This window comes from Acipenser ruthenus, chromosome 45 (assembly GCF_902713425.1).
Source record: "Acipenser ruthenus chromosome 45, fAciRut3.2 maternal haplotype, whole genome shotgun sequence".
Taxonomy (NCBI): domain Eukaryota; kingdom Metazoa; phylum Chordata; class Actinopteri; order Acipenseriformes; family Acipenseridae; genus Acipenser; species Acipenser ruthenus.
This window is the reverse complement of record NC_081233.1, coordinates 424,786-496,413: the sequence shown is the minus strand read 5'-3', so window position 1 is coordinate 496,413 and position 71,628 is coordinate 424,786. Positions and strand designations below refer to the sequence as shown.

Sequence of the window (71,628 nt, the reverse complement as noted above, 5' to 3'; positions counted from 1 at the left end):
TCCCCTCTTTCTCTCTCGTTCCCCTCTTTCTCTCTCATTCCCCTCTTATTCTCTCTCGTTCCCCTCTCTCTATAACTCCTCTCTTTATCTCTCGTTCCTCTCTTTAACTATCATTCCCCTCTTTCTCTCTTGTTCCCCTCTTTCTCTATCACTCCCCTCTTTCTCTCTCGTTCTTCTCTTTCTCTCTCGTTCCCCTCTTTCTCTCTCGTTCCCCTCTTTCTCTCTCGTTCCCCTCTTATTCTCTCTCGTTCCCCTCTTTCTCTATAACTCCTCTCTTTCTCTCTCGTTCCTCTCTTTAAGCCCCTCTTTCTCTCTTGTTCCTCTCTTTCTCTCTCGTTCCTCTCTTTCTCTCTTGTTCCTCTCTTTCTCTCTCGTTCCTCTCTTTCTCTCTCGTTCCCCTCTTTCTCCCTCGTTCCCCTCTTTCTCTATAACTCCTCTCTTTATCTCTCGTTCCTCTCTTTAACTATCATTCCCCTCTTTCTCTCTTGTTCCCCTCTTTCTCTATCACTCCCCTCTTTCTCTCTCGTTCCCCTCTTTCCCTCTCGTTCCCCTCTTTCCCTCTCGTTCCCCTCTTTCCCTCTCGTTCCCCTCTTTCTCTCTCGTTCCCCTCTTTCTCTCTCGTTCCCCTCTTTCTCTCTCGTTCCCCTCTTATTCTCTCTCGTTCCCCTCTTTCTCTATAACTCCTCTCTTTCTCTCTCGTTCCTCTCTTTAACTATCATTCCCCTCTTTCTCTCTCGTTCCCCTCTTTCTCTCTCGTTCCCCTCTTTCTCTATCACTCCCCTCTTTCTCTCTCGTTCTTCTCTTTCCCTCTCGTTCCCCTCTTTCCCTCTCGTTCCCCTCTTTCTCTCTCGTTCCCCTCTTTCTCTCTCGTTCCTTTCTTTCTCTATCATTCGCCTCTTTCTCTCTCGTTCCCTTTTTTTCTATCACTCCCCTCTTTCTCTATCACTCCCCTCTTTCTCTATCGTTCCCCTCTTTCTCTCTCCTTCTCTTTCTCTCTCGTTCCCCTCTTTCTCTCTCCTTCTCTTTCTCTCTCGTTCCTCTCTCTCTCTCTCTTTCCCCTCTGTCTCTCTCGTTCCCCTCTTTCTCTCTCGTTCCCCTCTTTCCCTCTCGTTCCCCTCTTTCCCTCTCGTTCCCCTCTTTCCCTCTCGTTCCCCTCTTTCTCTCTCGTTCCCCTCTTTCTCTCTCGTTCCCCTCTTTCTCTCTCGTTCCCCTCTTTCTCTATAACTCCTCTCTTTCTCTCTCGTTCCTCTCTTTAACCCCCTCTTTCTCTCTTGTTCCTCTCTTTCTCTCTCGTTCCTCTCTTTCTCTCTTGTTCCTCTCTTTCTCTATCGTTCCCCTCTTTCTCTCTCGTTCCCCTCTTTCTCTATAACTCCTCTCTTTATCTCTCGTTCCTCTCTTTAACTATCATTCCCCTCTTTCTCTCTTGTTCCCCTCTTTCTCTATCACTCCCCTCTTTCTCTCTCGTTCTTCTCTTTCTCTCTCGTTCCCCTCTTTCCCTCTCATTTCCTTCTTTCTCTCTCGTTCCCCTCTTTCTCTCTCCTTCTCTTTCTCTCTTGTTCCCCTCTTTCTCTCTCGTTCCTCTCTGTCTCTCTCTTTCCCCTCTCTCTCTCTCGTTCCTCTCTTTCTCTCTCGTTCCTCTCTTTCTCTCTCGTTCCCCTCTTTCTCTATCGTTCCCCTCTTTCTCTCTCATTCCCCTCTTTCTCTCTTGTTCCTCTCTTTCTCTCTCGTTCCTCTCTTTCTCTCTTGTTCCTCTCTTTCTCTCTCGTTCCTCTCTTTATCTCTCGTTCCTCTCTTTAACTATCATTCCCCTCTTTCTCTCTTGTTCCCCTCTTTCTCTATCACTCCCCTCTTTCTCTCTCATTGTTCTCTTTCTCTCTCGTTCCCCTCTTTCTCTCTCATTTCCTTCTTTCTCTCTCGTTCCCCTCTTTCTCTCTCCTTCTCTTTCTCTCTTGTTCCCCTCTTTCTCTCTCGTTCCTCTCTGTCTCTCTCGTTCCCCTCTCTCTCTCGTTCCCCTCTTTCTCTCTCGTTCCCCTCTGTCTCTCTCGTTCCCCTCTGTCTCTCTCGTTCCCCTCTTTCTCTCTCGTTCCCCTCTTTCTCTCTCATTTCCTTCTTTCTCTCTCGTTCCCCTCTTTCTCTCTCCTTCTTCTTTCTCTCTCGTTCCCCTCTTTCTCTCTCGTTCCTCTCTCTCTCTCTTTCCCCTCTGTCTCTCTCGTTCCCCTCTGTCTCTCTCGTTCCCCTCTTTCTCTCTCGTTCCCCTCTTTCTCTCTCATTCCCCTCTTATTCTCTCTCGTTCCCCTCTCTCTATAACTCCTCTCTTTATCTCTCGTTCCTCTCTTTCTCTCTCGTTCCCCTCTTTCTCTCTCGTTCTCTTTCTCTCTCGTTCTCTTTCTCTCTCGTTCCCCTTTCTCTCTCGTTCCCCTTTCTCTCTCGTTCCCCTCTTTCTCTCTTGTTCCTCTCTTTCTCTCTCGTTCCTCTCTTTCTCTCTCGTTCCCCTCTTTCTATCACTCCCCTCTTTCTCTCTCGCTCCTCTCTTTCTCTCTCTCCTCTCTTTCTCTCTCGTTCCCCTCTTTCTCTCTCGTTCCCCTCTTTCTCTCTCATTTCCTTCTTTCTCTCTCGTTCCCCTCTTTCTCTCTCCTTCTTCTCTTTCTCTCTCGTTCCCCTCTTTCTCTCTCGTTCCTCTCTCTCTCTTTCCCCTCTGTCTCTCTCGTTCCCCTCTGTCTCTCTCGTTCCCCTCTGTCTCTCTCGTTCCCCTCTTTCTCTCTCGTTCCCCTCTTATTCTCTCTCGTTCCCCTCTCTCTATAACTCCTCTCTTTATCTCTCGTTCCTCTCTTTCTCTCTCGTTCCCCTCTTTCTCTCTCGTTCTCTTTCTCTCTCGTTCCCCTTTCTCTCTCGTTCCCCTCTTTCTCTCTTGTTCCTCTCTTTCTCTCTCGTTCCTCTCTTTCTCTCTCGTTCCCCTCTTTCTCTATCACTCCCCTCTTTCTCTCTCGCTCCTCTCTTTCTCTCTCTCCTCTCTTTCTCTCTCGTTCCCCTCTTTCTCTCTCGTTCCCCTCTTTCTCTCTCGTTCCCCTCTTTCTCTCTCGTTCCCCTCTTATTCTCTCTCGTTCCCCTCTTTCTCTATAACTCCTCTCTTTCTCTCTCTTTCCTCTCTTTAACTATCATTCCCCTCTTTCTCTCTCGTTCCCCTCTTTCTCTATCACTCCCCTCTTTCTCTCTCGTTCTTCTCTTTCCCTCTCGTTCCCCTCTTTCCCTCTCGTTCCCCTCTTTCCCTCTCGTTCCCCTCTTTCCCTCTCGTTCCCCTCTTTCCCTCTCGTTCCCCTCTTTCTCTCTCGTTCCCCTCTTTCTCTCTCGTTCCCCTCTTTCTCTCTCGTTCCCCTCTTTCTCTCTCGTTCCCCTCTTATTCTCTCTCGTTCCCCTCTTTCTCTATAACTCCTCTCTTTCTCTCTCGTTCCTCTCTTTAACTATCATTCCCCTCTTTCTCTCTCGTTCCCCTCTTTCTCTCTCGTTCCCCTCTTTCTCTATCACTCCCCTCTTTCTCTCTCGTTCTTCTCTTTCCCTCTCGTTCCCCTCTTTCCCTCTCGTTCCCCTCTTTCCCTCTCGTTCCCCTCTTTCCCTCTCGTTCCCCTCTTTCTCTCTCGTTCCTCTCTTTCTCTCTCGTTCCCCTCTTTCTCTCTCGTTCCCTTTTTTTCTATCACTCCCCTCTTTCTCTATCATTCGCCTCTTTCTCTCTCATTCCCTTCTTTTTCTGTCACTCCCCTCTTTCAATTCAATTCAATTCAATTCAAATTGGCTTTATTGGCATGACAATAAAAATAATTGTGTTGCCAAAGCACATACATGGCATAACCAACTCAAATATACAGACAAAGAATTTTTCTTAATACTAACAGTATCCCTCCTCCCTCTATATTAATACAGTAAACCGAATCCCTCCCTTCCCCTCTATATCAAACAGAATCCTCCTCCCTCCCTCTATTAAACAGAATCCCCCTCCCTCCCTCTATTAAACAGAATCCCCCCTCCCTCCCTCTATTAAACAGAATCCCCCTCCCTCCCTCTATTAAACAGAATCCCCCCTCCCTCAATTAAACAATACCCCCTCCCTCCCTCCCTCCCTCTTTCTATATTAAACAGAATCCCCCCTCCCTCCCTCTATTAAAACAGAATCCCCCTCCCTCCCTCTATTAAACAGAATCCCCCCTCCCTCCTTCTATTAAACAGAATCCCCCTCCCTCCCTCTATTAAACAGAATCCCCCCTCCCTCCCTCTTTCTATATTAAACAGAATCCCCCCTCCCTCAATTAAACAATACCCCCTCCCTCCCTCCCTCCCTCTTTCTATATTAAACAGAATCCCCCCTCCCTCCCTCTATTAAACAGAATCCCCCTCCCTCCCTCTATTAAACAGAATCCCCCCTCCCTCAATTAAACAATACCCCCTCCCTCCCTCCCTCCCTCTTTCTATATTAAACAGAATCCCCCTCCCTCCCTCTATTAAACAGAATCCCCCTCCCTCCCTCTATTAAACAGAATCCCCCTCCCTCCCTCTATTAAACAGAATCCCCCCTCCCTCAATTAAACAATACCCCCTCCCTCCCTCCCTCCCTCTTTCTATATTAAACAGAATCCCTCCCTCCCTCCCTCTCTCTTTTCCCTCTCTAGTGTGACGTGTTCACGGTCTGTCCCTCAGGCTATGACAGGTCTCCACGTATTGACCGGCCAGTCTGGCTGTGTGTTTGTCTTCCCCCAGCAGGATTGACAGCTTCTGGGTATCACACATTTTTGGGAATTCTGGGACTAAATCACAGAATTTGTGGAAGACAATGTCCCTTATGTTTTTATATTTTTCACAGTGTGTCAGGAAGTGAATCTCTGTCTCGACCTCTCCTGTCTCACAGTGACCACAGTGCCTGTTCTCCCTGGCCAGCCAGGTTTGCCTCTGTCGGCCTTTTTCAATGGCCAGGTTGTGGTCACTGAGCCGGTATTTGGTCAGGATCTGCCTCTGCTTTGTGTTTCTGACAGTTACCAGGTATTCTGCCAGGGTGTCATTTCTATTTAGGGTCCGATAGCACTCTAGTTTGTTTTGTGTTTTAGTGTTTGTATCCCAATGGTCCAGATAGGAGTGTTTCAGGTGTTTTATAATTTGGTTGACACTAATTGGAATTGTTTTTGCAGTGCTGTCCTGAAGCTGACTGATGTCAGTGTTGCTCAGCTCAGTGAGCTTCAGGACCAGCTGGCTGAGGGGACTCTTTTCTGGGCTGAGCTCTTGGTATTGCAGGGCTTTATGATGGAGTGAGTTTGGATCACTAGTTTTTAGATGAATCCAGTATTTTAATGCTCTTTTTTGGATGTTAATAATCAATGGATAAAGGCCTAATTCCGCCCTGCATGCATTGTTTGGTGTTTTTCTTTGTAATCTCATGATGTTTTTACAGAACTCTGCATGCAGGGTTTCTGTGGGGTGTTTGTCCCATTTTGTGTAGTCCTGGTTGGTGATTGGACCCCACACTTCACTGCCATAGAGAGCAATTGGCTGAATCACACTTTCAAAAATTTTGAGCCAAATTTTGACGGGGGGATTTATATTGTAGAGCCTCCTCTTTATGGCATAAAAAGCCCTGCGTGCTTTCTCCTTTAGTGCATTCACTGCCAGGTTAAAGCTCCCTGATGCACTGATGGTCAGACCCAGGTATGTGTAGCTGCTGGTGTGCTCTAGGGTGGTGTTGCCTAGAGTGAAGTGGTACTTATTTCCCTGAGATCTGGCTTTCTTCTGGAATATCATGACTCTGGTCTTGTTCATGTTTACTGTCAGGGCCCAGGTCTGACAGTATTGCTCTAGCAGTGCCAGGCTCTGCTGCAGCCCCTGCTGTGTGGGTGACAGCAGGACCAGGTCATCTGCATAGAGCAGAAACTTGACTTCAGTGTCATGTAGAGTGAGGCCAGGGGCTGCAGACTGCTCCAACACTGTGGCCAGCTCATTGATATAGATGTTGAACAGTGTTGGGCTCAGACTGCAGCCCTGTCTCACCCCACGCCCTTGTGTGAAGAATTCTGTTCTTTTGTTGCCAATTTTCACACCACACTTATTTTCTGAGTACATCGATTTTATGATGTCATAGACTTTACCCCCTACACCACTTTGAAGAAGTTTAAGAAATAGTCCTTTATGCCAAATTGAATCAAATGCCTTTTTAAAGTCTATAAAGCAGGCGAATATTTTTCCTTTATTAGTTTGATGGACGTGTTTATTGATTAGGGTGTGTAGGGTGTAAACATGATCAGAAGTGCGGTGTTTTGGTAGAAATCCAATCTGACTCTTACTCAGGACACTGTGTTCGGTAAGGAAGGCCAGTATCCGGGCGTTAATGATACTGCAGAACACCTTCCCCAGATTACTGCTCACACAGATGCCCCGGTAGTTATTGGGGTCGAATTTGTCTCCACTTTTATATATGGGTGTTATAAGCCCTTGGTTCCAGGTCTCAGGGAAATACCCAGCTCTCAGTACAAGATTGAGGAGTTTGAGCAGGGCCTCCTGCAGCTTGGGGCTGCTGTGTTTGAGCATCTCAGCGTTGATGCTGTCAGGTCCACTTGCTTTTTTTGATTTGAGGGCCTTGAGTTTATCATTCAGCTCCTCCACCGTGATTGGGGTGTCGAGGGGGTTCTGATTGTCCTTAATACAGGATTCTAAATTTTTTAGTTTTTCACAAATGGCATTTTGAGTTTTTTGTTCTTTGTTTTGTATTTCTTTGTAAAGGTTTTCAAAATGTTTTTTCCAAATGTTTCCATTTTGGATGGCCAATTCTTCTTTTTTTGTTGAATTTAGGTTGTTCCAGGTTTCCCAAAAATGATTTTGGTTTATTGACTCCTCAATTTCGCTGAGTTGTTTATTAATATGGTCTTGTTTTTTATTTCTTAGAGTGTGTTTGTATTGATTCAGTGCCTCACAGTATCTGAGGCGTAAATCTAGGCTGTCTGGATCTTTATGTTTTTGATTGGATAGCTGTCTTAGTTTTTCCCTTCTAGTTTTACATTCTTCATCAAACCACTTTTCTTTGAATTTATTCTTTTGGTTGTTTTTCCGATTTACTATTTTTAATTTAGATTTTTCTGCTGCTTTTCTAAATATGTTATTCAAATCTTTTACAGCCAGAGTTACTCCTGTTTTTGTGTGTTGATACTGTGTGTTTTGAAATGTGTGTATTAGGGTTTCTATTTCATTGGTGCCAATTGCTTCTTTGTATATTTCTGTGCTGTTTGGAGCCCATCTGTAGGAATGGTTTAGATTGTACAGCTTACAGGGCGTGTTGTGTGTTGTTGATCTGCTCTGTTCTTTTTATGAACACAGTGATTTGGCTGTGATCTGACAGGGGGGTTTGTGGTCTGACAGTGAATGCATTAATAAAGGAGGGGTCCAGGTCAGTGATGGCATAGTCCACCACACTGTTACCAAGAGCTGAGCTGTATGTAAACCTACCTAAAGAGTCCCCTCTGATCCTGCCATTCATGATATATAGGCCTAGGCCTTGACAGAGATTCAATAATTGTCTCCCATTTTTATTTACCACACTGTCATGGCTATTCCTGTTTGTAGTCATGTGCGTGTGGTACAGAGGGGATTGTCCGAATATGTGGCTGTTGCCCTGTGAGTTAATGGAGTCAGGCAGAGTGCCTGTTCTGGCATTAAAGTCACCGCAGAGCAGCACACTTCCCTGGGCCTGGAAGTGGCAGATCTCTGTCTGGAGATCATGGAAGGTGTCTTCCTTGTAATAAGGGGAGTCCGATGGGGGGATGTAGGCTGCACACAGGTAGATATCTGTTTGGCAGGTGACAATGCTATTACTCATTTTTAGCCACAGGTGGGTCTCTCCTGTTCTTATTGGTCTAATAGAGGTGGTGAGCTCCTCTCTGTACCACACAATGATCCCCCCTGAGTCTCTGCCACGCTTTACGTGTGAGTGTTTCAGGGAGGGCACTATAATCTCCCTGTAGCCTGAGGGACAGTGAGTGGACACATCAGCACGGCACCACGTCTCGTGGAGAATAATTATATCTATGTTATTTATATTTCTGATGAATTCAGGGTCTGTGCTCTTCAGCCCAAACACTGACGAACACAAACCCTGAATATTCCAGGAGCTAATTGTAAGCGATCTCATATTTATAATTTAAGCTATTTATAATTATTATCTAGAATAAAATATAATGTCAGAAACATTGAACACAAATCAGTAACATGTTTTACACTATTAAGTATTTTCTTATTATTTGTATTATTTTCTTATTCTAATTATTATTATTAGTTGTACATTTCTTTTCTAATACATTTAGAGTGGGGTGTACTTAGCTCATGATTTTGAAAATTAAGTTCAGGAGCTGCCGTATCTCCCCCATCTCAGAGCTGGCTAGGGTCCCTGGTTTGGAAGCAGCTGTTGCATAGCTGTGTTGCTGCTGCTCTGTCTGACTGCTGTGCTGGAGCTGCTGCTGTTCCTGGATCCCTCTGGGCTGGGCTCTGTTGGGCTGGGTCCCTCTGGGCTGGGCTCTGTTGGGCTGGGTCCCCCTGGGCTGGGTCCCTCTGGGCTGGGCTCTGCTGGGCTGGGCTCTGCTGGGCTGGGTCCCGCTGGGCTGGGCTCTGCTGGGCTGGGTCCCTCTGGGCTGGGCTCTGCTGGGCTGGGTCCCTCTGGGCTGGGCTCTGCTGGGCTGGGTCCCTCTGGGCTGGGCTCTGCTGGGCTGGGTCCCTCTGGGCTGGGCTCTGCTGGGCTGGGTCCCTCTGGGCTGGGCTCTGCTGGGCTGGGTCCCTCTGGGCTGGGCTCTGCTGGGCTGGGTCCCTCTGGGCTGGGCTCTGCTGGGCTGGGCTCTTCTGGTCTGTTGTAGTGTGTGCTGCCGGTGTCCAGGCTGCAGAGGCTGGTGTTCTTGGGGGGGTCTCCTCGTAAGCACAGGGCTGCGCTGTCCTTGGTGGTGGTCCGGTGTGCTCCTGTTTCGGGGGTGGCTGGCGGGGTCTCGGCCCATGGCAGTGTCCTTTAGGTTTTTGGCGAAGATCCTAACGCCTTCCTGGTTGAGGTGTACATGGTCGTACAGGTGCAGCGTGCTCAGGGTGGGGTGGTGTGCCAAGTGGACATTAGGCAGAAGGGCACAGCCTCTGGAGATGTCACTGTTGATCCTCTGAATAGTGTGCTGGGGGACGTCCTCTCTGGGCAGCAGGGTGGAGATCACTATCTTCGCACCAGGGAACTCCTTTGTGGCCTTCTCCGCTACTCTCCTTACCGACTCGGCCACATCTTCCCCCTGAGAGCCCAGGTCGTTGGTGCCAGTGTGGATGATAATGTGCTCGGGGTCTCTCAGGGTCGACTGGCACAGCAGCTGGAGCGCCCTTTCTGTAGTTGGGCACCAGAATTTTGCTACCCGGCTGCTGGGGAAGAGTCTTCGCTGGTTCAAGTACTTCCCGTTGGAGTCGATAAGAATGGCTACCTTGGAGCTGTATATTTTATTAGCCTGTCTACTCGAGGGAGTCTGTGTCTCTGGGGCAGTGTGTGTGATGTGGGAGGGAGGGGCAGTGTGTGTGGTGGGGGAGTGGGGGGTAGTGTGTGTGGTGGGGGGGAGTGTCTCACTGTCGGGGTGTGCTGGGGGAGTGGGGTGTGTGTTTGGATCAGTGTGTGTGTGGGATGATGTGGTGTGTGTATCGGTGTCGGTGTCAGTCAGACAGGCCCTGCTTGCTGTAGCTCCTGTGTTCTTGGGCTGGCTGTGGTGTTGCTGTTCTGGGTGGGGAGGAGGAGGTGTGACTCTGAGTAGCTGCTCTCTCAGGCTCTGTATGCTCCTCTCTTTGCGCTGCAGCTCCTCTCTCAGCTTGGCCAGCTCGTTTCTCAGGGCCTCGTTGTCCTGCCGCAGCTCTCCCATCTCAGCTCCCAGCTCCCTGATGGAAGCCCTGGCTTCGTTCCTCACCTGCCTCACCTCGTCTCTTATCTGCTGCACGAGGTCGTTCTCTGTCAGCGTGGTCAGGGTGAACTCCTTGAATTCTGCAAACTGCACCTCCAGCAGTGAGAGGCATTCCTTCAAGTGCTGCACTGTGCTGGGCAGTCTGGGGGTGAGCGGGGGGGTGCGGGGGGCTGCAGTGGGGGAGCTGCAGGGGGCTGTGTCTGCAGTGTGGGGGCTGCAGGGGGCTGTGTCTGCGGTGTGGGGAGCTGGCTGCTGTTCTGGGTCTAGTACCTCTGGATTTTTTTTCTCCTTCTCAGCCAGTTCTTTTAGAGCCTGGAAATCTTTCTCGAATAGTTCTAGGCTAGCCTCAGTGCCCTGAATCATAATAGTGCCATTATAAAACACATTGATGCTGAGCCTTGTGCTGTCAGGGTCAGTTTCATCTCCAATACGCAGTTGCCTTCCTTTGCAAATCCCTCCCAGCTTGATATTGCTATGTGCTGTGCAGAGGGCTGTGTGCCAGGCAGTGGGGTGCTGTGTATAGAACAGCAGGTTGGTTTTGGTCCTCTTGCCCCCAGCCAGGCTGCAGTCTGTTATCAGTGTCTCTGGGGACTCCTTCATTAGCTTGTTCTTATACAGCTTCTTTGCCTTTGCACTGGTGACCTCATCAGGGTATCGGATTACACTGCTAGTCTGGCCCCTCCCACTCTGCAGGGCTAAATTGATACATTTATCCATTCCGACCAACTGCCAAAGACCAACCGGTTTCAGCTGCTTTCAGTGACTGAGAGTTTTTAGCTATTAGGTTTTAGTTAATTTGTTATATTAAAAAGGCTTACCTTTTATTTTCCTCTTCAGTTCTTTTCTTTTTCTTTCTTTCTGTTTCTTTCTGTTTCTTTCTATTTCTTTCTGTTTCTTTCTCTTTCTTTCTGTTTCTTTCTGTTTCTTTCTCTTTCTTTCTGTTTCTTTCTCTTTCTTTCTGTTTCTTTCTGTTTCTTTCTATTTCTTTCTGTTTCTTTCTGTTTATTTCTCTTTGTTTATTTCTCTTTCTTTCTGTTTCTTTCTTTCTCTTTCTCTTTCTTTCTTGTTTAATTTTCCTGGAGGTCTTATTTATTTTCTTTTCCTCTTCAGTTCAGTTCTTTTCTTTTGCTTTCTTTCTTTCTTTCTTGTTTAATTGTTTAATTTTTCCTGGATGTCTTATTTCTGTAGTAAAAGTTTTCCATTTGTTTTTTATTTGTTCTTACTGATTTATATTCTTAATTCTCACAATTAAATTTACTCTAGATTAACAATTTTTTAGTTTAAATTAAGAGCTCATCTTGCTGCTGCTCTCTCTCTCTCTCTCTCTCTCTCTCTCTCTCTCTCTTTGAAAGAGGTGTTATTTATTTTAAAGTATTTATTGCGCTACGCTGATTTTATTAAATAACCCTTTTGTTCGCATCCAAAGCTGGGTTTGTTACATTGAAAGTATTCTTCAGACACGCCTGGCAGAAACCAGCCGATCTCTTCCTGGTAGCTCTTTCTCTCTCATTCCTCTCTTTCTCTCTCATTCCTCTCTTTCTCTCTCACTCCCCTCTTTCTCTCTCGTTCCTCTCTTTCTCTCTCTTTCTCTCTCTTTCCTCTCTTTCCTCTCTTTCTCTCTCACTCTCCTCTTTCTCTCTCATTCCTCTCTTTCTCTCTCACTCCCCTCTTTCTCTCTCGTTCCTCTCTTTCCTCTTTCTCTCTCTTTCCTCTCTTTCCTCTCTTTCTCTCTCACTCTCCTCTTTCTCTCTCATTCCTCTCTTTCTCTCTCACTCCCCTCTTTCTCTCTCGTTCCTCTCTTTCCTCTCTTTCTCTCTCTTTCCTCTCTTTCTCTCTTTCTCTATCACTCCCCTCTTTCTCTCTCATTCCTCTCTTTCTCTCTCTTTCCTCTCTTTCTCTCTCACTCTCCTCTTTCTCTCTCATTCCTCTCTTTCTCTCTCTTTCCTCTTTCTCTCTCACTCTCCTCTTTCTCTCTCATTCCTCTCTTTCTCTCTCTTTCCTCTCTTTCTCTCTCACTCTCCTCTTTCTCTCTCATTCCTCTCTTTCTCTCTCTTTCCTCTCTTTCTCTCTCACTCTCCTCTTTCTCTCTCATTCCTCTCTTTCTCTCTCACTCCCCTCTTTCTCTCTCGTTCCTCTCTTTCCTCTCTTTCTCTCTCTTTCCTCTCTTTCTCTCTCTTTCTCTCTCATTCCTCTCTTTCTCTCTCTTTCTCTCTCACTCTCCTCTTTCTCTCTCATTCCTCTCTTTCTCTCTCTTTCCTCTCTTTCTCTCTCTCTCCTCTTTCTCTCTCATTCCTCTCTTTCTCTCTCGTTCCCCTCTTTCTCTCTCGTTCCTCTCTCTCTCTCGTTCCTCTCTTTCTATAACTCCCCTCTTTCTCTCTCGTTCCTCTCTTTCTCTCACGTTCCTCTCTTTCTCTATCACTCCCCTCTTTCTCTCTCGTTCCTCTCTTTCTCTCTCGTTCCTCTCTTTCTATAACTCCCCTCTTTCTCTCTCGTTCCCCTCTTTCTCTCTCGTTCCTCTCTTTCTCTATCACTCTCCTCTTTCTCTCTCGTTCCCCTCTTTCTCTCTCGTTCCTCTCTTTCTCTCTCACTCCCCTCTTTCTCTCTCGTTCCTCTCTTTCTCTATCACTCTCCTCTTTCTCTCTCGTTCCCCTCTTTCTCTCTCGTTCCCCTCTTTCTCTCTCGTTCCTCTCTTTCTCTATCACTCTCCTCTTTCTCTCTCGTTCCTCTCTTTCTCTATCACTCTCCTCTTTCTCTCTCGTTCCCCTCTTTCTCTCTCGTTCCCCTCTTTCTCTCTCGTTCCTCTCTTTCTCTATCACTCTCCTCTTTCTCTCTCGTTCCTCTCTTTCTCTATCACTCTCCTCTTTCTCTCTCGTTCCCCTCTTTCTCTCTCGTTCCCCTCTTTCGGTGGAGGAGTGCCTGCTGGCAGTGGGAGAGGGGGTCGGGTGTGATAATATAATATCGGCATCCCGGATGAATAAAAGGTTTGTCGTGTTTTTAAAAGAGGTATCGCTGGTCAATCAGCTAGTGGAGGAAGGTTTTTCAGTGAAAGGAGATTTTATTCAAGTATCCCCCTTAGTAACCCCTGTTACCAAGGTAATCATGTCTAATGTGCCGCCGTTTTTAAAAAACGAGACCTTGGCAAATGAACTTGCCCGATATGGCAAACTGGTGTCCCCAATTAAAAATATACCATTAGGGTGCAGAAATGCAAATGTTAAGCACGTCCTGTCTTTTCGGAGACAGGCGTTTTTGCTGCTGAATAACCCGGGGGAGGTGATTGATGTTGCTTGGAGCTTCAGTGTGGAAGGGACGGGCTGCGTAGTGTTTGTCAGCTCGGATACAATGCGGTGTTTTAACTGTGGGGAACAGGGACACCAGAGGAGAGCCTGCCCGAGAAAAAACAGAAATGAGGAAAGGCAGGAGCAGGGTACTGATGGCAGGGAGGAGGCTGGGGATGTTGGGGGTGAGCGGGAGGATGAGGCTGCACCCCCATCGCAGCGCCAGCCGGAGTCTGCAGAGAGCAGGGAGCCGCCGATCGGGATGAAGCCGCCCACACCACAGCCGAGGCTGAAGAGACTCAGCCACGGTCCGGCACAAAATAAAACTACCGAAAACGATGAGGGTTTTGTGATGGTAGCTAAAAAAAGACTTAAAAAACAAAAAAACAAAGAAGTTGCAGATCTGCCTAACAGCGAGCGGGGGACGGAGCAGAGCCCCGAGCCTGTGCTGGAGGGGAGCCTGCAGTCTCAGGCAGGGGGGTCTGTCCCTCCTGATATGGAGGGAGAGGGGAGCGGCACGGCGACGGGCTTACAACCCGGCGCGGTGCAGCGCTCTTCTCTCTCTGAACCCCAGCAAGCGGAGGCAGAGGCAGCGGTGACGGCTGTGGCTGTGCTGGGAGGAGGAGAGGAGAGCGGCGCTGTAGAGGCGGAGAGAGCCGCGGGGGAGCAGACATGGAGGGGGAGCTCTCTGACTCCTCGCTTATCTCTGACATCCCCGATAGCTAACCCGTTAACAGGGGGAACAAACTTTATACTCTAGATGAGTTTAAACTGTTGGAACTTGTGGACATTCAGGCAGCTTCTTCATTGAAACAGGATTTATAAAATGATGACGCTGTCAGGTTTTGGACTGAACACATTCAGCAGGTTGAGTTTCCAAATGCTAGGAAATTAGCTGCACTTCTGCTCACTATGTTTGGCTCTACCTGTACATGTGAGTCCAGCTTTTCTCACATGAATGTGATAAAGAGCAACACACGCAGTTCACTGACCAATGAAAGACTGCAACACTGCCTTCGAATCGCTGTAACGTCGTATGAGCCTAACTTCATGCATGTGGTCCAGGGAAATAAATGCAATTTTTCCCATTAAACCGAGTTGGAATAAGAAAGAAGGGCAGTCACAACTCAACAGCTGTGAGTATATGATGTTTAGGCTATGCAGTACTATTAGCTTTAAAATCTATGAAGGTCATTATGCCGTCAGAGCAATACAAGTGCTTGACACTATTAAAATAGTCATTAATAATACTCGTGTGCGCTGTCTTTTGATGATACAGCGGTAATGTTAAAGTGTTCTGTTAAAGCACTATTCAGATGGTGAAATTATGTAAATATACGAACATTAGTTCATATAATACGTATTGTGTTGCTTAAAAATGTGCCGAATACAATGTTTCTGGCCCGCCTACTCTTAACTTTTTTACAATCTGCCCCCCTAAATAAACGAGTTGAAGAGCCCTGCGTTAAGCCATTCGTGTATCTCAATCACATCCTGAGAAACGCGTCAATAGTAACATTGATTTAATTATTTTATTTTTCATTTCAAAGCAGAAGCGACTCTTCTTATGCAAATACAGTCACGCACAACGATTGTGAGTACAGCATCAAATACTTTATTTTCATTGTAGCTTTGATAAAGATTTGTCGTTATTAACACGTTGCGATCTCGTTTCTGCTCGTTAACCAAAAAATAAAGCTTAATTTGGTTGTTTCACAGAAAAAAAAACACACGTAAATGAAATCAATTTTGCTATTAACTGGTTTCTCAGTTGTGATTGAGATACACGAATGGCTCAACAGGTATCGATTTAATTATTAAAGGAGAGCAGAAAAGTCGGTTAAAGTCGAGATATTTGAACGGGGTCTGAGAGCTCTCAGAACTGCGGCGCAAGCAGGGGGCGTGGCCACTGGACTGTGTGTGTGTGTGTGTGAGTGTGTGCTCTGTGTGTGTGTGTGTTTGTGTGCGTGTGTGTGTGTGTGTGTGTGCGCTCTGTGTGTGTGCGCTCTGTGTGTGTATGTGCTCTGTGTGTGTGTGTGTGTGTGCGCTCTGTGTGTGTGTGCTCTGTGTGTGTGTGTGCTCTGTGTGTGTGTGTGTGTGTGTGCGCTCTGTGTGTGTGTGCTCTGTGTGTGTGTGTGCTCTGTGTGTGTGTGTGTGTGTGCGCTCTGTGTGTGTGTGCTCTGTGTGTGTGTGTGTGTGTGTGCGCTCTGTGTGTGTGTGCTCTGTGTGTGTGTGTGCTCTGTGTGTGTGTGTGCTCTGTGTGTGTGTGTGTGTGTGCGCTCTGTGTGTGTGTGCTCTGTGTGTGTGTGTGCTCTGTGTGTGTGTGTGTGCGCGCTCTGTGTGTGTGTGTGTGTGTGTGTGCGCGCTCTGTGTGTGCGCGCTCTGTGTGTGTGCGCGCTCTGTGTGTGTGTGCTCTGTGTGTGTGTGCGCTCTGTGTGTGTGTGTGTGTGCGCGCTCTGTGTGTGTGTGCTCTGTGTGTGTGTGCGCTCTGTGTGTGTGCTCTGTGTGTGCGCGCTCTGTGTGTGTGTGCTCTGTGTGTGTGCGCTCTGTGTGTGTGTGCTCTGTGTGTGTGTGCGCTCTGTGTGTGTGTGTGTGTGTGCGCGCTCTGTGTGTGTGTGCTCTGTGTGTGTGTGCGCTCTGTGTGTGTGTGTGTGTGTGCGCGCTCTGTGTGTGTGTGCTCTGTGTGTGTGTGCTCTGTGTGTGTGTGTGTGTGTGTGTGCGCGCTCTGTGTGTGTGTGCTCTGTGTGTGTGTGTGTGTGCTCTGTGTGTGTGTGTGTGTGCGCGCTCTGTGTGTGTGTGCTCTGTGTGTGTGTGTGTGTGTGTGCGCGCTCTGTGTGTGTGTGTTTCTTAATGGAATATTACTGTGCTGTGTGTGCGTGTGCTCTGTGTGTGTGTGCTCTGTGTGTGTGTGTGTGTGTGTGTGCGCGCTCTGTGTGTGTGTGCTCTGTGTGTGTGTGTGTGTGCTCTGTGTGTGTGTGTGTGTGCGCGCTCTGTGTGTGTGTGCTCTGTGTGTGTGTGTGTGCTCTGTGTGTGTGTGCGCGCTCTGTGTGTGTGTGCTCTGTGTGTGTGTGTGTGTGCTCTGTGTGTGTGTGTGTGTGCGCGCTCTGTGTGTGTGTGCTCTGTGTGTGTGTGTGTGTGTGCTCTGTGTGTGCGCGCTCTGTGTGTGTGTTTCTTAATGGAATATTACTGTGCTGTGTGTGCGTGTGCTCTGTGTGTGTGTGCGTGTGTGTGTGTGTGCGCGCTCTGTGTGTGTGTGTGTGCGTGTGTGTGTGTGTGTGCGTGTGCGTGTGCGTGTGCGTGTGCGTGTGCGTGTGCGTGTGCGTGTGCGTGTGCGTGTGAGGGAGTGCTCTGTTATTGTTGTTTAGGTTCTGTTCATGTTCTGTTATTCGGCGCACTGGACCTGTAGGGCGGTGCTCGTATCCTTCATCCTAGCCTGTAGTTACACAATAACGATACACTCGTCAGAACTGAAGAGGAAACCCATCGTTTCTCCTTTCTTTCTTTCTTTCTTTCTTTCTTTCTTTCTTTTTTATTATTCTAAAAGCCCATCAATACATGGTATTTTAAATGCATTCAAGAAGTCCATTTTCATAAACCAGATTATTATTTTTTAACTGGTATTAATTTCAATATTACCGCATCATCTGAAACGGCTGTGATGACAGCTCAGAATGACGTCAGTGGCTGCGCGGAGGCACCGCGTCGAAATATTTTGAATCTTCACTGCGCTCGTCCTGTTTTTGATTTGATTTATATTTACGTGTTCAATGAAAAGTACACTGAATAAACTTTCTTCCTGTAATTTGTCTTTTGTGGGACATTTAGAAATGTGAAAAATCCAATTCCAAAATTCACTCGTATTTTTTTTTACCTAAACCAATCAGGCACTTTGTAAGATTCACATGATTTGTTGTTGAAGGTGTCTGTAACATCGTCATGAAATATTTAGCCAATCGGCGTGGCTCTTTTTTTTAGATGAGGGCGTTCATGTTGTAAATGCTTCAGAAATTAACATTCCTGCATTGAATCCTATGAAGAGGACAGGGCGATGATGTCACAAAATGGGCGGGGCTAACGGTTACGCGCTTTACTGTCATTGTGGCTTTCTAACACCGAAAATATATTTTAAAATTAAGCACAGTTATATCTTATTTTCTTGACAGTGCAATGCATTCTCATTCATATGAACTATTAGTTTGGTTTTGATATTTAGTTAAGAGATCACGACACCGGCGTAGATTTAGCTAGGGACGGTAGGGACATGTCCCTACCAATGTCAAGGGACCGTTGAATTGTCCCTACCAATAATTTTGATAAATCTGAAACGTCTTTTGTCATGTTATTTTATCCGCTCCACAAAGGGTTAACTCTCTCAAGATCCCCTCGTTGCTCCTCCCTCCTCCAAAAAACAAACAAAAAAAACACGCTAATTTGATTGTCTTAGGCACTATGTTCTCAACCTGGGATGTGTGGGTGTTTGGTGGGGTTTTGGGGTGTAATCAGCAGACAAGAAAACTACAAATCCCATAATGCATCACTGTAACACGGACTCAGTGCGCGGATGACGTCAGGGACCAAGCAGAGTGTTCTGTTTTCATTGAGGCGCGAAAGTGAACAAGGACTCGGGAGTTAAAGGTGATTCTCCGGGTTTAAAATAAGGAACATTCTAGTCAATCTTAAACGGTGTATATTGTGCCACATTTTTCACATTTATTTTAAAAAATAAGAACACATGTACTCAGTTAAATTCGATATTTATTTTGTGTTTGTTGGTTAATGCGTTGTCACATTATTTCAATCCTCCTCCTTCCTCCCTTTGTAACTAACTTACTCCTTGCTTGATATTTTTGTATCGTGTGTGTAAAAAGCGAACACGAACATATGTATTTGATTGAATGGACAGTGTGACTATCCAGGCGGCTAAATAAACGCTCTATATTATATAGGTAGTCATAAAAAAATATATATTAAAAAGTCAAATTAACCGGGGGGAGGAGATATAGAAATAAATTTCAGTGGGGCGTGAGTAAAACAAGGTTGAGACCCGCTGGCTTGGGCTGGACTCTGGAAAGACGCTCATCTGAAGCTGCCGCTTGCCGGTCAGTCTGATAGGAGTGTGAGTCTCTGACTGAATGAAAGCCAGGTACCGGGGCTGAAGGTATTGTCAGCTCGTCAGCAACATAGTTAGAGAATAAACCTACCAACCTACCTAATGGGTAGGTAAGTAGGTTTATTACGTTAGCGACCCATTGCTAGCTGCTAACCCAGGGGTGGGCAATCCTGGTCCTGGAGGGCCGGTGTCCCTCCTGGCTTTTGTTCCAACTGTGCTCTAAATTACTTAATTAGACCAATAATTGGTAATAATCAGTACAATTAAGTAATTTAGAGCACAGTTGGAACAAAAGCCAGGAGGGACACCGGCCCTCCAGGACCAGGATTGCCCACCCCTGCGCTAACCCCACGTCCTTGGTGGCTAGCTAGCTTGTTTCACAGCTAAATCATTATGTGTGTGTGTGTGTGAGAGAGAGAGAGAGAGAGAGAGAGAGAGAGAGAGAGAGAGAGAGAGAGAGAGAGAGAGAGAGAGAGAGAGAGAGAGAGAGAGAGAGAGAGAGAGAGAGAGAGAGAGAGTGCGTGAGAGTGCGTGAGAGTGCGTGAGCATGTTTTCATATCGTCAACCAACTAACGTTAGCGAATCACTTCAATTTGGCTTTAGGTGACTAAAGCATAATGGCAGCCAAAAAAATAAAGATGGACATAAGGAAGTTTTTTTTTACAAAAAGTCAAAGTGTAAGTAGGAAGATGTTGTTAAAGTAATAAACACAATTGATAATGATTCTCATAGCAAATGAAAAAATAATTTACTAATGAAGTTAGCAGAGTCATACTTTCTCTCTAAACAGCATGCATCAATTTATCATTTTATCAGGTGAGTGAAGCAGTGCAACCTGGTAAAAGCAGTACAGAGGCAGGTGGAGCAGCAGGGTCGCAGGTGAGGTCTGTAATGGCTTAGTGATTATAACAGTGAAAGTGTTAGACTCAGTTTTGAGATATGTTATTGTTTGAGGCACATTGTGATATGATAGTAGGCTAATGCTGTATAGTAATACTCAGCAAATAAAGTTAGCATAGCCATATATTTTCTCTCTATATGACATGCATCAATTTATTATTTTATCAGGTGAATGAAGCAATGCACCCAGGTTCGAGCAGCAGCACAGACACAGGAGAGGCAGGCAGAGCACGTGAGCGTGCATGTGCTCATGCTTGTAGTGGTAGGGGTAATGGTAGCTTACAGTAAGGCTGGGATAGGTTATAATTCAGGTTATTAGTAATTCTATAGCAGGGATGTCAAACCAGCTTCCAGGAGGGACACTTTATCATAGTGTTTTAAGTGTATACCAGCCAACTTCATGTCAATCAGATTATCCTCGATTCATTCATTTCAAGCCACCAGAAGTGACCATTTAACAGCTGTCTCCTAAAAAATGTCTTCCCGGGGGGGCACGCCCCTGAACCCCCCTAGCGACCGTGACTCCGCCCCCCTAAAAAATTGTGTCCCCACCAATGTTCAAACCAAACCTACGCCCTTGAAGCTGATTTATTATTATTATTATTATTATTATTATTATTATTATTATTATTATTTATTGGATGGTTCAAGAACAGCAGTGTTTTGGATTCCTTGGATATTTTTTGTTTTATTTTGCTTCCTGTTTTTTTGTGGATTACAAATACGTTTGGTTATTTTTTTGTATCTTACCAATACGTTTATTTTCTGTGTTGGCCTGTTTTTTGATGAGCAGGGTACGAGACTGTTATATTCGAGGCATTGGATTTGTTTTGAAACGCTATTGCCTTATTGATTGCATATACGCATTACTGTATGTAGCGTGGCTGAAGTCATTTAGCAAATATTGTTTTTTCTTTTTCTTTTGTTCTTACCTGTGCCACAATCTTAGTGGTTAATTTCAACCCTCTCCTATTGCGATCTGGTTTATTAGTCTCCATGGTTACTGGCGCTTCTTGGGTGCTTATTGAGTGTTCCATTCGTGTGTATGCTTGTGCGTGCAACAGAAATTAAACTGTTTGCAACCAGCGAGCCCAGCAATCCTATTACTGCTGTCAAACTGCCTTCCTGCCATCTACGTTATACAGTATTATTTAAAGGGTCTTTCGTAGAAACCTGTTCTTATTCTGGGAATACCGGGTTGGCCTGGTGCTCAAAGGTTGATTGTTCCAGTGTAACGTTACAAGCGATCCTTTTAGTGGTAGTAATGAAAGCATATATGCTATTTTAAACTGTAAATGTTATTGTATTGTAGTCTGTGCTTGGCATATATAATGAGTGTGTGTATATATGTGTGTGTGTATATATATATTAATTTCCTACAATAACATGTTTTTTTAACTTTGTCAACATCTCATCTGCTTGTATTTCCAGTTTTTTTGTCACTGTAAGTGATACATTATTCTCTATTGATTTATCAAATTACAAACCCCCTTCTCAAAACACTAACAAAGATGCATTCTCATCCAATTACAAACCAAGATGAATCCCCCTTTCTCAAAAAACTAATAAAGATGCATTCTCATCCAATTACAAACCAAGATGAATCTCTCTACTCAGAACACTAACAAAGATGCATTCTCATCAATTACAAACAAAGAATCCCCCTTTCTCAAAAAACTAATAAAGATGCATTCTCATCCAATTACAAACCAAGATGAATCTCTCTTCTCAAAACACTAACAAAGATGCATTCTCATCAATTACAAACAAAGATGAATCCCCCTTTCTCAAAAAACTAATAAAGATGCATTCTCATCCAATTACAAACCAAGATGAATCTCTCTTCTCAAAACACTAACAAAGATGCATTCTCATCAAATTACAAACCAAGATGAATCCCCCTTTCTCAAAAAACTAACAAAGATGCATTCTCATCAAATTACAAACCAAGATGAATCTCTCTTCTCAGAACACTAACAAAGATGCATTCTCATCAAATTACAAACCAAGATGAATCTCTCTTCTCAAAACACTAACAAAGATGCATTCTCATCAATTACAAACAAAGATGAATCCCCCTTTCTCAAAAAACTAACAAAGATGCATTCTCATCAAATTACAAACCAAGATGGCGGTGGTATGGTCTAGGATTGTTAAAAGGGGCGGCACTTCCGGTAAAATACAAATATGATTGGTTTAAAAGAGTAGCCAGTTAAAGTTCAAAATACTGCATTCTGATTGGCTACTTGAGAGAATGGTGCCACTTAATATGGTTATTGACTACTTCCACCACATAGGGAGCACAGAGTTGCTGCTGAACCTCTGCAAACTTTACCTGCAACCCAAGTTCAGTTCTCACTTCCTTCAATACTAAAGACACCCTGCTAGTAAGATTTTGTGAATCCCTTAAATGTCTTTGATTTGATTAATTTTACTCATTTCATTATTATTTTTTTGCTGCAGCTACTCAGCAGAACCCCCGTGTCTGATGCCAGGGATAGTGTGAAGATGGAATCTGTCCCCATTAAAGAGGAGCTCCCTGAGCTTGAACTCGTCCCCATTAGACTGGTTTTCTCCGGATTGCCTTCCCTCCCCATGAAACAGGAGATGCCATGTGACAGCATCAAGTCAGAGGTGCCTGGTATTAAAGATGAGAGCAATGAACTGGAGATCCCCCAGACAGCAGGACCAGGTCCCATAAAAGAAGAGGTGCTGGAAATGGTATGTATGAAATATATTGTATTGTGTAGATGCCATTAACCTAGTAATGATGTCAAACCCACAAACTTTGCTTCTTTCCTTTGTGCTGTTAACATGCAGAGATGTGTTTCTTAAGTGCCGTCCTCATCAAAAAATGAATAGACTCTCCTCTGTGAGAAATCCGTTTTCAAGCCGGCTCCAGCCTGGAAAGGACCTGGTGTTTGAGGATCCCATTTCTTTACTTCAATGCCTCATTTATAGGTGATGGATATTATTTATCACACGTAAGCACTTCATTTCTCTGGCAGGTTTGTCATTGCTCTCCATAATTGCAATCTTTTTAAATAATGCTAAAATCAAATCTCTTCTACAGTACATTTTTTAAAGTTTGCATTCTGTCTGTCTTGCTGCTTGTCTGTGTTCTCTCTGTGTCTTTCTGTCTGTTTGTCTAATGAGGTAAAACACAAAAAATCAAAACTCGAATTGGCTCTCGGTATTGGCCAAGACAATCTTATCAGGGCACCTTTAATTTCTTTTCCTTTTTTTGAAGTATGAAAACTTGTCTGGATATTAACACTGGAGGTGAAAATTGCATGAATGTTACTCAGCAACAACATGCAGGGACTGAGAACTTCATCTTTTTAAAAACCCAGATAGCCGCTCTTTTTAAACAGCTTTCATAGCATTTTGAATCATTTTTCATTTTCTTCTTACAGCAGCCACTAAGCAGAAGCATGTGTGATGCCATGGACAGTGTGAAGACTGAATCTGACCCGATTAAAGAGGAGCTCCCTGAACTTGAAGTGGTTCCCATTACACTGTTATCTGCACTGGCTTCCCTCCCCATTAAACAGGAGCTCTGTGAGATCATGCCATGCAGCGGCATCAAGCCAGAGGGGTGTGCTGGGATTAAAGCTGAACACAGTGAATTGGAGATCTGCCAGACAGAAGAACCCGTTTCCTTGAAAGCAGCCCCCCCTGCGCTGGGTCCTGTACGCCTGCGGGCGTGTAGCGTGGTGCTGAAGAGAATCTGCCTGAGAGTGCAGGGCGCTGGAGCGGGAGCCAGCTCTCCCAACAGCATGCGAGGATGTGGAAAGGAAGACGGGGGGAGCTCCCATTCAGAGTGCAGTCCAGCAGGTGAGTAACTCTGAGTAGCTGTGATGACGTCATTCTACTGTGTCATATTATCCACAGCAGGACTGAGAGGCTGGGAGCAGATGGGTTATGCTACAAGCTACTTAATATCTCTCCTGTTAATGTCGCACTCCCATTATCATTCAATTACATTGCCCCCAGTATGATTACTGTTATTTTCTTAGATGCCCTTACATTATTTTTACATACAATTACCCTTTTTGTACTGCTGGGTTTTTACTTGAGCAATCTATGTAAAGTACCTTGTTCAAGGGTACAATAGCAGTGTCCCCCATCTCGGATTGAACCCACAACCCTCCAGTGAACAGTCCAGAGCCCTGCTGCCCTATAGTGTGATGTAAGTCAATGGAAACTGAGTCCTGTTTAATCACTTCTTGGTCCGGTCACTGCAGGTAGAAACCTTTTCTATTGACTAACCATTTATAATCGAATTAAACAAAAAACACTCAGTTCAACTATTTGCCTTATCAAAGCTGTTGAATGATTTGAAAGAGATGGATATTTCAGGTTCTGTATGAAAATGAATAGAACTTGAAATCTAATCAACTACTTATGAGCTGAAAAATAGTTTAAAAATGTGATCGACCAAATTGTAAGTTCACTTGAGAGTTCATTTAAGTAACTGAGAGCTCAGTTGGAACAAAACCCAGCAGACACAAGGGGTCCCCAGGACCAGGCTGTGAACCACTGCTTTAGAAGTGAAGAAAGGTCACTGTTCTTTGTGACTAAAAGCATTGACATGTGAATTGTAAAAGATAATCAGAACAATTAGAATATGAACACCTGTGAAGTGAGACCATGGCCATGTTTACATGCAGAAAGTGAAAAACGGGGTCCCTTTTAACTTGCTCTCTTTTGCTAATGACTTCCCTACAGTGCCGTTTGCATGAGAGTTAATTTTATCGAGAGAAATTGTCCTTCCAAATGCAAACGACCCCAAGCCGAAATACCACAGAATGAGCTGAAGCATAGTACTGAGTGACAAGTGAACTCGTTATAAATTTGATGTGGCACAGTGATGAGACCATTGAAAGGAGATAAGATACTGTCGCTGGGTTTGTTTCCTTGATTTTTAACTGAAGAGATTCATGTTTATTTTTTGTTGGTTTAGCAATAACAGACTTGAATGTGAACAGACCTTGAATGTGTGTGTAGGTTGCCACAGAATGGTCATCTTTGGATTGGAAATGATCGTTCTGTAATGTTGTTCCTAATGAACAGACACAATTTCACTGGAATACTTGAATGAAGAGCTTAAACAGTCACATTGTCAACAGTCATTAATGCAGTTGTTTTGGTTTTAATCAGTGACTTCAAAGCTTCTGAAGGATATCTCCTGGATTGGGCTGTTTCAGAGAGCTTTTCAATCCTCAGCAACCCACTGCCCTGCCCAGTGCTGGTGGTTTGCTATGTTTTCTGAAGTGAACCCACCTCCTGCACCAGTTGAGCAATGGAAAGTACATCCCTTTTTCCCCTCTGTAGGCCTGTGAGTTTTAGGTTTGCTGTTTTTTGCGAGCCACCTTGGTATTTTGAACATCCTCTATTATTAAAGCAAACCTTTCCGAGTATGATCACATTTGAAATGCATTCTGCACTTGCACATAGACTTCTCATTAATACACAGGGGATTTGCATTGTCTGTTTGCTTATGTGGCGTCTAATGCGTTTGTGACATTTACGTGAGCAGCGCAGCGCCATGTGGGATATCGAGCTTTCTTAAACAGAACTGGGTCACTGCTAATAAAAAGGGGATCGCTAGTCTTGTACATCTGAGTTTTAGAATCGCACTGAAGGGCCGTTCCGCAGTAAAGCAGACATGACTAATAATAAAAAAAAAAAATTCTAACGAATTAGAATTTTGTATTTTGATTATAAAAAAGAATGTATTCTTATTTGAGTTTATTTAGATATGTGTAATTATTATTATTATTATTATTATTATTATTATTATTATTATTACTGTTTCTAGATTGGTATGTGCTCCTTTTCTATGCACTGCGCCCTCAAGTGGTAGTTTTGTTTATAGCTAATGACGCTATTTTAGAATTCGGTTTTGATAGTAAACGAGTTTTTGTAAGCGGAGGAGCGAATACAGTTTTTGACCATTGATACCGTTTGATACGTATATAGATTAATAACAAGACTGTATACATAGAAATCATAATGACACTATCCTTCTGTCCTTTTACATTCTTAAAGGATGTAAAGACCTAATGATAAGAAAATAGTTACACTGAAGAATATTCATTTGTGCTTGGATGGAGTTACTGGCACGAGACATATTGCTGTATTTGAAGGGTTCTCCATTCGTCTGACTATTATTGGATGTAAGTAAAGACAAGCTTATTGTTTTCTGAAGATTGGGAAGTCTGTACGCTGGAATTATTCTTTAAGTTAAGAGTTGGAAGTGATGTGTGGAGCACAGTGACTGGATGACGAGTCGTAATGTTTAGGATACCTAGCTTACAAAAAACTAACAAGTGGTAAAATTTACTAAAATTCCAAGTATTTACTATCCCAAGGGTTCAATATTAATCGGAAGGCAAGCTAAAGATTCAAAACAGTGAAAAAAAAATTGAATTCTGTCAACATTGATATCCGTTGCCTAAATATCCTAAGAGACATCGGCCCAGACCAAATCAAAACCTGCGTAAGCTGCTCATCTCACTTTATAGAAACAGTGTTTAACAGCATTTATAGCAGTTTGGTTTTTAAAATGTGATTAGCAGATTGTGCAGGTTTTGGTTTGGTCTGGGCCATGTTCTGCTTTATTTTGACAGTTGAAAGTATGCTTGTTAAAATGTAGGTATGCTTGTTCGAAGATCAGTTAGTTGGTTCTCAACCTGTTTAACATGGTGGGCCTCATATGCAGCTCTCTGTTGTGTGGGCTGTACTTATTACTCACTACCCACACAATAGTACTTATTACCTGTGTCTCAAAACAAAATGTTATCTATTATCTCAGCAGTGCCATACAAATCAATATAATACCTCTCATTGCTACACTGGCAAATGTCGACCAAGGGCATTTAAAATGAGCTGTTAAAATTGAACTTCTGCTTACTCTCCTAATATCTGTGAAGGTATTCATAAAAAGAAGCCAAGTTAGAAACAACAGTTGTGTTAATCCTGGCCCCAGCACCATTCCAGTTGTGCCTATTTGCTTGATGCTTGACAAGATCGGGGGGGGGGGGGGGGGGTGTTATAACATTCTGCCACCCAGCTGCTGTAGCCTGCCACCCTGGAGACTGAAAACTCCTGGGGGGGAACCCTGTATCATTCATGTGTAATTGTTTGGTGGCTGTTAAGTGAGAGATTGCATTTTAGTGTCTTTATTTAGCTCATGTTTTTGCCTACATGTGTTTTATTTATTTATGTATTTATTGCTTTTGTTTTATTCTTTGTATATTGTGGTTACAGAAGTTTGTGTTTGTTGTAAACTAGAAACCTATTTAAACATACTGAAAGACAAGTTCAACAATATATAGCTTTCAATCATTTCTTATGACAAAACGGGTACAATCTGGAACAAAAGAGATGATAATCTGTACATTTCCTGATTTCTTTTACTCATGGTTCCTATTGGCTGAAGTATAATGCTGGCTCCAGAAATCCGCCTGCTGGAATTGCAACCTCCCTGGTGGAGACTACGCTACAGTTCTGTGTTTGCTAATAACCCAATGTAGAAAAAGGTTATGAAACAACAAAATGAGGAAGATACAATTGCAGCATTCCCTACTTGAAACAGTCTGACTTTCTCTCCTGTTTGTATTTTCCAGGTTCCAGAACAGCAGCTAAAGCAAGGGCGAGCAGTGACTGTGGGAATGGTGTCACCAAGTCAGGAGGTTTTAGAATACTCCAGCGAACGCGCAGAGGAAAGAAACCGTATCTCTGCTCTGACTGTGGGAAGAGTTTCAGTCGTTCAGAAAACCTTGCAACACACCTGCGAATTCACACAGGAGAGAAACCATTTCACTGCTCTGACTGTGGGAAGAGGTTTAGTCATTCAGCAACCCTTGTAATACACCAGCGAATTCATACAGGAGAAAAACCGTATCACTATTCTGAATGTGGGAAAGGGTTCAGTCACTTGGGAGATCTTGTAAAACACTGGCGTGTTCACACAGGAGAGAAACCGTATCAGTGTTCTGACTGTGGGATGAAGTTTAATCAGTCAGGACACCTTAAAACACACCAGCGAACACACACAGGAGAGAAACCGTATCGCTCTGACTGTGGGCAGAGTTTCAGTCGGTCAGGAAACCTTGCATCTCACCAGCGAATTCACACAGGAGAGAAACCGTATCAGTGTTCTGACTGTGGGATGAGGTTTAATCAGTCAGGACACCTTAAAACACACCAGCGAACACACACAAGAGAGAAACCGTATCGCTGTGACTGTGGGAAGACGTTCAGTTCATCAACAAACCTTGTATCACACCAGCGAATTCACACAGGAGACAAACCATATCACTGCTCAGACTGTAAGAAGAGTTTCATTCAGTCAGGAGATCTTGTAAAACACCAGCGTGTTCACACAGGAGAGAAACCATATCACTGTAATGATTGTGGGAAGGGTTTCAGTTCGTCAGGATACCTTGTTGTACACAAACGAGTTCACACAGGAGAGAAACCATATCGCTGTTCTGATTGTGGGACGAGGTTTAATCAGTCAGGACACCTTAAAACACACCAGCGAACTCACACAGGAGTGAAACCGTATCACTGTTCTGATTGCGGGAAGAGTTACAGTGATTCAAGAGACTTTGTAAAACACCAGCGAATTCACACATGATAAAAAATGCATTGCTGCTCTGACTGTGGGAAGAGTTTTTATAAGTCATGACACCTTGTAAGACACGAGTGAATTCATGCAAGAGAGAAACCAAAAAAAAAACACCTTTAGATTTCAGTGATGTTCCGTATGAAATAACTTTGGTCTGTTTTGTTCAGAAGAGCCAGCTTCTGTTTCATTGTCACAGAGCTGCCTAGTGTGGGTGCCTGAGCTGTGGAGACAGACCCTGCCAAAAATCTTTAACCCTTTGAGTAGTACGAATGTACCGGTACGTCATTGAATTAATGGTCCCCAGGGAGTATGAATGTACTGGTACGTTATGCAATTTTTGAGCTTTTGAATTTGAATTTTGAACTACAATTACTGGGTCTACAAAACTGCTGATAATCTGATATTGTAACACTAGGTGTCTGTAACACCTTGTAATGGTCTCTTGCGTCATCTGCCAGATACCGACAGAATTACACACACCAAACCCAGTCAAAAAATGTCCACAATGTCTGGAAAACGGTGGGAAATGCTCTGTGGGAAAGAAGTACGAGAAATTATACTGAATTCCGATTTAAATTCTTCTACTGAATCAGGCGTTAGTGAAAATATCAGTGAAGAATATTTACCTTCCTCGAGTGGCCCAAGCTCAGACAATGTGACAGGGATCACTGAGCTACATTTTCCTCACTGCCTTCACCCTCACCACGTGTTTACCCGGACGTGTTGTTGATCCTGATCGTTGTTTATTGAGTACCTGTTACTTTTGTCAAAACCTTTCGCTATGACAAAATAACGATTAATCTTTATTTGTTTTGTTTATTTACTATAAGAAATAGTTGTTTACATATTTTCATTGTGTAATAAATTGCTAATAGGCCTACCAACAGATGTGTCGATGTGAGGAGTGTAAATATGAGAAATTAAAAAAAAAACTCACTCCAGTGGGCCCATCCAAACATTCTAAAACTTACTACTCAAAGGGTTCATTCATATATTTAGGAAAAGTCAAAAACTGGCTGTGGCAGCACGATTGCCCTGCACAATGGGGAATTTAGTGTTGGTGTAATTTGTATGTGGAAGTGGGTTTATTGTGTATCTTTGTGGGAGTTGATTTTCTGTGATTAGATTATTGTTTACAGACGGGCGCTCCATTGAGACTTGCTGCCTGCTAGGTTTGGCTGAGGGGAAGGAGAGGGGAAGGTTTGGTTGACAGCAAGTGATTGGCTGTGCTGTTCCTCAAGCGGCAGGTGGGCGAGTCTTGACCGAGTGTCCGTCAGTTTAAAAACATCCAGTGGCGATCGCTCTGGGCGACTGCAATGCCATGCTTCAGAGGCGAGCTGCGTATACTCAGGAAGAGAGCATCTGCTCTGCAGGAACGGGAGCTACGCAACCCTGCAACTGCAAGCAGTGCTTGTGAAGGCAATGCCCAGCCAAGGCCGTGTGAAGCAGCAGGAGTCGTCATCTGAACACCGGCTCATCAGTAGATTAGTTTAGGGGATAGTAATCCCATGTAATGTACAGCGAGGGTTATGTAGTGTAGCCGGTTCCTGGAGCGGGACGCCTCGTTTATAAGGCTAGCACGCGCCCTGTGTGTACCTTTTATTTGTAGTTTTTATACTGTGTTTTATTTTTCCTTTTGCACAGCTTGCTGTATGTGTTCTCTGTGTGTTACCATGGCTGGCAACATCACATGACCCTTTTGTTTACTTTCTGTTTTGTGAATAAATCCTGCGTGCCTGTGCTGGCGTTTAACTCCACCTTCCCATGTCTGTGATGCTTAAACAGTGGTTACCCACACACGGGAGACGAGCGCCCTGTCACACGGACACACACATACGATTTACAGCGGAAGAGTATTTAACATTTTAAATGCAAAATGGGTCAAACTGACCTGCATGGCGGTTCTACTGTTAAATGACTACAGTGAAAGGAATTTGATGCAACTTGAATTTTTATTGATTTCATTTTTACAACAATAGATTCATTTTGCTCACCATAATTAAAGAAGTAAGAATATTTTAACAAGCATTTTCTATTGTACTTTGTAAAGAGAAATTGTGCCCTTTATCAGAAAGGCAAGGAACACCACAAAAGATGAAGAAATTCATCAGGTGAATAAGCTGTTACTTGGCAGAAAAAGGGTCCATTTCTGCACGGAAATTTGACAGGTTTTTGCCCACGGATTTGGCTGCACTTTCCCCCTACAGAAAGAAAAAAGAAAATGATGAATCCAAACTGCAGTTAAAATGAAATCCAAACTGCAGTTAAAATGACTTCAGCACCTGCCACGTGTTTGTTTGCTAGCTTTGTTTCTGACTATTTTGAACATCTAAAGGCCTGGAAGTTTCCAATTGTAAATCCAAGTGAATCTAAATTCAGATCAGATCGACGGTCATGACATAGAATACATGTTATGGAAATATACAGTCAGTAAAAAGGTCATGTTTCAAGTTAAGGCTTAAATTATACAGTATATCCCTGCAGAGTGGTTTAGTAAATAGACAGATATTCATGTCCCATAACAAGGCATTCATGTGTTACAGTATTGAAAAAACAAAAAGGCATTTTGTTGTATTTGCAGAAACCTTATAAAATGTAGAACCTTCATTGGGTAAATACGGCTATATGGGGGCATAATTAGTTTCGGGAGTTAAATAATACATTATTCTGCTTATTGACCATGACAGTTATTAATACATTATCTAAAAATAAATACATAAAAACATGAACAAATATTACCTCGGGAGATATTTCCTTGCCGTACCGTATTTGTGTAGCAAAGTGTTGACAGTTCTTTCCAAAGGGATCATACTTTATTTTGGTACCAATCATTTTGTCCATGTCTGCTTTCATCTGCTCAGGACTTCTTGGTTCATTATGTTTGTCCAGTTCTTTGTACACAGAGTAGGCACTTTTTCCAGCCACCTTGTTAAGTTCTTCCTTCACCAATTTAGAAGTAATGGCCAAAGGCTTGCTGTTGGACTCTCCTATATAATAATTGTAATGTTGGTATATGGGCATTACATTATGAGAAAAAAATCAATAGACACTGGGAGAAAGCATCTAGGATATTCAAGTTCTAATGATTCCCAACAAGTTTAAACATGTAAATATAACAAATATATCAATTATGCCATAAAAGAAATGAGAAAAATCAATATAAAACACAGCATACTGCTATTTAGATCATATAGCTGAAGACAAACAAACCAAAACACACGTTCTACCTCCTGAAACGTTGACAACGTAATGTTTTCCATGTTCCTGTCCGTAATAAACCCCCCAGTGATGATAGAGTCCACGGCTAAAGGAGATTATGTCTCCCACATTAAATTTCTGTGGGAAGAAATAAACAGCTATGGTTATGAGAAAAGATAAGACACACCGAATACAAAGTGTGGATAATGCATTGTGTGGCCACGAAGAGCTAAACAAGATCAACTAAAAGTTGGAGACAAAGATAGTTGATAGTTGTATATTTGAACACAATTCCTGTATTTCAAGAAAGCATAGTACCATTACTTACCGGGTTTTCCTTAGACATCTTGGCAGCGTCTCTCTGTAGATTAACTGAATAGAAACGAACAGAAATTCAAGTTTTGGTTTTAGTTTTTATGACAGAATTTGTTCAAACAAAATAGGAAGTGCAACTCTCTACCTAAATGTCTCTCCAGAAGCGATTAGGGGGTGATTCATACTAGCTGTCAAAGCCACATGTACTTTGTTAGTATTACAGTTCAGTTTCTTTCTAATGCAGTTAATGACATCATCATCATCATCATCATAAACTCACCCCAGTGTAATTCCTTCTTTCCTGAAGCACTGTTATGTTTGTAACATAACGTCAGTCTTTTATATATGCCCTGCTTTTGGGGAAGTTATTGCCCCTTGGGAACGTATTTGCATACAGTCTGACTGCAGAAATACAAAGGAAACCAAAGGAGAATGACAAATGTTTTTGATCAGTTTCATTACACAACAATGTAGGTTTTGCTCAAGTTCATGCTGAAACTGACAAATGGAGAAAATAAAACGTGTCCAGCAGGTTTCGATGCTTCTATAAATCACCCAGAGAGCTGGGAAAATTGTTCAACTGATCCAATTAAGACAATAACTAGCGTGCTAGCAAGTATAAAGGCTTCCAAAGAAAACATGGTTCAATCATCACAAATAAATCGCTGATACAGCTCGCTACGTTTCCTATAATTAGTTAGTTAATGGGCTATTAAGTTGTATCGTGTACAGAGCACAATCTCAAGCTGAAGCGCACTGATCTGTGTTGGATACAGCTGACTGTCAATTCCGGCAAAAATCTTGGAATCGTGGGTTAGCAGCCAATTGAAATGTGGTTCTGATACAAACAGTATTATAAGTGGTCTGTAGTCTGGCTGAAGACAGAAACGCAGTACTGTGACTGCAACGCTGAAAGCCATGGATGAAACAAGGCTGGCATGGTTTAAAGGTTACTGTTATAAACAGTTACTGATACACTGATTTCTGTATAGGGCATAATGTAATGGGGAAGTTTAAGAAGACTGATCTGTTGCCATTGCATAGTTTCTAACGGGGGATGATCCCGTGGTCAGTACGCAGCTCCCTACTGAACGAGTACGCAAGTTAAATACCAATTGCAACCAACTTGGCCGCTGAAGTTAGTCCCCAGCTGCGTACTAAAAAAAGGTCTGAATTGCAACGAACCCAAAAAATAACTGCTGCTGCCCTCTAGAGCAGGGGTGCACAATTCCGGTCCTGGAGGGCCGGTGTCCCTCCTGGCTTTTGTTCCAACCTTGCCCTAAATTACTTAATTGGACCAATTATTACCAATTATTGGTCTAATTAAGTAATTTAGAACACAGTTGGAACAAAAGCCAGGAGGGATCCGGCCCTCCAGGACCGGAATTGTGCACCCCTGCTCTAGAGGATACTAAGTACGAGACTAAAGTAGTCTAATCCTTTCTATAGACTAACGATTTATAGTACCGTACTAAGTGGAACAAATGTGAAAACCCCCAAAATGTATTTTTGTAACTGAACAATTCATAATCGCAAATCCACGTACCTATATTTTACATATAAAAAGACATATTTACTTGTATATAATTTTTTACATATATATATAAGGGATGCCATTACAATATATTCGTGTAGCGTTGTAATGAGTTTCGTGATATTATAACAATACTGAAAACAATACCCCCACACTGATCAAATCACTTCCACAGCGAAAAAATGATCTAACGCCAAAATATTACAATTACAGTTGAGAGAATTTATTAAAACTATCATGAAATAATTGATAATATATTTAAAGCCGTACAGTAAATATGTATTACCCACATGGAACGGAATTGCAATATTTAATATGAGTAATATATATATATTTATGTGATATATAACATATGTATACTTGTCTCAAAGTATGTTTTTAGTAGCCAATGCTACATATCAGTAAGCTGTAGCATGCATGGGGTAGTGGTCAGGACTGGTAGGTGATGCAACACAAGATTATTGATTCACTCATAAGGGGTCGCGGCTCACTTGTATAGCGGATCTGCGCTGTGCTGGAGGTGCCGGGTTCAATCTGTGCATTGCATTTTCATTTTTTTTTTTTTAAATATATATATATTGAATTCAATGTTTAGACTACATACAACACCAAACAATTTGGTCGGTGCTTGCGGGGGGAGGTCTCATTGGGTCAATTGCAACGAACTTGCAAAGTTATTACTGTAATAAAGCCTAAGAGATGTCTCGTCATGTTTTAATAATAATCTCTTTCTGCAATGCGCACATTCTGCAGGCTACTTATCTGCCGTTACAGTATTTCTGATGATCACATCACTGAAACACAAAATAATCCCAATGCAAATGTATATCATGTAAACACATATAATCTACAGTACTATACAATAGTGTCGAAGCATTTCAAATAAATAATTACAATGTGCCCCACACTGTACCGCCCCTTTGTTTTTTTCTGCTTCTTGTCGGCGCTCTCAGCTCCGCTCCTTTGGTGAGTCAGTATTGTGTGTTTGTATGCATTTGTTGTAGAATTTGCTGTTTTGTTATTGTCTATTTTTGTTTCATGAGACGAGATGCTAACTGTATTCAGCGACTGAACCTATTTTTTACTGTGCTCTACTAAGTCAACTCGCTGCCCATACGGAAAGGAAATATGTTTAATATATGAAATGTATATATGAAAGAATTTTTATATATGAATAATACATTTTTGAACTTGTAACATATAAAAATACATGGCTCACCGATTTAATTATAATGTTAGGGATTTTGATGAAGACACATTTGAAGAAAATGGAGACATGGATTCGAGAAGTTATGTAGGAGAATGGAGGTCAGGGAAGAAAACCCCGCGTGGAGGCAGTCCTGTGTGACTGCGAGGTCCACAATGTCAGGTATGTCTTTCATTAATGATACATTGTGTGAGGTTTTTTTCAAGCTAATTTATTACTTGCACTGAAAGAACATTTGCAGCCGTTTTATGTTTGTTTTTTTACTTTTGTGTGCGTGTACACCAAAAGAATCTGACCTGAAAGTAAATGAGGAGGACCGAACTGAGAACAAAACGCCAGCCTCTAAAGATTCATAATGCGGAATAAGATACATGGATGATTTGTCAAGTGACTCCGAACCAATCCAGGTAACTTTACACAAATGATTTCCAAATGGTAGCTGATGGCGACTGTGCCTTGTGTAACATTGAGTTAGAGCATTAAACTAAGTACATTTTGAAAAGCCTGGGCTGTACCCTTCTGTTTTGGTTTCAGCGCAAAGTGAGACATTTCCTGTTTTTAGGTTTTATTATGATTATAACGTTATTTGTGTTTATTTTATTTAACCTTTATTTAGTCAGGTATGTTAAGTGAGAACTTTTATTTTTCATTAATGACCTGGGAACATACCTAAAGCTAATTGATTCTCTATTGCTCTGACGTTTGCTGAAAAGCCAATACTGTAAAGTATGGGGAGACATTCCAATGTCATGAGTGAAATATGATTGCTTACATTTAGCTATAGAATTGTTTTGTAGTGATAGTTATTTGTGAATTGCAAGTTTGCATTTTGTATGTAATGTTTTTGTTTACAAAATGTTGAAATGTGGTTTAATTTTTATTTTGAAATGTTGTTGAACAATGTAATCTTTTAGCAAAATAAAGATATCTGCTAAGCAAGACAGATGTGACAACATTTGGAAAAAGCTGAAGGCAGCACGTGAGGAAGTAGATGGTGAAGTAGACCAACTTATGGCCGTGGAATAGTTGAAAAACTGGAGGAAGAAAACAATTCACTCAAGCACAAGGTAAGTAGAAATGCAAGAACAAGTTGAGCCCTCTAGCATTATTACACCTTTTTATACAAGTAATTAACACTGCCGTTGCCAAGATTGCATTAGTCACAATATAAGATATAGAAAGTAACTTACTCTATCTTCTAGAATGTCTGTAGTTCATCTGACATATACAAGCATACCCTTGAAATGCTCATTTAAATATTATACTAATAGTTTAATGAACTTTAATAAACTTGTGAAAAGATGTATGTGTGGTTTCTCATTCTGTAAAGATGTCTCATTTAAAATAGCACAATTACAATTAAGTAAGATGGCCCCCTAAGAGAAACTTTGCAGATTAAAGCAGGGAACATGGGGGCCCAATTTCAAAACTGTATATGAACTTTGGTAAAAAAAAAAAAAAAAAAAAGTGGATTTCTATCTGTTCATGAAATTGTTTTTTTTTTCTTACTTTTTTAGCAATACTCCAAAAACTCGAGTGCTTGAACAGAAATCATGTGTGCAAATCTATTCCTGATTCTGATTTAGTCACGTTATGGAACGCCTAACCGTTCCACTGGGAATTCAACAGAAGCCTCAGCTGCTTCAATATCTGTATTATCAGCACCTGTGCTGCCTCCTCCCATGAAAGCTGCTGGAAAGGTAAAACTTATCTGTTTAATCTTCATTGTGACAAATTAAATTTGAAGACTGAAATAACTGACATTTGTTTTAATTTCTACCTCAATTTCAGTTTCAATACACTTTGCAAAATCTATTGTCCTCATACATTGTGTTCCATATATTAATCCACCCTGGAAAAAGTGTGACTTGAAACTACACTACAGTTTTAGTAAAGTCTGATAAAGAATGGGCAGATATGACCAGATGAGCACATGGAAAAATTCAACTTATTACTATTATTGCACTTAAAATGTACTGAGTACATTTCGTAAAGTATTGCACTCCCAGAAAAGGATAGGATTGTCTATGTAACTGCACTATTGCAATTCAGGCAGACCACCTTCAGTTTATGTGACCCTTCGAGCAAATTCCACTTGGATATAAACACTGCCAATGTTGCAGCTTCACTATACTGCCAAATTTGTATTTCTGAGGTGGGATAAAATGCTTTTGTCCTTAAGGTTTAGCTGTAAGTTTGACATTCAGTATGCAAATTGACAGGTAATTCGGAGGAGCATTCTGTGATTCTTGAAATTTTAGTCTACCACATTTGCGTGGAAGGGTTGTTCTAACAGTGTGTTGATTAAAATGGGTTTTACTTCAGGTTCATTTTTTTTTCTATTTTTATTTTTACAGGTGGAAATCCATCCAGGAAGCAATGTTTTTGTTGAGGAATTGTCTTGGACTCTAACAAATAAAGCAACTTCCTGTTCTTCATTTGTACGCTCTCTAACGCTGGCTGTGTTTGACGTTGAGACGCTTGTCAGAAGCAATCTTCGTGGAGGCTGTAACAAGCAGCAGCAAGATGGGGAGAGAAGATGCGCTTGACTCTACTAAAGATCATGCTGTATACGGTAATCCTGATTTTTATTTAAAAAGGTACTGTTTTTAACATGTATCGCCAATCGTGGCTATACAAACTGATCTCTTGTTGATGGACCATTTGCAGAGGTGTCAGCCCCCACCCCCCAAATTTTGTGAACAAAGGCTTGCATGAAGTAATGTATGGTACTGTGGGATTGGAGATGATGTAGTTTTAGTATCTTGCTTCATTTAGGCATGGTTTTTAGTTTTAAAATCCAGTGTTTAGATATTTGGCTAACCATCTATTAATGATGCTAATCTGCAAACAACTTATGCTTTGTGTGTGTATTCCAAATGCAACAAAGTCAGATTGGTTCAACAATCAACAGAAAAATCTCTGAACTAAGACACAAACTCAGAAAACAAAATACGGATAAGTCTTCTGACTAGGTACTAATTTCAAAAAGCAAATTTGTAAATCTGACCCACAGAGCCTTTGTCTTTTTTTGAGCCAATTGAGTCCTTAATCACACAGGCCTATTGAATTCTTAAATTCAATTACTGTACTTGCTTGGTGAGACACTGCTTGACTTAAATGTGGAAATCTGTTAGTAATTGGCATACACCATGTAGCAAGATGGTTTTGAACTGCAGAACTGTTGTAATAACCGCATGTCTAGAGTGTAAGATTTGGCTCATGGGGGGGAAAATGGCTCCAGTTCTGATGAGTTTGTTGGGGATCATAGATGGACTGCAATCTTCAAGTCTCTTCATAAATTTTAGATTGGGTTTAAGTCAGGACTTTGACTGGCCCATCCAGAACATTTAATTCTCTTGTTGTTCAACCACTTCACGTCATTGTCCTGCTGAAATGTGAATTTCTTCCCTAGTTTCAGAGTCTTGGCTGACTCAAACAGGTTTTCCTCAAGGATTTGCCTGTACTTTGCACCATACATTCTCCCCTCTATCCTGACAAGCTTCCCCATCCCTGCTGAAGAGAAGAATCCCCATAACATGATGCTGCCACCACCATGCTTGACAGTTGGGATGGTGTTGACTGGGTGATGTGCAGTGTTGGCCTTGCACCAGACTTAACGTTTGGAATTTAGACTGAAAAGTTCAAACTGTCTCGTCTGACCACAAAACCTTTATCCACATGTCTGCAGTATCATCTCCATGCTTTTTCACAAACTCCATATGTGCTTTAAGATGATGCTTTTTGAGTAATGGCTTCTTTCTTGCCACCCGTCCATACAGGCCAGCTTTGTGTAGGGACCATCTTATTGTTGATGTGTGAACACTGACTCCCATCTGAGACTCAGAACTTTGCAGATCTCTCAAGGTTGTTGGCTTCAGAGTGACATACCAAACCAGTTTCCTGCTTTCCCAGCTGCTCAGTTTTGGGAGGGCGACCTGATCTGGGTGGTATGATGCATCTTCCACTTCTTAATGATGGACTTCATTGTGCTGAGAGGAATAATCAGCGTCTTTGAAATGTTCTTGTACCCTTCTCCTGCTCTGTGCTTCTCTACCACTTTATCACTGACTTGTTTTGGTCTTTATCGTTGCTTTGTTGGATCACTATGTGAGTTCCAGCTTAAGTCTTTATATACCCGAGGGAAATTATGTACACGTTAAACCACTTTTGAGTACACACCGGCTGAAAACATTTCATTAATTTTGTGACCTTTCAAACAAATCATTTGCTCCTGAGCTGATTTGGGGCTGCAGTAGAAAAGGGGTTGAATACTTATGCAACTGAGATTAATCTGTTTTTCTCTTATATGCTATTCTTTTTTTATATATTATATTTTTTAACTTTATCAATGTGGAGTAGTTTGTGTAGGTTCTACATGTAAAGTCTAATTTGAAAGCGTCGTGGAGTACACTCAGGTTCCAAACATCGTTATGGGATACACTCCTGCCTATTGGTAGGTGTCACTGAGGTCTATCAAAGCTGCCAATAGGCCCCCTCCCCTTGGTGACTTCCTCGGTCCCGCCTCCCGAGGGTACTTAACCGTCACGCCGGGGAGGTTCGTTCTCTTTCGCGTTGAAACCGTGATGTCGACCGATGCGACCTCGCAGTTGGTGGCCATCGTCTCTTTCAGGGAACCAGGTTTACGGTAGGTAAACTAACGTTCCCTTTCAATTCAAAGATGGCCACCAAACATCGTTATGGGAAACTTGTACTAGAGCCATCGCGAGGGAGAAAAGAACGGCAGCATATGAGGGCGCCAAGTCCTGCCTGACCAAGGTCAGCAACATGAGCGTGCAATCTCAAGGACCCTAGTGGCCACAGAGGGCAATGAGGGATCGACCACATTCAGACGGTAGGACCTGGCAAAGGTATGCGGGGTAGCCCAGCTAGCCGCATCACAAATCTCAGCCATGGAGGCACCTCGGAAGAGGGCCCATGACGTAGCCACACCTCTCGTGGAATGTGCGGCTATCCGCCCAGATGGGGGTAAGCCAGCACCATCATACGCAGTCGAGACTGTGTCCGCAATCCAATGCGACAGCCGCTGCTTGGAGAGGAGCTGTCCCAGGGTCCGTGATCCATGGCAGAAGAAGAGCTGGTCAGACTGACGCAGCGCTCTCGTCCTATCTACATAACATCTCAATGCCTGAACTGGGCAGAGAAGGTTCAACTTCTTATCCTCCTCCGATACAAACGGTGGAGGATGAAAGGACTCCATTTCCACGGACTGATTCAGGTGGAAGGCTGTAACACCTTGGGGAGAAAAGCAGAGTTTGCACGCAGTGACACTCTGCTATCATCATCCCAAATATGCATACAGGAGCTATGCACAGACAGCGCCTGCAGCTCACTAACCTGCTTTGCAGAGGTGATAGCAAGGAGGAAGGCTGTCTTCATGGACAGGTGCTTCAACTCGATGGAGTATATAGGCTCAAACTGGGCCTGCGTGAGAGCCTCCAGTACAATCTCAAGGCTCCTTTCGGGGAGAGTGGCCCTCCTGGGAGGGTGCAATTGCTGAGCGCCTCGGAGAAACCAGGTAGCCAAAAAATGCGCGCCCGGGGACACTGAGTCAATGGGGGCATGGCAAGCAGAAATAGCCGCTAGGTAAACCTTCAGAAACTGCAAGATGGCAGTCATGGGATAGGAGATTGGATCATGACCATTAGTCGGCACCAATCTTGAAAACATTTCCAGTTATAGGCATAGAATGACCTAGTGGAATGCACCCTAGCATTCTGCAACGTACCCATGACTGTGTCAGACAGCCCTAAGGCTGACCAGCGGTCCCTTTCAGGGGCCAGACCCATAGCTGGAGCCTGCCCGGCTCCGGGTGTCAGTGTTCCTCTCGCCTGACTGAGAAGATCCTGGTGAAGCGGGATCTCCCAGGACGGGACGTTCAATAGCTGGCACAGGGATGAAAACCAGATTCTCCTGGGCCACTAGGAGAACTGACGCCTTCTCCGACCGGACCTTCTCGAGAAAGGCCGGGAGCAATGGCAGAGGTGGGAACGTGTAAAGGAGGAGAGGACGGAGCAAGCGAGAGCGCGAGGAGTTTAAAAAATATAGGAACAGTGAAGGCGATTACCCAGCCTGACCTATATGGTTTAGTGATCGTGACTATTTTGTGTGGCTGCTTTGTTTTTGTTTGAATAGTTTATTTTTGTTGTTCAAAATAAAATGGTGCAAGCGCAATTACACCATACCTGCAGTGTCTGTGTTTTTGTTCCTGGCCCATTCTATATTTTTATTGAATTAAGGGTTTAAGTAATTGAGAGCAGCTCATCAGTTGGAAGAAAAACCAGCAGACACACAGCAGGGGGTCCCCAGGACCAGGATTGAGAACCACCGATGTACACAGAACTGCTATACTGGCTGTGCCTAACAAGTTGTATAGCAGCTCTGCTGTGCACATGCTCTATAGGAGCTCTGCTGTGTAGAACACTATCGCAGCTCTGCTGTGCACAACACTCTGTATAGCAGCTCTGCTGTGTAGAACACTATCGCAGCTCTGCTGTGCACAACACTCTGTATAGCAGCTCTGCTGTGTAGAACACTATCGCAGCTCTGCTGTGCACAACACTCTGTATAGCAGCTCTGCTGTGTAGAACACTATAGCAGCTCTGCTGTGCACAACACTCTGTATAGCAGCTCTGCTGGTATTTTATATTGCACTGTCACAAAGACGGCCAGAGTGGGTGGCGTCAGACCAGAAGCAGGAAGGAATACAGAGAGACTTGGGGTTTTGGTATAGCTGAGCGCGTGATCGCACTCAGCATTTAATAAACAGAACAGAAAATAAAAAGGTTGTAACAAAAACACAGGACACGGCACTTGTAGCCAAAATAAACAGACAGACAAAACGGACTAACACTAAACAAACGGTGCACGGAGAGACAAACAAACACGGTGAGAACAAACACTTTACGTTTACGATTTTACTTTGCTTTTCTTTCTCCTTCTCCTTCTCTCTCTCTCTCTCCCGTTCTCCTCTTCCGAACACCCAACCCCGAGTGACAGAAACGTGCATCTATATATACTGTTGTGCTGGGATTCAATTACTAATTAATTACTCACTTGAATCCCAGCACGTGAATTCATTATGTGAAACCCCGTGTTCACATATTATATTTTAAATGCACGTGCGTGATGTGCAATCCCGTGCCTAAATACAAATATACAATTTAAACACACGTGAAACACAGACCCGTTTATATCCCGTGTACCAATCTATACACCAACATTAACATACTCACCATACATACAACAAAGAACACACAAATGCACACAGGGGCGGGGCACTTTGCCACATGCACCCTTAAAGAAACTTGCACCAGTCCATTCTCTTCTTTCGATTACAACTTGGTTTTGGCACAGTCCCAGTTTGAATCTTTTCAATAAAGCAAGCGGTATCTCTTTACATTTAAACGATGTTCTGATTTCTACTCAGCAGCAGGTAGGTTGGAGCAATGTGTGGAAAGAAACTTTCTTCTTGAATCCTGATTTTACACGCCTTCTACTTTCTCAACTCTGCTTCTGTGACCTTCCACACTTCCTTCCATTCATGAATGTCTTAAAGACAGTCTCTATCTTACTTGAGTAAATGTAAACAAACTGGAATATCAATAAAAATTGCACACAAGTTGTAGCTACTTTAACATTAACTTTTAGTTTCTAGTAATTACTTTAAACTAAATTACATTAAAATAATTAAAATCAATCAAACTCAGTTCCTGGAGGGCCAATGCTGCAGTGTCTCTGCTGGTATATATATCAAATACAAAACTGAAAGATCATAATTGGTTAAGTCTCCACCCCCCTGAGTTAATACTTGGTGGAAGCACCTTTGGCAGCAATTACAGCTGTGAGTCTGTTGGGATAGGTCTACCAACTTTGCACACACCTAGATTTGACCATTCTTCTTTACAAAACTGTCCAAGCTCTGTCAAGTTCCTTGGGGATTGTTGATGAACAGCAATCTTCAGGTCATGCCACAAATTTTCGATTGGATTTAGGTCGGGGCTCTGACTGGGCCACTCAAGGACATTTACCTTTTTGTTCCTTAGCCACTCCAGTGTAGCTTTGGCTGTATGCTTTGGGTCATTGTCATGCTGAAAGATGAACTTCCATCCCAGTTTCAGCTTTCTTACAGAGGGCAACAGGTTTTCCTCAAGGACTTCTCTGTACTTTGCTCCATTCATTTTTCCCTTCAATCCTGACAAGTGCCCCAGTCCCTGCTGATGAGAAACATCCCCATAACATGATGCTGCCACCACCATGCTTCACAGTAGGGATGGTGTTCTTTAGTTGATGCACCGTGTTAGGTTTGCACCAAAAATAACGCTTTGCATTTAGGCCAAAAAGTTCAATTTTAATAGCAGACTTCTGAGATAGTGATCAGTATTCATAAATCGTTTTACACCAATTCGCAATTAGCAACACTTTCTAAAAAGAATAAATGTGCTTGTACTGCTATGCAGTAAACTGTCATAAAGACTGTTCAACATTTTACTTCAGCATGTGCTGGATCACAAAGGCAGTTTTCGCCACAGTCAGCTGAGCAGTGTGTCCTATCAAACAAACCGTACAGTGCATATAAATGAATGAAAAGTGACAAAACGTATGTGTGTTAACTTGAATTTGTATTTTATTTAATATGTAAAAAGTGTCGGTAATTTCGAATTGATATTAAACCCTTGATGAGTGTTGGCCAGTATCTCGGAATTGTGACCAAACCAAACCCCGATCCAATGTTCATGTGGAAATATCGGCCGGTCCCACAACGCATTTTTCTATCCCAAAGCCAAACGAGGCATTTAGAACATGCAAATGGAGGAGACTCCTTCTCTGCCCCGCCCCCTCTCTCCCTCTCTCGTTGCTCCAGCTAGGAGTTCACATTCAGCTTCCTTAGATTATATAGCGCCATTCTTTACTAACTTTTACAAATGAGCTTATTGGAGGCTTCGTGTTTTTAAGATGGTTCAGGTGCAGTCCGGGCAGACTGACTGGCTGTTAAAGAAATCACATGGATTGCTTTTTAATGCTAAATGTGTATCTGGTATTATAAGTATTATCTACAGTTAATAACTCAGCTATATTCATATTCAGAATGTAATACAGTATTAAGACAGGGTCCAGTATTAGAAATCAGTGTTCATTGGCCATTCCCATACATTCTCTATATGTTTCCACATTGTGGTTGCAATCCACAGGCACAAGGGGCTCAGTGATGTTAACAACTAGAGCCCACAATTAACCAATATATTTAATGGAAAGAAATGGTTCATGTCTTTATTTCTCATAGCTGCTTCTGTGTGTGTACACCAGTGCTATTTATTGTGAGTAATTATCCGTCTTGTCTAAGAATTTGCAGATTATAATTAAAAAAAAAATTAAAAAAAGATATTTGAGAGAGTGCCCGGCGATGAGGGCTCTACCGTGATAGTTGACCGCGACGGGAGTTATATTATCAGCCGTGACGCTGTGACTGAAGCAGCACCGATGCAGCGAGTTTTTCGCAGATAAATAGTCTGTGTTTTGTGTGTCAATATTTATATTTTCTGCCCTCTTCTTCAGAACGAAATGTTCAAACACTAACGCTATACCCCTGGTAATGTTTTTTAGAAGTATATCAGGTTAATTCAAGTTGAGCGCTGTTGTCACAAACAGATCCACAATGGCGTAGTCATGCGCGCAGTTTCTCAGCTTTCTCTTCGTTAGTCTTGGAGGTTCAGTGCGTGTGAACTTGTTTTTGGTAAATACAGCACAGGGTCGCAGAAAGGTCATTCTTTACGAGTAAACTTCCAGGTAGTAACTTCTGCTATTTCTACCACATGCTTTTATTTAGTTTCTCTTAAACTGTATTATTGTATCCTATTCTTTATCCAGGACAGTATTCCTCCCTGCTGTCCAGCGGCACAGATGTAGACTCTTCCTCAGACTGCGCTGCGAACTAAACCAGGCAACAGAGCCGCCTCCACAGCAGCAGAAGAGTCACCAGCAATGAGACACGCCAAGGAGTGCGCTGCTCTGTGAGACTCGAGGGGACGCGTTATCAAAGCGCTTCCTCCAGCCTTTAATTAACTGCTATTGATTTAAAAAAGGACAAAACATCATGTTAATGTTACAACATGAAAAAATAAACACACTGAGAGCGCTGAAGAGGGCTTGAAATACAGTGTATCACTCAGCTGTGTGGTTCTAGTTTTGTAAAATGAACAGGTGGTTTACCTCTTTAAAATAAATAGGAGTTAATTAAAGACTGGCATAAAAGCTTTGAAAAGATGTCCTGAGGCGTCTTATTATGATTAAAAAGCGTCCCATTCCACAAGAAAACCCTGAGAGGTGTTAGAAAACTAAAGCTCTTTGAATGAAATGCTTTTTATTATATGAATAACTACCCAGTGGAGTGACAGAGCAGGTTAATAAACTAAATGTATTGAATGAATAATGAAATCAGATCATATCTGTCAGAGAGTGAGCGGTTTGTATTAAACAGTCCAGTTACAATACCCTTTAAAAGGGTTAAGAAAGTTTAACCTGAGAAATCATTTCAATTAACTGAAAAGGATGAAAGAAAGCTAAAGAAGGGCTGATTTCTTAAGTTGTTGTAAAAAGTCATTCTCTTTTGTATTGTTTAATTAATAAAAAGGTATCACCAATATAAACCTTGTTCACACACATTGAATGAAAGCAGTGAAGCAGCACAGCAGATCTGCACGCTGGGTAGAAGGGCATCACTGGTATGCAGAGCAGAGAAAGACCAGCAAAAGCAACAGGACCAGCTTGCATTGTAGATATTTCAAATGATAATTATTCACTGTATTGAAGAAGACTGGCCCCTCCCCCTGCATAGATGTGTTCTACCTGTTTGCTCATGTTATTGTATATGTATTAATCACTGTTTCTTTCTAATCTCATTCACATGGATTGTCTTTATTCTGTATTAGATGTGTACTGTCTGTTTTCTCATATTATTGGATATGTATTAATCACTGTTTCTAATCTCATACACATGGATTGTCTTTATTCTGCATTAGATGTGTACTGTCTGTTTGCTCATGTTATTGTATATGTATTAATCACTGTTTCTTTCTAATCTCATTCACATGGATTGTCTTTATTCTGTATTAGATGTGTACTGTCTGTTTTCTCATGTTATTGGATATGTATTAATCACTGTTTCTAATCTCATTCACATGGATTGTCTTTATTCTGTATTAGATGTGTTCTACCTGTTTGCTCATATTATTGGATATGTATTAATCACTGTTTCTAATCTCATACACATGGATTGTCTTTATTCTGTATTAGATGTGTTCTACCTGTTTTCTCATATTATTGTATATGTATTAATCACTGTTTCTTTCTTTCTAATCTCATTCACATGGATTGTCTTTATTCTGTATTAGATGAGTTCTACCTGTTTTCTCATGTTATTGTATATGTATTAATCACTGTTTCTAATCTCATTCACATGGATTGTCTTTATTCTGTATTAGATGTGTTCTACCTGTTTTCTCATATTATTGTATATGTATTAATCACTGTTTCTTTCTTTCTAATCTCATTCACATGGATTGTCTTTATTCTGTATTAGAAGTGTACTGTCTGTTTTCTCATATTATTGGATATGTATTAATCACTGTTTCTTTCTAATCTCATACACATGGATTGTCTTTATTCTGTATTAGATGTGTTCTACCTGTTTGCTCATGTTATTGTATATGTATTAATCACTGTTTCTAATCTCATTCACATGGATTGTCTTTATTCTGTATTAGATATGTACTGCCTGTTTGCTCATGTTATTGTATATGTATTAATCACTGTTTCTTTCTAATCTCATTCACATGGATTGTCTTTATTCTGTATTAGATATGTACTGCCTGTTTGCTCATGTTATTGTATATGTATTAATCACTGTTTCTTTCTAATCTCATACACATGGATTGTCTTTATTCTGTATTAGATATGCACTCTGTTTTCTCATGTTATTGTATATGTGTGTGTGTGGGATTTGTTCTTCACATCTGATCCCTCCTCATTTCATTGTCCAGTGAATTCTCATCCTCAGCAGTTTCATTTCTATACACTTTATAAACTCATCTTCCAGATTCTTTTTTCAGTGCAGGGCAAGAAACCGGAATAAGATCTTCATGTCTTTAGTTTCTTTACCCATGAATGATATGTTTTGATATATAATGTATTCCTTCCCCTAACCCTAACCAACACATTTTTAAACAAAATCTACATGATCTCTACTCCCTGTCATGCAGTTTGACCAAAGACATAAAAGCCTGGTTATTGATTTAGATGCAACAAGAAACAATACTGCTGTGTTTAATTTTTGCACAAACTGGATTCATTCTGAAAACCGAGTCGTGAGAAAAATTAAAATCAATAGAAGGATTTTACATGGAGTGCAGATGAGGCACTATTAAGGGGGTGCAGAACTCAGCTCTCGCTATTCCTTATCCAATGCTGCCATAGTGTGGTCATTTAGTAGAACTGTTGGTTTTAATAAAACTACTTTTTTTTTTTTTATCTGAACACAGCTCAGTGACAAGCCATTGCTCTGCTGTTTGCAATGGGGAGTACAGGTAGTGATATTCAACAATTACTTTATTCTTTCTTTCTTTCTAGACATCCTTATCCAGGGCGACTTACACTTGTTACAAGTTCTCACAGTACAAAGCATCTCATTAGAAAATATCACATTAGAGAACACCACAATACAAGAGCAGTTATAAAAGAACAATAAGAGCAATTCAAGAAAGAGCAAAACAAAGCACACAGAGTAAATTATAAGAGCGAATTCGATAAGAGCAGCTAAACCTGATAGTAACTATTTGCTGATATGAGTCCAGTAAGAACACGTAGCAAGCATGATAAATGCATGAGAATGATTTCAAATAAGTGCAATTACACAAAACTGTATTATTTATACACACAGTACTCTCCTGGTTATCCTGTAAATATTCATTTTGCTGTATTTTAAGAATGTATCTGAAATGTCTGTTTTTGCACAGAGGTTAAGGTTAATTTGAGTCATTTCAAAAGGACAACTGAGCTGTGTTCATATATATATATATATATATATATATATATATATATATATATATATATATATATATATATATATATATCACAGAGCCAGCTGCCCAGCGTTTCGATATGTTGTACATGTCTTTCTCAAGGGAGCCTGTATATATAATACATGGATGAAGGCTAGATTTGCATCCCGAGCCATTCCAAAAAAACGCATAATAACACAGCAGTGACGTCAAAAAGTGATCATTCCTCTAGAGGAAAATTCGATTGCTCGAGAACATCACTTTCAATTCAAACACAAAATGACTCGTTTTCAATGACTCTCGACAACACCCACAGTACAGAAATGTTCATTAATTATCAACAAAATGAGAATATGTTCCAAAAAAATGATGTAAAGCTGGTACATTCGTATCTCACAAACTGGAGAGGAACGGGAAATTAAAACAAGGTAAAGGCAATCATCCAAATAAAGCTGAAGCGCTAACGGATAACGAGACAGAACGTCTGTACAGCCCTGAAACACGACGCTTAAAAAAACACCCGACTGTACCGCTGAACCTCGTCTTCTTTAATATCAGCATCACAAGGGGATCCGTGGATTATAAAAAATAACAGAGGCGCCTCTTCAGCGAGTTACATGGAAAGAATGCCGTCTCGCGTTTCTGTGACATCTTAACAATAAAACACAGTAGTTGTATTGAACCGGCTGTTCTACTAAAGGGCCACACGATGGCAGCATTGGATAAGGAATAGCGAGAGCTGCGTTGCAAATCTGTTTGTGCCTCGCAAAACTGCCTGCGCATTCACTACCAATATAGCAACTGCACACAACAGCAAAGCGAGACTGCAGACATTTGCGAATTGTTAAAAAATATGCTATATTCCAATGTCGCTCAACTGCTTTGTGCCATTTTGGAATATCTCTCATTTTGTGCCAAAGCACTATTTTTTCTGCGAGGCACAAATTTAGCGAGGGGATTGCGCGAAGATCGAAGATCTGCTTTCCACTACCTTTCAATTAAAATATAACATCGTATTTTTCTCTACTAATATAACAAACTATGGGTTATTACTTTATATGAATTATCATGTTGTGCACGAATATAAGAATTGTTTTTTTCTGTAGTGGTGTACACTGTTCTTTCAAACAGCATTTACCTATAATCGTTTGCGCAATGTATTTTAATACCAAATATATACACTATTGCAGTTTTGTTACAGGATACATTAGTTTATTTCAAATGTAATCACACTTTTAAATATAGGCTGCCCCTGTTTTCATTTACATCCCAAATTCCGGGCCGCTTTGCTTTTGATAATGTCTCAAATTCTGGGCCGATTTGGTTTGCAGATAATGTCTCAAATTCCGGGCCGCTCTGATAACGTCCCAAATTCTGTATTTTCGAATTCAGCCCAGTTTTTGGGATATTCTGCTCAGCTGACAACCGAGTTTCTAAGTCATGCATGCGCAGTTTACCATAAACTGGATCGTGAATTCATTTGAGAGTAACCCTGAGTACATGAATCAAAGCTAATGTATGTTTTACTCTTCCAAGAAAACTTTTTTTCTTGTGAAGAAACATAAATAAAATGTAAATGTTAAAGTATTTCTTATTACAATGAAGAAACTTGAAATATACATGAACATGAATTAAAGCAGACGTTTTCCTTTATTAAAGGCTAATATTAAAACACTTTTGAGAAGGAACATTGTATTCCAAAACAAACAAACAAAAAAAAAGACATTTCATTTGCTTATATAATGCCCATCAGTATATAGATCTGCGTAGGGGTTTATCAGAGCTTCTGGGTTTAAGAGACTTTCAACAACTTCAAATAAATCTTATTGTATTGTATTAGTCAACATTTCCCTTATCTATTCCTGATAGTTTATACTCTAGGCCAGAGTGTTTCAATCTTATTTTGAAACTGTACCCCTTCTACCTGGAGGTTTCAGCTCAGGTACCCCTTTACAATTTTCATTCAACTGAACGGTACCTCAGTTACAATAAAATGGAGAATAATCTGATGACCCCCCCCCCCCCCCCCCATATTTATTTAATAAATAATTTAATGTCACAACAGTTTAGGTACAAACTGCTGGTTTAGGACAGAATAACAAACAGTAGCTTTAATTCTTAAACCTTTTATTTTAATTACAAGTATTTGGATGCACAGAATTAAAAAGACAAGTATTTGGTATCTCTTTGGAAACATTCGTATTTGCTTTATATTCGGCAAAGTTAGTATGAATAATACACAATAGTGTGCAATGGAGATGTTTTTTTTTTTACGGTAACATTTACTTCCCATCTCCGTATAATTGTGTGACATTGAAAATGTTTACCTCAAGATAAAACCTCAAGATTGTGATCCCAAAACACTTCACATGGACTTAATCGGTGCTCCTGTTGCATGAATACACTATAATATGTGCATGTTTCAGGTTGCATATATAATGCACATTTTTCACACAAATCCTCGCCAATGAACTCGCTAGTACTCTCTTTAGATGCACAACAGTCTTAGCTAAAGAAATTGGGTTCCTTTAAGTTCGTACGACCCAAGACCGCCATTTGCCGAGCCTTACCCCGATGGTGTTTTTATAATGGGATTTGCCATAGGGAGGGGGTGGTCTCTTATCGTACCTCATATCTCCACGACCCCTGGGGCAACGAAGTAGGGAGCAATCTCTTCATGTGCACATGACTCTCAGCTAAAGAAAATCGCCGACCACGGGTTCCTACGCAACCCCGGCGCCAGATGGCGGGCTTCGCCCCAAAGGTGTTTTATAATGGGATTTCCCCATAGACATTTTTCAGGGTGCTATATCTCGGGTTTCGGGGGTCCCCGAGACTTGAAAATTGGTACGGTGGGTACAAAATGTGAAAAATTTCCAAAAATGACCCTTCTCAGGGTCATATATCAATGATCCCGTGGCCTAGAAGCCGGGTTGAACTTCCTAGAGTCATGTCTGTGGCCCCTCTTTCAAAGGGAGCCATCCGTTTTCAAATGCTACATTTTCAACAGTTTTCCATTCCTCTATCTTGTTTATTTATGATGATATATAAACTCAGTTTAAAGGCAGAAGTGTTTTAAAATAGTTTATTTTGTTTCAATGATGTCTTTGCTTTTCTAAAAACGCAGAACACTGATAACAGTTTTAATTCAGGGTAGGGTAGAATTCTCTATCTAAAGCTATACTGCCAACAGTGCTGATAATGAATCAAGAACACATAGAAAGAACTGGACCTGGTCACACAATTCCTTCTCAGCATTTTAATGAAGAAACTTGTTTAATTGCATTAATAGATGGAAGGCATGGTAGGCTAATGAAAAATAAAGCAGCAATGTTCACATGACTGTAATATACCATGTACTATTGGATCATTCATGACTTAAAACCCTTCATCTTAAAATCATGCAGATAACATTAACAAAGAAGTCTGGTGTCGATCGCAAGGTGTGTCTTTAGTGTTAATAATAAGATTTTTATACCATCTCCATTTCTTTTAGTTATTTACAATTATTTGATAAGCGATACATTATATTGTATAGGATCTGATCCCTTTTCATGTATGTTTGAGTATTTTACTTTTGAAGGAATCCAGAAGATTTTTTTTTAATTTACTGTGACCAATTATTTTTCTATTTTCTCCCCTACCAGTTTGAATTATTGCACCGCTTCACAAAGACTCCCTTAGTGTCAGTGAAGAGGCCAAGAGGATAATGCAGGTTCCCTCCAGCCTCCACTCTCTGAACAGTGTTTCCCTTTTACACCAGCCAGTATCATGCCAGAGAAGCTCTTTCCAGGAGTCAATCTCCTGACTATAGAGGGAGAGGCTGGCTTCAGATCTGAAACTATTCAGCCCTGTGCACCACCGCGAGACAGTGTCCAGCCCTGGCAGAACAACCCTCCCCTCCAATTCACATCATCCATACGACTCCCCCTCTAGTTCTCTTCATTTCTTAGTCCGTTTGTCTTTAAAATAACCTTTACAGTGTTACAGGAATAAATGAAGACATTTAATCAACTTACCTGTTGGGTGGCTTTTGGAATTCCTGATTCGGAGCTGCACAAGCTGGAAGGGAAAACAAGAGCATTAGTGAAGGTTCAGCTGTCTCTTAAATGACTTCACTGTGCTGTGTGGAGCATCCTGAGGAGTGTACACTCTGCTGGTCTTTCATGACTGGACTGCTGTCTATACCTCTGTCTGTCTCTCTTTATCTCTGTCTTGGACTGCTGTCTATACCTCCGTCTCTGTCTCTTTAGTAGAAGGATGTTAATATTTCATGGTAACACAGACATTCACTGAATTATTGTTCAGTCATGTATTTGGACTATTGCTGTACCTTTTGTTCTTTACAATGACTAGAAGAGCTCTGATTACTGTAACAAAACTTGTACGACTGCCATGAATCAATTAGAATTAGTAACAAACGTATTCACATATCCTGCATTGTGCTACAAAGCAATTCAACACACACCTGGATATTAAATGCTCAAAATATTTTCTAAAGCAGAAACATTCCATCATCACATACAATAAAATCTGCAGTATCAAGAATACTTACAGGACAATTGCGAGCAACAAGTTGCTGTAGTTTCTTCAGAAGAGATATGCTACCTGTTAACAGCTAGTTAAACAGATGACTGCCAGGGAATGTGTGCTTCCTTAAATAATCCTCTCATGTGGGCGTGTAGATCTGCAAAATACACCCATCTACCAATACAGGGGGGGGGGGGGGCAGTGCTAGTAATTACAATGTATCCTCCCTCATTTCAACAACAGGTATCGCCATTGTCTTAACTATGTTTAAAAAATAAAACTGTTGAATTAAAATGACATTCCTAACTTTGTTCCCCCTCGTAACTGTGTTTGCATTGCGGCTGGTACGAGGCTCTGTTTCATGTTTCGTCACTGAATAAATTAGATTTTTTTTTTAATTAATGTGTTTATTGTTTTTTAAAGATTTCAGTTTGCATAACTGAGTCACTAGCACCACATGTGTCAATTCTACACATTAGTTGGTTGCAGAACATTGACGCAAAAGTGTTTCTGAAAGGCCAATAATGTGAACGAGGTTGGTTGGTCACTTGCCATCTTTAAAATAATTGTAATTGTAAAATGAAAGAATAGAACACAAACACCCACAGCAAACATTTCTTTCTTTTTTTTCTTAATTTCAGTGCTTTCAAGACTTTAGCTTTCCTTTTCAGGAACTTTGAGGTGGAGTTCCTCTGTCAAAGAGGTTATGCAGCATATTTTGCAGAATGTGATTAAGTGGCTGCAAGACTCCCCAGATAAGGCAGCGCTCACCAACAGTTGCCGGTTATCTTAATCAGGGCCGCAGCCAGGAATTTTGGGGCCTGGGACAGGTCCTATGAGAAGCTCCCCAGTCATTCGGTCCATCTTGCTCATTTGGTTGTTAGTAGCTTAATGATCTCAGAATCTCATCAAGCAGCTTCTTGAAGGATCCCAGGGTGTCAGCTTCAACAACATTACTGGGGAGTTGGTTCCAGACCCTCACAATTCTCTGTGTAAAAAAGTGCCTCCTATTTTCTGTTCTGAATGCCCCTTTATCTAATTTCTATTTGTGACCCCTGGTCCTTGTTTCTTTTTTCAGGTCGAAAAAGTCCTCTGGGTCGACACTGTTAATACCTCTTAGAATTTTGAATGCTTCAATCAGATCTTGTTGGCCTTTTTTTATAGCTTCCCCACATTGTCTAGATGAAGACATTTCTGAGTCAATATAAACTCCCATATGATATTTATAATGCACATTTTTATTGCCTGTGTGCAGTACCTTACACTTTTCTCTATTAAGTGTCATTTGCCATGTGTCTGCCCAGTTCTGAATGCTGATAGACTCCAACAGAATGTTGACGGACTGCACGAGGATCGCTGCTGTGTATTTTGATCTAGTACAGGTGTAGTACGCTCAAAACTACTAGTCACTTTCAAAACACTCAGGTCACGTTCATAGCACTCTACTAGTCACTTTCAAAACACTAAGGTCATGTTCGTAACACTCTACTTCTATGCTCAAAACACTCTCAAGTACTTTCAAAACACTCTCAAGTACTTTCAAAACACTCTCAAGCTCAAAACACTTTACTGTACATTAAGTTAAAAGCATTTACATATATGTTTACAGTTATGTTATTACATTTGTATTTCCCCAAACGTTTTTCAGCTAAAGCTAACTGAAAAATACCAAAATGAACTATATACACGTGTCACAAAGACGGCCGGAGTGGGTGACGTCCGACCAGATACAGGAAAATAAACAAAGAGAGAGGTGGAGTTTGATGGAGCTGAGCGAATGGTCTCAATCAGCATTTAATGAATGAACAGACAGACAGAAAATAAACGGTTGTAACAATACAAAAACAGGACACGGCACATTCGCCAAAATAAATAGACAAACAAAACGGACTACACAGACAAACACGGTGAGCTTCTATTTTTCTTACAATTATCACAATTACCTCCGTCTCCAATCCCGTTCTCCACTCACCGAACACACAACCCCGAGAGGGTGAAAACATGCTGCTTTTATGCAGCTGTACCGAGACTCGACTGCTAATCAATCATTCAATTGGAGTCGTGGTACAACTGCACGTGAATCAATAAAGTGCAATTCCCCGTGCTCACATATTATTACTTTTTACCTGCACGTGAAGTGCTGTGCAATCCTCGTGACAAAATACAAATATACATTTTAAACACTCGTGTTACACAGACCCGTTTATATCCTGTGTACCAATGACTGTATACCAACATTAACACACAACACGCAACATATAGCAGAAAATACACACAGGGGCAGGCACTTCGTCACATATACCCCCCCCCCCCCCCCTGTGCAAAGCACACATGGCCTCAATGGCCACCTCCCCCCCTAAAATCCCAAAAGTCTCGCTCAAAGTCCTGGGCCAAGAACAGGGACTTTAAGGGGTTGATGGGCGGCAATGTTGCCAGTAGCCAGGCTGCTACTGGCCATGCTGTCAGCAGACGTGCTGACAGTGGGGCAAATCTCTCCTCCCACTGTACCACTGGCCGCGGAAATGCTGCCAATGGTGCGGCTGTCAGCAGACGTGCTGACAGCTCCCAGACTGACTCCTTTAGCCGGGGCAAGTCCAGCAGCGGAAAAGCTGCTGGGGTTGGTGGTCTCCAGACCTCCCCCAAGATCTCCGGCAGCGAAACTGCTGTGGGGGAAGGTGGTCTCCTGACCTCTCCCCCCTTTATAGCCGGCAGCTCCCTCTGGGGGGACTCCAGCCCCCAGAACTCCTGCAGCAAAACTGCTGTGGGGGAAGGTGGACTCCTGACCTCTCCCCCCTTTTTCATAGCCAGCAGCTCCCTCTGGTGGGGCTCCAGCCACACTGACCCCTGCGGCCAAGCAGAGCTGACTGCAACCCCTGGCGAAGCAGTTCCAGTGACCCCAGGCGATGCGGAGTGGCTGGCAACCCCAGGCGATGCGATGCGGCTGGCAACCCCAGGCGATGCGGAGCGGCTGGCAACCCCAGGCGATGCGATGCGGCTGGCAACCCCAGGCGATGCGGAGCGGCTGGCAACCCCAGGCGATGCAGAGCGGCTGGCAACCCCAGGCGATGCGGAGCGGCTGGCAACCCCAGCAGATGCCAGGCAGGCATCCTTGGGCGAAGCGAGGCAGGCATCTTTGGGCGAAGCGAGGCAGGGAGTCAGGACAAGCTGGGGTGCAGGTTTTGGCCCTCTTCTCGGCCACTGCGGCCAGGCGGTTCTTCCCCATGCTTTCCTCAGCAGCCTATGCAAGGGCTGCTAAGGACCACCAGCATCTAGTCCTGGTCCTTCTGGTGAAGGGAGAGGCAGCTCCTGCTCCTCTCCCCCTGATGGTGATGGAGGCAGAGGCAGCTCCCGCTCCTCTCCTCGTGATGGTGGGGAAAGTGATACCAGCAGGCATTCATCCTCTGCTGGTGGGGGAAGTGATACCAGCAGGCATTCATCCTCTGCTGGTGGGGGAAGTGATACCAGCAGGTATTCATCCTCTGCTGGTGGGGGAAGTGATACCAGCAGGCATTCATCCTCTGCTGGTGGAAAGGGACCCAGCAGGCATTCACCCTCTGCTGGTGGACGGGAACCCAGCAGGCATTCACCCTCTGCTGGTGGACAGGGACCCAGCAGGCATTCACCCTCTGCTGGTGGAGGTGGCGGAGGCAGAGGCAGCTCCTGCTGCACTGCTCCTGGCGGTGGAGGTGGCGGAGGCGTGTAGTGTCCTGCCGGTGAAGGTGGCGGAGGCCCTCAAACAAACCAAAATAACATGCCTAGCTCTTTTCCGGGCCTAACTGACTTTCTTCTTTGTCCCTCACTACACAGAGAAACAAACAAACAAACAAACAAACAAACACGGCTTGAGTCTGTAGTCAAGTATTTCCCCCATTCACCAACAGGGTAGTATGGATTTGTGTAAGGTGAGTGGAGACTCAGTCGCGCCATGTGCGCTTCAGTCATTCAGTTCTTTTCTTGCTTTTCCCTATTTCAGTTCCCTCTTCATTCCTTTTACTTCAGGTCCGAGCGGTTTGCCCCCAGGTGAGTATCAGGACACTTTGGGTGGAACCGCTCCAAAAGGTCAGACGCTTCCTACATGGCCGAGATGTCCGATCAAAAACTCCCGGGTGTGAAGAGGGCGGAATTTCTGGTTTCCCCACAGAAATAGTGTTCAACAAATAAAGTTTTTTTTGTATGTTGTTTGTTTTTTACGTTTCTCACGAGTGTGTGGTTACTTTTATAATAAATTACAGAGTCACATGTCTTCAGGCTTACCCCTCACTCTCAGGTTCCCTATTTGGCTGGTAATATAATTATTTGTTTGATTTTCCCCTACTTTAGCAAATTAACCTCGGCGATTTTACTCACCCACAGATTTAACTATAAACGTAATTCCATAGACAACGGCAGTCCTGAATCACACACCTCTTTCAAGCTTGTAACAGGTTTTGGTATTCCAGTATTAATCCAAGCGATCTGGAGTCTGTTCCCTGCGGCAACATCCCACGAACTGCCTTGACTCTCTCAGCTTGCTTCCTTATATACCCAGGAGTCCCCGCCCTTCCTGTCTCTGCCGCGGAGGATCCTGGGACATGTAGTTTTTACTCTCAGACGGCCATTTCTTAAAGTGATGAATGCTGTCAAACGATAAAAAAAATTTATCTCGATTAATCGTGCGATTAAAAAAATGAATCTATATTAAATCACACTTTTAATCACATTTTTAAACAGCAAGAGAATACAACTTTAATTAAAGCTATGTTTAGGAAAACCCCAAATCCCCCTTTAAATAAACTTGTTTTTTTTTTTAGAAAGAGTTCATTATGAAGTAAAAACCTCTCAAGAAAGGACCATCCCAGCTCTTTTCCAAGTTGCTCTTTATTAGGATGCGTAGAAAGATGTATTTTTTACCACTTTAAATATATTGGTTTCAGTAGCGATACAGAATACAAGGTATACAAGCTCAATTTACTTTTGATCACAAATGTTTGCATTGTCAAACCCCCCCCCCATTCACTTTATACATGCAGATCTTGCTTATATCTCATGTAAACACAGCAGACACTCTTTAATTCGTGCAGATAGGGACCGAAGTGTGCCAGAATAAGTGAAAAACACAGATTAGTATGCATAACAATATACCCCTGTGCCGACAGCCAACAAAGTGATATTACACACCTACCAGTATATTATATCCATTGTTCAGGGGCGGAGGAAGCTGGTTTAAGAAAGTCACTGATCTTGCTTTGAGTTTTTAATTTGTAACCACTTTCTAACACAGAATGCCAGGCGAGAGTTAAGTCTGCTTTCTGATCACTTGTCACTGGTTTCCAAAGCAGTGACAGTCATGGGGTTTCAGTGCGGGTCAATTTACACGTGAAATGGCGATGCGCGGGCACGTTTGGGAGAATTCCTCGTGTAAATCAGGTTTGTGGTTGAAAAAAACGACCAAAGAGAGGGATAGGGTAAATCTCATTTACTCGTGTGAATGAAGAAACACATGAGAAATTCCACACCCAGTTTGACATGGAAACCCCATTTCACGTTTAAATGTTAATGAGCGTGTTTATTCTTAACTATAAATATTGCAAAGCGGAGGGGGTGGGGGTCACGTGATGCAGCCGACCATGAAGGACATGTTTCTGTGAGCTCCGTTGTTGGGGATCCTTGTCTGAATTAATTCTACAATTATACTCGACATCCACTGTTTAAATGGTGTAATATAACATGAGTAGCCTAAAGTTTCATGGCACACTGCAATTTGCGAAGAAATAAAAGATCCACAGCAAAAAATAAATCTCGTTCTCCAGCACATGTACAGGCCGCATCATCCCCGCTGAAAACTACCGTGGAAGAGCAGGATCGGATAACTCTAGAAGCGCTGTGGAAAGCAATTAAACAATCGAAATCAGATTTATTCCAACATATTGACACCAAAACAGCAGACATACAAATTAAACTGACACACATACAAGGCTCGCTTTCAACTCTGGCAGAACAGGTAGCGGAGGTTGAAAACAGAGTAAGCTCCAACGAAGACAACCTACAAGACGCTGCGGGCTGAATTACACGTCTGGAGAAAGAAATATCGTCTCTTAAAGACAAAATAGGAGAACAGAAGAAGAAGATCAAACATTCGCCTTGTCAGTCTTCCGGAGGGCTCCGAGGGGCGAGACACAGTAGATTTCGTTGCCTAACTAATACCTCAGCTGGTGGGACAAGACCACTTTAAAGATCCCCTCATTATAGAGAGAGCGCCCAAGCCAGCGAATGCGGATAGACCGAGATCCATCATCATGAAACTTTTAAATTTCAGAGACAAAGAGAGAATCCTCCACTTAGCCAGAGAGATAGGTGAGCTTTACTACAACGGCAAAAGGATCTTTCTCTTTCCAGATTTCAGCATTGAGGAAGCTTAACGAAAAGGGACTGAAATATGCATTGATGTACCCGGCTAAACTCAGGGTGGAGTACAAGGCACGAAGAGGTTCTTCATTTCACCACATGAAGCTGAAAAATGTGTTCGGGGGATGGAAAAGAACTGACAACCTGAGGGGGTATAGCCGAAGATTTTCTCCCTGACGTTTGTTTTTTAAATAGCAGACTTTTGTGTTGGACTGGAGTTGGACTCATTCAGCTATGTTGCCACGATCAGCAGATAAGTAACCCAAGACAAGAGACACTCACACTGCTGTTTTTTTTTACTTAGCTTTACTATACTTCTAAAGTATAATTCTTGGACACTTAGAATATTAGAATATTGTGTTTATTTTGTATTTACTTCTTCCTCTGCCGCTACACTAACTACGCAGGTGAATAATTTAAGTGTGGAGGGAGGTCTATCTAGATAAATTCACTCTAATATGAGCAACCTTAAATTATGCTGTAAAATATGAAAAAGCAGCCATTGTCCCTAATGGTAAGATTATTATTTGGTAGTGAATCTCGAGTTGGAATATGATGAGTGAGAAACAAGAGACATGCTTTTGCAACTGGCGGATGGTTTGAATGTAAACTCCAATAGCATCGGGTTATATAGTTAAGAAGGAGACACACTTCTTTCTTCTTAGTGTTACTATTACTCTGAACTGTGCTGAAATGATTCAGATCCAAGTCGCTTTGTAGTACAGCATTGGAATTGGAAGCATTTATTTTAAGCAGACTTGGTCCCCAGCAGGAATGAAAGCAGGGTTGTTTAGTTTAAATGCGGAGGGTATGTTGGGAACTAATAACTATTATTTGCTCTCTGCCCATACGGAAAGAACACATATTTTCAATATTATAAATATAGTCATTGTACACTGTTTTATATGTTACCTATATGCAGCACATATCCGTATATTTATGTAAAAAAAAAAAGCAAACTGTGAACATATATGTTTAAAAATATGATGTAACTTGATTTGTATGCCATAAATATATTCTACACATTTATTTACAAAAATGTGAGTTATTGCACTTATTCCAAATAAAAACAATGAAAATAAGAAAATTACAATATTTTTGATGTTTATTAAGTAAATGAAAGTATCAGTATTTTTATCACACACCACATTTTCATAACTCGTGTAAAATCACATCTGCTAATCTAAAAAGCATATATCAAATACATACAGGTTACATAAGATACAAGATACCTTAGTTACACAAGGCACAATCAAAGCTACCTTAACACCAACATAATTTAATTTTAACATTTTACTAAAGATCAATCCTCAATAACTATGAGATTTTCTATCAGTTGCTCCAATCTTTTGGGGCATATTTTCAACCTGTTTACTCTAGTCTTTAACTCTAATTACAAATGTCTGCTAATTTATCTAAACTAAAACCACCTAATATAATTTTGTTCAAATACGTTATTTGGTTTATTCTTTAATTTGTCAATTTTTAGACATGTTTACAGAGCAAGTACTTTTTCAAACCTGACTTTTTGTAACTCACATTTTCCTCTACACAAAAGAAGCCCTGCTGCTTTCACCACAGACTGCATCCCCCATTGCAATTGTTACATAACAGTAATCCTTGAGAATAGAAAATGCTGCACATAATTTACTGCAACACATTTGCAAAAAAAGAACATTCTATAACCCTGTCAGGTGTGGCAGAAATACCTGGGTTATGCATTGTGAACAGTTACTGTATTTTGGATTGTTACTGTTTCATTCATCTAGATGACAAAGATGGAAATAAGACTCCCACTGCACAGCAGTTGGAGCCATTTTGTGTTTTATGAGCTGCAGACTCTTGTTTTTTCTGCTCCTTCAGTAGAGTTTATACAAGGACCTGCAGTCAGTAAAACCTAAAATGGACCAAACAGGTATGCATTAGGGGTCTTATTTCCACCTCTGATCAGATGTATAATTATATTTTATTATATCTCCAGTTTGAACATATTTTCATGAAATGACACAAATTGAAACTAGTTGAAACCTATCTGCACAGTTCAAAACGGTTTGGCTGTTTGCAAACAAAAGCAACAGTTTGGCCAGGTATATATACAAAAACACACTTCTGCTGTATAACACAACTCTCCACTGCAACAAGATGGCCCAACTCAGGAGAAACTGGGAAAATGTGACTTAATCCTATGTTTAATGCATTATCAGAACATATTTTAAAATTCCTGTTCTGAAAGAACCTTCCTAATGCATAGCATTTTCTGCCGCAGCCACGATCCAAAATTACAAAAGTTTCTATTGAGAAAAAAGAAGAATCTTTCAATATAACAGTATAGCTGTTTCTCTTCTTTGCCTTTCTGTATAGTTTTGTGTGAACAATTTCTTTTCCAATAACAATTCTGTCATTATAAGTTGCAATTATTGTTGGATCCACTTCATTAACAAAGCTGTGCAGTGCAAGATAAGGCTCCCTTTTAAGAACTCTCTGACAAGATCGTCCCAAAGCAGCTCCACCTTCAATTTCCTCAGCAAGCTTAATCTTTCTGTTTGTGCCTATGTAGTTGAGTAACTCCCCTTTAGGTGTCCCAGCCATTTCAGTAGCATGCAAAGGCAAAGCCTTTTCAATCAGAAATTTCTTACAAATTTGCAAAGGCACTCCCTGTGTTCCTTTAATCATCTTGAGTAAACAGCCATTGTAGAATTCATATAAAAAAGCTGAATGTGCCCATAATGGACCCCAGTCTTTGACACTTTTCACCAGATGTAACAGTAAATGTACATTGTAGCTCACATGCTGAACTCCATTGAGTTTTTCGAGTAAAAAAACAAACCGAACTAGTACATCACCACAGTAGTCAAGCTGGTTCGTAAAAATGCTTTCACCAAGCATAATTGAAACTGCCTCTACTAGTAAACACCAATGATTAAAGTACTTTTGAGGCTGAATTCCTTTAAGTACTGGAACACTATAAAAAATCAACCATGCATACCATTCATGGGCTTTCCAATATTTACGCAACGTTACTGAACGTGGCACCCGAGATATGTTACAAGGAGGTTTAATAGATAGAAGTCTAAAATCTAGGTTGTCTATGTGAGCTGCCAAGTAATATCTTTCTGTGTGATACTGTGAATCCAACCATAGGGCCATCATTTGTCTCACTACACCTAGGAGCACACAATGCATGTAGTCTGGTACAAAGTTCTCCACAATATCAAATTTTGGTATGTTGTACAGAACACTTGGACCTTTCACACCACAGATTGGTTGTTGAGAGTCTAGTGCTTGTTCAGCACATTCAACTGTTTCTATGTAGTTCCTCAAAGTAGAGTCTCTCCGATAAGGATATACACGGACAAATCCTCTACCTTTTGAAACAGTGACACCAGGATTTTTGCAAAATCCACACCCCTGGTACCCATTAAACTGCATCATATTGTGCATTAGAGGTCGAGCTACAGAATCACAGACTGCACAAGTTGTGTATATCTTTGATATACGGTCATTACCACTAAGTGGATCTACCCATTGAACTCATCTGACCATAAACTACGACACTCTTCTACAAAAGGCTCTAAATACACATTCATGTCAGGCTTGCACTTCCCAAACCACAAGGAAGCCATTAATATGTTCTTCAGTCTTTCAGTGGGCGTTAGCTCATTTAAAGAACACAACACTGGTGAAGAAGACTTGAAGACTGGCGCTCCATCGCAATTAAAACTCAAAGATAATCGGTCAAGTGGTCCTTCTTGGCTGCCTTGATCAACTAACAACCGTTTATATAGTACTCCATCATGTTTATCTGAAAGCACATCAGTTTCACTGCAGACACTTCTTAAAAAACTGTTGTGCACAGCTAAGTCATTTAAAAGATTCTGAAGTTGGTGTCTTAGTGGAATGTAAAAGAAAAAATTCCCTTTTTCAATACAATCTTTTGATGTCCATACTTCATCACAAACACTGCAAATTCCTGATGTAACACAGCTATCTAAATTAGAGCCACAGTTCTTACATATATAACAAACACGGATGACTTCTTTAACATCTGAAATCTGCTTCTCAAATAAGTATTTTGAAGTTGCAATCACATTTTCTACACATATTACATTTATAACTTTCATAATGACGGTTAAAGCTTCACTGGTTAATTGATGTTTAGCTTTCAGGGCAAGAAGTAGGAGTTGGTTCTGTTCAAGAGATGATTCTGTGATTTTGAGAATGTCTGAAGGTACCTGGAAACAAGCAAAAGTAGTATTACTGTTAAGAATACAATTAAGGTGTAAAAATGTGGTGTTTTATTTATATATAAAAAAAGTAAAGTCAGACTATCATGATAACAAGAAGTACCCTATGAAGACGGAAGGCACAAAAATGGTTTAAAAAATTTGCAGAACTGTTAGATGTTTTATGATGTTAATATGCAGAGACAAGCTACCTATTGCTTACGTGACTGTCTGTAATGCTTTCTTCAACTCCAGCATCTTTAAGCTCTAAAGGTATGCTTCTCTAAAAACAAGAACAATAAAGTCTTAAATACATATATACACACACAAGATACATATATATATATATACACACAAGATAATTCAAACTTTGATTGAAAAATCAAACTTTATTGAAAGTTGTAACAAATTCACAATCATTTTCAAAAGAAATGTATTATTTCTATTTGGCTGAAAGGGTAATCATAACATGTAATACCATAATTTTCCCTAGAAACATACTTTCCTTTTTAATTTAACTTCAGGTGTGAATTATCCTCACTTTCTGATGTATCCTAGTTTGCAATAGGTACCTGGGTGTGGATTTTGCAAAGATCCTGACATTACTGTTTCAAAAGGCAAACAATTTCTAGTGTATATCCTTACTACTGTAGATGGAAAGTAATTTTAGGAATCACAAAGAAACAGTTGAAAGTGCTAAATAAGTATTTTGATGCACCATTTTAATTTAGGAAACTTACATGTTGTCTTTCGTCAGCTTCTGTATCTGATGGCGCCACATCACTGGCTGCATCAACAGCAATGACACTCTACAAAAAAGAAGCGTTCAATTTGAGCATTCAGGACTTGTTTTGAAGATCCTGAATATCACTAGTCCACAACTACTTTATCTATGAAACTATGGGTTAATCTCCATATACAAAATACTTTTCACACACACACTTCAAATTTACAACTAAACTTTCATGTTGATGTCTTTCGTCAGCTTCTGTATCTGATGGCTCCACATAACTGGTTGCATTAACAGCAACGGCACACTACAAGAAAATAACATTATATTTAAACATTCAGGACTGGTTTAGCATCACCTCGAATATCACTAGCCCTTGAGGTCGATTGTTATTGTTGTCTTCAAGACCAGTTCTTCTCAACCTTGGTCCTGGAGGAGGCCCACTGTGTCTGCTGATTTTCGTTACAACAACATTGTCAGTTACGTCAGTGACTGTGGTCCTAAAGTACCCCTATGCCTGCTGGTTTTTGTTCCAGTTGAGCTCTTAATTACCTAATTGGCTTAACTGAAGCCATTTAAACCTTTTCCCAGGTCTTTTGTTGTTGATGAGTTACAAAGAGCTGGATTGTGGCCCTCCAGGACTGGAAGTGAAGAACACTGATCACTCTAGCCTTTAACTTAATCTTCATATGTAGGGGCCTATCCATCTGAATTTTTTTTAGCACATTTATTAACAGAAAAATTGATGGTATGTGAAATCATTTGAGCTGAAAAAAAATATAATGTTCCACCGTAAAATAATAAAATAAATGTATTTATTAAAATTATAGAGATAATTGAATGTTCACAGATTATTAGTTCAGAAAAAAATGTTTTTTTTTTTTATCTCTTAAATAGAATTAACACTCAAACTCAGTTGTAGGTAAACAAGGTCTATTTTTTGATTTTATAATTATACGTGTATGGCTGCATGAAGCTTACCTGAGAATCTGATATTTTAGTAACTTTGTTGCTTCTTGCTGGGTAGTCCACGTTTCCCGCCGTTCTTTTTCTGTAAATGTAAATCAAAAGGCAATAATGACATACTGTAATTAAAATATTTTAAAAAGCATAAACATCTTATTATTATTGTTTTACCTGTTTCTCCATCTCGATACTGTTCTTTTTGGAATTGCATATCTAGGTTTACTTAAATACTGTTTATAAGATTGTAAACTCATCATCCAAATCTCTGCATTTGCAAAACTTTATGCAGTGCGCTTGCAGTTTCAGAAGAAGGAAAAAGACTGTAACTGCTGGGATATGTAGTACTTTATACTTCGGTGGTCTATGCGATTACACCCTGTTGGTGTTATTAAGAACGCCAAGTACCAGAATGCAGAGCGGGACTGTTTTTTGTGCAGTGACCTGTTGGGGGAAAAAAACCGCGCAGAAAATTTAAAAACGGACGAGAAGGTGAAGGTAGTATGGTGGTGATGCACGCGTTGGTGAAGTGGGAAAGCGGGGTCGACAAAGACTCTTACAGCGTGATTCCAACTGCTTGGATTCGAAATTTTGATTTATTCAGCATTGCTGATGATGTCGAAGAGACTACTCGAAGCTTCAGAGCAGAGTGGAGAGACACGAACAAACCTCCAAAAGGTGGATGGCCTGTCCATGAAGCGCAGATCATTATGACTGGTAAGTATGTTTTAAAAAAAAAAAAAAAAAAAAGTCTTTACACGGTATTTGATATATATATATATATATATATATAATCACAGTATATTTGAAATGAAGGTTTATTTCATTAATTTGTTGTACTTCGTTCATACTGTTATAACATGGTAGGTGGTGCTGAGGGCGCTAAGAACTCGTCACACTTGACGACTCGCATTTGTAAGAACTATTTACTGTGTGCTGTGCTTTACAATAAAATCCCCAAACCCACAAAATAAATTAAACCAGATTTAATTTAACTTCGGTTTTGATTCAGTGTTGGCTGTCCATCTTAATTTGTATGGTCAAAGCGCAGTATTTTTATGACAAATAAATATAATCCCCAAATATCTGGACATAATGCAGGGTTTTATTTATTTTATTTTTATTTTAGGAAAAGAAGGCGAGCTAAGAAGAAAACTTAATGACCTAACGGAAATGCCCCCTCCTAAAAAGAGAGTACCTAAAGAAAACAAAAAAACTTCAAATTTCAGATGATAGTGACCTTGATGAACCGCAGTTACCGGTGAGATGTAATGTACTTCAAATATTAAATAAATGTATTGCAGTATTTTTTTTTTAGTCTTTTGTTTTTAATAATGATACTGAGTGGCTGACAGAGCCTTGTTTAAACCCCATTTTCCCAGGTTTCGTGCTTCTTCCCGTCACTTCAAGCTTAGTCTTTTGTTTTTAATAATGATACTGAGTGGCTGACAGAGCCTTGTTTAAACCCCATTTTCCTAGGTTTCGTGCTTCTTCCCGTCACTTCAAGCTTAGTCTTTTGTTTTTAATAATGATACTGAGTGGCTGACAGAGCCTTGTTTAAAACCCATTTTCCCAGGTTTCGTGCTTCTTCCCGTCACTTCAAGCTTAGTCTTTTGTTTTTAATAATGATACTGAGTGGCTGACAGAGCCTTGTTTAAACCCCATTTTCCCAGGTTTCGTGCTTCTTCCCGTCACTTCAAGCTTAGTCTTTTGTTTTTAATAATGATACTGAGTGGCTGACAGAGCCTTGTTTAAACCCCATTTTCCCAGGTTTCGTGCTTCTTCCCGTCACTTCAAGCTTAGTCTTTTGTTTTTAATAATGATACTGAGTGGCTGACAGAGCCTTGTTTAAACCCCATTTTCCCAGGTTTCGTGAAAATCCGTTTGGTAGTTTAAAAGTGACAGAATTGCGGAAAAAAATGTTTTCAAATTATTCACACTTTTTTTTGTTTTAAAATTGCTAAAAAAAAAAACGGCTGTGTTTTTAAACCCCGTATTTGGCAGGCAGGGACTCATTTCCTTTTTGTGGAACCGAAGAAATCGATAAAGTAATTTAGGAGCTACAGTATTTTAATTTTTCTTCAGGCATGCGCAGTGTATTTTCTGCTGTGTTGCCAGACGTCCCCCTAAAAAAACCTCTAGATGAACGCAAGAAAACCTTTAGAATTACCCCAATACCTCTCGATGAACACAAGAAAACCTTTAGAATTACCCCCAATACCTCTAGATGAATGCAAGAAAACCTTTAGAATTACCCCAATACCTCGAGGAAAAAAATGTTAGTTTGAGATCTCAAGTTCCTGTTTTTTCTAATTGTAAACACAACAATTACGCTGGTGAAATGTTCAACATATCCTGAATGTATTAAGAGAGAATTCATGCAGGTGACACTGAAATCTAACTTTAATATCAGAAGCACATCATATTAAGTCATATCACATATTCCTGTTAATTGCATTGCTCAGGTGCTTACTGTAACAGTTATATACAATTATCTAGCGTATACAATTATCAGTAACATATACATTTAATTGTTTAACTGGTAATTGCATACAGTTAAGATTTCTTTTTGAAAATGCATGTTCCTTATTCTGGTTAAATGAGGCATCATAAATTCACTTTCTAAGGAAAAATGACTTGTTAAAACATCTTGTGTAAAAGCATGTGGTCAGGTGTTTTTCTTGAACTTGTTGTCTCTCTTGGCTGTTGACAAACCCTCCCTATCTGGGGTGTATTGCAGGCGCTTCTTAAGCACATTCTGCTCATATGCTGTGTAACCTCTGTGACAGAGGGGCTCCACCTCAAAGCTCCTGCAAATAAAAATCCACAGTTTGATTTGTAACAAATGTAATATGAAGAAACACAAATATCACTTTCGACAAATAGAGCCATAAGTAAGCTTCAGCTGTGAGGTAGTTCCGCCAATATCATTGTTCACCAGTGAATTATAACATGGCTGAAGTAAAACAACAGGGAAAGTAGGTACCAGTGTCAGCTCCATAGTATAATGGGATTCATTTACATGCTCAGATTGTATCCAGTGCTCATTATGTTTAAGTAGAGAACACTTGCGGTAAACAGAACACAAATATTTACTGGCAAATTGGGACCATTTTGTTGCTTGTTGGCTCTAACATAATGATAGGAGAAGCACCTTTAGTGACCAGAGGCATTGGGCCATAGCCAGTTAAGCTGTTTTGTGCAATATATAATTTATAAACTTCAAGTGATATAATGCATTATGATCACATGTCGACCACTGTTAGGCTGTCTTTGTAAAGAGCTGTACTTTCACCTACAAATAAGTTAAAAACATTCTTCTTCGTGACTAATAATAATAATAATTTACATGTATTAGTTTTAAACATCTTCTACCGTTATCATTCCAATGTCAGCTAGAAACAAAGACCCTACAAACACGCACACGCATACACGCACACGCACACACACACACACACACACACGCACGCACACACATCCATACAAGATTTTGGGTAGTTCTAGAGCCTAGGGTTTAAGTTTTGAATAAAGAAGATCACAGGTTCAAATGTCACTGGAGAAGTTTGTGACTTCAACTGATGGACATTGTTTCAGTATTTCCGATGGTTTTCAAGATACATCTTGGAATGATTTTGAGAAGGACAGGGATGAACAGATGAAGGGAGGGACACTTTTAGCTTGCAAACCCCATTGTGACCAAGCATCCCCTCTCCCCTGTATGTGGAAAACAACATGTTTATTTAAGTGCCGAGTGCGTCCTGAAGACTGAGGCTTGTTGCCGCGACCGGCGATATTAAGATAACAGGCAGCTCTGTTGCTGATCACTGCCCGCAGTAAACACCAGACAGTCTCGTGCACAGAGCAACCAACAACCAAGGATAAATGAACCCCCTAAAACACAATGCATGGATATCCTGAATGCCACTTAACTGTAACTTAACTGGTTCAAATAGATAAGGGCACCATTTTTAAATGATGTGGTTAACATACCCATGATGCCGAAGTTTTTATTTTAGCTAACCGTCACAAACTGGCCATTCTCAAGAACACATACACCCCGGCTAATGAGGGTCCCAACCGACAACTAAAGTTGAGTTATTTTCATCTTAGCTAAAATAACTGTAACAAACTCTTGAACACCGTGTAACAAAGAATATAACACTCTCTCACAGACACAAACACACAGCAAACATTTCTTTCTTCTTCGTTTCAGGGCTTTCAAACTTTGGCTTTCATTTTCAGGAGCTTTGAGGTGGAAGAAGTTTGTGACAGAGAGCGATTGAATCTGAATCAACAGTCACCTTCTCGATCTGTGAGAACACATTGTACAACAGGAACTGCCTCGTACTGAATGGTTGGGCAGTTCATTTCAGGGGCAGTCAGAAGCCAGCCATTCAGGAAGGGCGGTGTCGCGGTACCAGGAGTCATCACCCTACGAGCAAAGTTTCATTCATGATTTGGAGGAGACGTGATTGAACGAGCTATCGGAGGGGGCGGGGCTGAGGGTACTTCAGGGGTATGTGATGCCATAATTGGTTCTTTTGTTGTCGTTAATGGGAGGAAATGAGGACGATTAAGATGTGAGTGAAAGTTTTGTTTTGTGTACTAATGTGTGTTTATCTTCGCCAGATGGCTAAATACGAATCCGGGAGCTGCAGCTTTACACAAGCGACAAACCTGGACTGCACGGCACCTGTACACTTCTACAAGAAACTGGGGTCTGAGGCAGATAGTTGTTATATTAATCAGGCAGGCTATTTCTACACCAGCATGAAGTGCCAGCAACCGAATAGCCTCAATAAAAGAGCCTGGAGTCTAGCTGTGGGAGTCTACAGGGAGTCTGCTTTATTATTGAATTGCATTTTGTCACACTTGTACTTGCTTGAACCAAAGTCATTGTAATTATCTTGCTCTTAATTGTATTATTGCTTGTATTGTGATTCTGAAATGTATTTGCTTACGATTGTAAGTCGCCCTGGATTAGGACGTCTGCTAAGAAATAAATACTAATAATTATAATAATAATAATAATAAAAAATAATAATAATAATTAGCGTCTGAGGCAAGAGAGGTAATTGATCCTGCTCCGAGTAATTTTAAATGAACTATATTTAAGTAACATTATTAAGTTGGTGTTTCAATTTAGTGAGGTAGTGTGTGTGTGTGTGATTAGTACCAGGTAGTGTGGTTATTTGAATAGAGATTGATTTGCAATTGGATTGGTCTCCACACAGCCTCCTGTAGTCGTGTGATCCCATTGAAGTGTGTGAAAGTGTTTTGTTTTTTTTACTGTCTCTAGATCAGTTAGCAGCTGTTGCCAGTTCCCTTGCAAAGTGAGTTTGTAACCTATTTAAGCTGGGTGAATCTACTAGTGGTCAGTCTACAGGTAACAGGGGTCTGAGGTAGATAGGTAAGTTTCTGCTTCAAGTAATTTTAAATTAACTACATTCAGTAACATTGTAAGGTGGTGTTTGAATTGGGTGAGGTAGTGTGTGATTAATACCAGGTGAGTGCGGTTAAATTGAATAGAAGTTGATTTGCTATTTGATTGGTTTCCACACAGTTTAGTTTTTTCTTTTCCCATCCAGTTGTTATATTAATCAGGCAGGCTATTTCTGAGCCAGCACGAAGCGCCAGATAACCGAAGAGCCTCAACAAAAGCCCCCGCTCCCACTGTGCCTATTTGTCTTGCCTGTCCTGCTATGACTGTTGCTCACATCCCTGTTCTATCCTCTCGTCCTCGCCCTCTGCCCTCTCTCCACCACTGTTCCTCCAACCCCTCTAACCTCATTTCTCTGCCTCTCCCCCCCTCCCGCACATTCTCTGGTGCACTCTGGAACTGTCACTCCTCTGCTAACAAAGCTGATTTCATCTCTGCCTTTGCCTCCCACCTCTCTCTCGATTTCCTTGCTCTCACTGAAACCTGGCTGTACCTGATAACACTGTAACTCCTGCCGCCTTGTCCTCTCTCTACGTCCTGTCCCATACCCCGCGTCTCACTGGACAGGGAGGTGGGACTGGTCTTCTCCTCTCTCCCTCCTTACTCTTTTCTGTCCCTGACGAGACAGGCGGGGAAGGTTACCAGTGTTGCCAAGTCTTACGAGAAAAAAAAGCAACACTGCCTTTCAAAACAAGCCCAAAACAAGCCCAAAACAAGCGCACCCCATGCTAGAGTATGGACGGTTATGCAAACTCAAACAAGCCCGAACCCCTCTTATTACCACTTTTTACCACTTTAAAAAGTATTAAAAATATATTTAAAGGGCAGCAGTGTGGAGTAGTGGTTAGGGCTCTGGACTCTTGACCGGAGGGTCATGGGTTCAATCCCCAGTCGGGGACACTGCTGTTGTACCCTTGAGCAAGGTATTTTACCTAGATTGCTCCAGTAAAAAACCCAACTGTATAAATGGGTAATTGTATGTAAAAATAATGTGATATCTTGTAACAATTGTAAGTCGCTCTGGATAAGGGCGTCTGCTAAGAAATAAATAATAATAATAATAATAATATTATAAGAGGACTTGGCAACTGTGAAGGTCACCTCAGCTGCCAGTTTCAATTGGACAGCAGCGATCTGAGGAGGCTTGTGCTGTCAAAGATTCTCTCCTTTCTTTTAAGTTGTGTTGAATTTACTGTTGTGTTAATTATTAATGATGCAAACAAGTAAAACACAGTCAATACGTTCCTTTGCAATTTTATTTCGTCAGTTCTGAGAGGGCATCAACAACTTGTTGGATGTTGTTGCGCTGTTTTGGGCAATCGAGCTGGCTCATGACATCCAGTTCACAAACTATATTTACTAACGTGGAGGGCAGACATGCGTTGGCTTTGGATCAAAAAAAGGATGGGAATTCATCCAGTTAGACATTTAAGCAGCAAGGGTATTCTCAAACAGCTGCTTTAATAACAAGGGCATAACGCAGTTCATGGCAAGTGGTTTTATACAGAACTGTAAACCCACAAGAGATACAACATGACAGAGCAGACACAGCAAAAAACAATAATAAAAAAGCCGCCCGCATTATCATGAAGGTGAACTACACCACTGCTCCCTTGCAATATTTATAGTTAAGGATAAACACTCTCATTAACATTTACACGTGAAATGAGGGTTTCCATGCAAAACTGGAGCGAATAGAAAGCAGACTTAACCCTAGCGTGGCAGTCTGAGTGAGAAAGCGGTTACAAATTAAAAACTCAAAGCAAGACCAGTGACTTTTTTAAACCAGCTCCCTCCACCTCTGAACAATGGATATAATATACCGGTAGGTGTGTAATGTAACTTGTTTGGCTGTCAGCACAGGGATATATTGTCATGCATACTAATCTGTGTTTTCCACTTATTCTGGCACACTTCGGTCCCTATCTGCATGAATGAACGGATGTCTGCTGTGTTTACATGAGATACAACCAAAATCCAGTTGGCATGTATAAAGTGAATGGGGGGGGGGGGTTGACAATGCAAACATTTGTGATCAAAAGTAAATTGAGCTTGTATACCTTGTATTCTCTATCGCTACTGAAACCAATATATTTAAAGTGGTAAAAAAAAGTCATCCACGCTGAGCAGAAATCTTCCTGTACATCCTAATGTAACACAGAGAATCCTG

General features: G+C 41.5%; 2 protein-coding genes across 4 annotated transcripts; one reads left to right on the top strand and one right to left on the bottom strand.

Annotated features, from left to right (window-relative positions):
• Positions 1 to 21,115: 21,115 nt before the first annotated feature.
• LOC131720889 (zinc finger protein 660-like) lies at positions 21,116 to 29,415 on the top strand. 2 transcript variants are annotated; one of them, XM_059013294.1, is made up of 3 exons: positions 21,116 to 21,938; positions 22,637 to 23,054; positions 26,852 to 29,415. In XM_059013294.1, the coding sequence occupies exons 1-3, from the start codon at positions 21,726 to 21,728 to the stop codon at positions 27,865 to 27,867; spliced, it is 1,647 nt and encodes a 548-aa protein (XP_058869277.1). In that variant the 5' UTR covers positions 21,116 to 21,725; the 3' UTR covers positions 27,868 to 29,415. The 2 variants fall into 2 exon arrangements, with proteins under 2 accessions (XP_058869277.1, XP_058869276.1); XM_059013293.1 differs by having other exon boundaries at positions 21,118 to 21,938; positions 22,634 to 23,054.
• Positions 29,416 to 29,791: 376 nt separating this feature from the next.
• Positions 29,792 to 51,849, bottom strand: LOC131720891 (phospholipase A and acyltransferase 4-like). 2 transcript variants are annotated; one of them, XM_059013298.1, is made up of 6 exons: positions 51,744 to 51,849; positions 51,208 to 51,250; positions 31,385 to 31,428; positions 31,086 to 31,194; positions 30,598 to 30,845; positions 29,792 to 30,059 (listed from the first exon to the last, which is right to left on the bottom strand). In XM_059013298.1, the coding sequence occupies exons 3-6, from the start codon at positions 31,400 to 31,402 to the stop codon at positions 29,982 to 29,984; spliced, it is 453 nt and encodes a 150-aa protein (XP_058869281.1). In that variant the 5' UTR covers positions 31,403 to 31,428; positions 51,208 to 51,250; positions 51,744 to 51,849; the 3' UTR covers positions 29,792 to 29,981. The 2 variants fall into 2 exon arrangements, with proteins under 2 accessions (XP_058869281.1, XP_058869282.1); XM_059013299.1 differs by lacking the exons at positions 51,208 to 51,250; positions 51,744 to 51,849 and adding an exon at positions 31,652 to 31,985.
• Between the last annotated feature and the right edge of the window lie 19,779 nt (positions 51,850 to 71,628).

Excerpts from the sequence above, each read along its gene's own strand:
- LOC131720889 (XM_059013293.1), top strand. The coding sequence starts at position 21,726 with ATGGAATCTGTCCCCATTAAAGAGGAGCTCCCTGAGCTTGAACTCGTC. Across the intron at positions 21,939-22,633 it reads AAGAAGAGGTGCTGGAAATG|CAGCCACTAAGCAGAAGCAT; the intron begins GTATGTATGAAA and ends TTCTTCTTACAG. Across the intron at positions 23,055-26,851 it reads TTCAGAGTGCAGTCCAGCAG|GTTCCAGAACAGCAGCTAAA; the intron begins GTGAGTAACTCT and ends TGTATTTTCCAG.
- LOC131720891 (XM_059013298.1), bottom strand. Across the intron at positions 30,846-31,085 it reads CGTTGTCAACGTTTCAGGAG|GAGAGTCCAACAGCAAGCCT; the intron begins GTAGAACGTGTG and ends ATTATTATATAG. Across the intron at positions 30,060-30,597 it reads GCAAGGAAATATCTCCCGAG|GGGGAAAGTGCAGCCAAATC; the intron begins GTAATATTTGTT and ends TTCTTTCTGTAG.